Source organism: Nicotiana sylvestris, chromosome 5 (genome assembly GCF_000393655.2).
Source record: "Nicotiana sylvestris chromosome 5, ASM39365v2, whole genome shotgun sequence".
Taxonomy (NCBI): Eukaryota; Viridiplantae; Streptophyta; class Magnoliopsida; order Solanales; family Solanaceae; genus Nicotiana; species Nicotiana sylvestris.
In genome coordinates, this window is record NC_091061.1 from 106,723,635 (window position 1) to 106,795,723 (window position 72,089).

The following is a 72,089-nucleotide window of genomic DNA, read 5'->3' on the forward strand; positions in this document are numbered from 1 at the left end:
TATATTGAATATTCAATGCTAAATGTAAATTAGATTTAACCCTATTGGAAACATAATTTTATTTCATAAATATTGCAAACAACACCATTACAGATATTTAGTACAACAAAAATACTGCAACAAAACATTAAGTTTATGCTTGAAAATTGGGCACATTGGATGAACTGCCACCAGGAGCTGAATTACCACTGCTTCCTAAACCAATTGAAGGATATTTACGGAGATCGTATTTTGTTTGGGAACATATGCCACATTTACGCACATAAACGGTATCACTAACATCCATTTGGTTTTGTATCTGCGTTCTTTTTTGCACTTGTCGTTGGCGCACATAATCCTTTTTATACACCATTTATGGTTTCGGCGGCCAATAATGCTCAGAACCCACTGGTTAGAGGTGGTCACTACAGGTGTTTATGTGTGCAGCAACACTATATTCTTTATTAATGCACCTCGTCGCTGCAAAACCTATATGTTGAAAGCTTTTCATGGCATGTGGGCATAGCAAGTGATAGATCGACCATTTCCCACACGAACATAATCTTCTATATTCATTGATGGTGTGGGTATTATTATCGTGGTTTTGATGTAGACTAGTGCAAACTTCAAAAATATTTAGCTCGCCTCAACACTGCAAAAATGTATGCCACTATGCTCGCTTCCTATATTTCTCAAATTGTTTCCTCGGCTGTGGAATAAATTCAACACCCATTTCCATTAATGACGATGCACTTTTGGATTTTTCAATAAACCTCTCCACCATCTTCTTGAATGACATCTGCACCATGGTAGTAACAGGCAATCCATGGGCAGACTACAACCCGTTGAAAGAATCTGACACATTTGTAGTCAAAATTCCCCATCTTATACCATCATCCTTATGCAAAGTCCACTTCTCAAGCTCATGTTGCATCAACCAACGATAGGCTTCTGGGTCTTCCTGCCTAATCAAGTCCATTCTCCTCCTGAATTTACACTCTTGATAATCTGTTGCAGCCATCCACATTAAATCATGTATGCTCTTGTTCGGATGACCCCTCTGGAAATTGGCCTTCAAGTGCCTAACACATAAATGGTGGTAGGCATACGGTTCCCTCCATACACGCAGATTCTGTACCGAACTTGAAATACTACAATGCAAATCAGATATTAAACAAATACTTGAACAATGTCTGACAATGTTCTCCTTCAAGTGGTTTAAAAATCATGTCCAAATCCCTTGGATTTCATTGCACCAATAGCAAATGCAAAGGGAAATGTGTTTCCATTAGCATCTACTACAACGGTGATCAACAACTTAATATTATACTTTCCATAGACATGAGTACTATCTATGGATATTACTGGCCGACAATGCACAAAACTATCAATGGCTGGTTTAAATGCCCATAACACATATCTGAATATGAATTCTTGTATTCCCGGTCTCCGCTTAAGCTTCCATTCAACAACAGTCCCAGGGGTTAAAGTGTTGCAATGCAACTATGTACCTAGGTAGAGTGGTAAAGTACTTATCCCAGTTACCATAAATAATCTCAAACGCACGTTTACGCCCGAGAAATACCTTTCTTTTAGTAATGGTACATCCATATACCTAGTGGACAAATGTTATACACTCTTTAATCGTGTACCTTATCAACGATTCAATGTGTGGAATCAAGACAAGAGAAATCAAGTCAACATTCAAGTTAAAATAATTCCTATAGAATGTGTCTATATCACAAGTGTAGGAGCCAATGTATTTCCCCACAATCCACATATTTGTTTTCAACTTTCTCGCACGCAACATCTATGTACTACCTTGAAACTATCTACGACAAATAACCTTGTATACTTCTGGAGATGACTCATGAACCTTAATCTTACGACACTCTTTTATGTTGTACATTCACACCGCCTGCTTAGGCGCGTTGTATCAGCAAAAATCATACTTTTTGATAGCACCATTGGTCTAGATTCATCCCATATTATTGTCCGAATGTCATCAAACTCTCTTGTGAGGGCATCCATATCCGGCATACTGGGCAACTGATCTAGGTACGGAATCCCCCTTGAATGAAAGGGCACATGTGACTCGTACACTTTAGGTCTAATGGGAGGTGAAGTCTGCATATATGGAGCATGCTCATTGGTGGCATCATGCTCTCTCGGCAAATCAATTTGCTCATTCTCATTCTTATTCTCATCATCATCACCCTCATCAGGGAAGGGTGTGTCATCTCCAGACTCATCAACATTATTGTCTTAATCACTATCATCTTCCTGACTCTGTACATCTACCAGATCTTGATTAAATATATCGTCTTCGGGTAATTGAGTAAGGACAGGATCTTCAAGTTGCTCGTTTTCACGGCACAACCAATAAAATAATGAGTTTCTCAAATTCATCCCAACATTATATATAAACTTTATTTCTTAACTTACAAATCATAATCTGTTGATATCCCATGATGCACATTATCGAGTTACTGATGACTCCCAAATTGACTACCATGATCCAAAATACCAAAACTGGACATATTCCAACTGTCTGTTAGTTCATAAGTTGTAAAATTCATATCTAGCTAATACCCCCTTTAGAATATATGAGTGTTAATACAAATATGATACATAAAAAAATATAGTAATACAAAGGAAAATTAAAATTTACCACTCGGCATGTGAATTATGTAAATTTAGGGAGAAGTTATGTCATCGCTCCTCATTCGCCTGTGGATATAAGTTTAGATCTGGTAAAACTCTTTCAAACATAACTTGTTCAGATAAAACTACTCCAAAAACATCACTCGATGATTGAGTGTTATCCCTATTTTGCAGAACCTCAATATTACGAACGTCTTCATGCTTGATGTACATTTCCAATACTTTTATCACAAAAGCTTTTGGTGTTCATCCGGAGTCCTCAAAAAATCTATCAGAGTTTCATCGTCTTCGATGTTAAATTCGGCATAACAAGAAACCCTTTGTGGAGTAACAAAATATGGATATCTTCCGGTTACTTTAATATTAACCAAACGTTTTCTCACACTCATTTTGTTTCCATAACAACGAACCCAATCTATCGTACTCCATTGTAAGTGGCAACTTAACAATTCATTGTGGAGAACAACTATAACGTACTGAGTTATTCTCCACGACAACCTCAACCCCCCCCCCCCCCCCCAATATAATGCAACCCTAATTTTTCGCTCTTCGGACATTATGACAAAATGTAGAAAAAGTTACGTAAACAAATATCTCGGAATGAGTAAAAGAAAATATAAGGGATGCAGAAGACTGACCCATCCTGAGTGGAATTTTAATGAAACAATGAAACTCCTTAAATAAGCAAAAACCCAATGTGAGGGTACAATAATTGAGGGTATAGCGCATTCATTATACGCGCTATATATGTAGCGTGATAAATACATGCGCTATACCCACCAATTATTGGAGGATCAATTAAATTCAAATATAGCGCATGGGTTGCATGCGCTATACCTTAACGGACAAATATGTCGTTAATGTATAGAGAATTCAACCCATGTGTCATGACCCAAGACCCGGACTCAGTCGTGATGGTGCCTCTTGTGAAAACAAGGCCAGCCAACTAGTCCCAATTCAATTTTTAAATAGTTAAACATTAACAAATAGTCTAAGCAAGAGTAAATAAACCAAAGACTAAGCAAAAGATTTATAATGTGTGGAATACAGCCCAAACACAGCCCGATACTGAGGTGTCACAAGTCACGAGCATCTACTAGGGTCTAAATATAACTGAAAAGTCTGAAATGTACAAAATACAGACTAATGGAATAAAGAGGGAGAAAAGCAGTGCTGTGAACGCCGGCATCTATCTTGCTAAACTCTGATGACTCTGCCTCCGATCAGCCAATACCCGCTACCGGGTTCAGAAATACCTGAATCTGCACACAAGGTGCAGGGAGTAAAGTGAGTACTCCAACTCAGTGAGTAATAATCATAACTAAAGTCTGAATGGTAAGAAATCACGGAGAGCATCTCAAGATGTTGTATAGAAGCAGTTCAAAAATTAGTAAGAAAGCAATGAAGCTGTAAAATCTCTTAAAACATCTTAACTCAGTTTAAACTTCTTTGAAAATGACTTTTTCAACAGTTACGCAAATGAATACAAAATAATTAGTGCAGAGAAGCACATAAATCCACCCCTCGGGCATAAATACACAATTAAACAGGTAAATGGCAGGCAAATAAGAAAGATAAGCACATAAGGTTTGCCCCTCAGGCAGAATGTCAACAACTCCGCCCCTCGGGCAATATCTTAGAGCAATACCAGCCCCTCGGGCAATAACATAGAATGGTACCCGCCCCTCGGGCAATCACATAGGACAATACCAGCCCCTCGGGCAATCACATAGAACATTACCAGCCCCTCGGGCTATATCTCACATCACAATGGGTACCCGCGCTCACTGGGGGTGTGCATACTCCTGGAGGGGCCCCATACGACCCAAGCGCAATATCAAGCCACCTCGTGGCATTATAAACAGGCTCTCGTCCTCATAATCAGATTAGTGTATCATTGTTGCGGCGTGCAGCCCGACCCAAAAGATATCCTCACAACACAGGCCCTCGGCCTCATAATCAGTCAATAATCACATAAGCCCCTCGGGCAACAGTAAAACATGATTCTCAGCCCAAAATATTATTTAAAATACCATTTCAAGTGTTAAAACAAAGTAAATATGGCACTAGGCCCAAAGTGAAAACAGTGGAAAATAACATGACTGAGTTCAATTATAAAGTCAAAACAGTGAGAAATATCAACAAAAATCCCCGAAGGGTTCAAATAGCTGGCACTAGGCCCAAATATGGCATTCAGCCCAAATAATGATGATAGCAAATAGCTTTCAATCAAATACTCGGTAAAATGATCAATCGGGACGGATCAAGTCACAATCACCAATAGTGCATGACCTCACGCTCGTTATAAAGCGTGTGTCTCACCTCAATATAGCACCACGATGTGCAATCCGGGGTTTCAAACCCTCAAAACATCATTTACAACCATTACTCACCTCGATCCGGTCCAAACTCTAGCCCGTGATGCCTCGCCTGCATGAATCGACCTCCTCCAAATCTAGCCACAATCAGTACATAATCATTAAAATATGCTAAGGGAATGAAGCCCACTCGAAAATATCCAATTTAACATCAAAAAATCTCGAAATTGCTCAAACCCGGCCCCCCGGGCCCACATCTTGGAATCCGATAAAATTAACATCAGTGCAATCCGATAAAATTAACATCAGTGGAATCCTCATCCTCTCACGAGTCTATACATACCAAGAACATCAAAATCGGACCTCAAATGGGCCCTCAAATCCCAATTTTACATTCTCCAAATTCAAGCCCTAATTCCTTAATTTTAGGCTTAATTCCATGATTAATTAGGTGGAATTCACACAAGAATCGAGTTTTGAGTTCAAAAATCTTACCTCCGGGAAACCTTCTTGAATTCCATCTTTAATTAGCTCTCCCAAGCTTCAAAATCGCCCAACCATGGAGGTTCTTAGCCTCAAAATCGCGGAATAGCCCTTTTAAAACATTCTGCCCAGGCATAAAAATCCAGCTTCGCAAACGCGGTCAAAGCCTCGCGTTCGCGAAGCACAAAATAACTTAGACCAGAATTTCCTCTTCGCGATCGCGACATGCCCATCGCGAACGCGGTGCTTCCTCAGACTAAACCTTCGCGATCGCGTCACAACACTCGCGAACCCGATGAATAAAAATGCCTCAAGTCCAGCTAACCATAGTTACTCTACGCGAACACGGTACACTCTATGCGAAGACCAAACATCCAGCACTTCGCGAATGCGTAGCCTTCCTCGCGAACGGGAAGGATTAACTCCCAGCCTCCACCAACTAACCCTTCGCGAATGCGAGGACCTACTCGCGAACGCGAAGATCTAATTCTCTGCAACACTTCAGCTGAGTTTCTGCAATTCCCAACAACATGAAATGGTCTGATAGACCACTCGAAACTCACCCGAGGTCCTCGATACCTCAAACAAACATGCCAACATATCCCATATCCTCATTCAAACGTGTTCCAACCTTCGGAACGCTCAAATCAACATCAAAACACCAAAATCACATCGGATTCAAGCCTAAGAATTCCAAGAACTTCCAAATTACACTTTTGATCAAAAACCCAACCAAACCACGTCAGAAATGACCTGAAATTTTGCACACACATCCCAAATGACATAAAGGAACTGCTGCAACTTCCGGAATTCCATTCCGACCTCTATAACAAAATCTCGCCTATCGACCGAAAAACGCCGAAATCTCAATTTCGCCAATTCAAGCCTAAACCTTCCACGGACTTCCAAATGAATTCTGATCACGCTCCTAAGTCCCAAATTACCTAACGGAGCTAATCAAATCATAAAAATTTCAATCTGAGATCATATATAAACAAGCCAATTCTTGGTCAAACCTTTCAAATTTCAAGCTTCAAATGAGAACTGTTCTTCCAAATTTCATTCTGATTATCCTGAAAACCAAAACCAACGATTTACATAAGTCATAATACATCACACGGGGCAAGTCATGCCCGAGAACTGGCGAGCAAAGTGCAAAAGCTCAAAACAACCAGTCGGGTCGTTACATCCTCCCACACTTAAATATATGTTCGCCCTCGAACGTGACCAGAGTTGTTCCAAAAGCCAACCAATCACTGAATAACCTTACCATGCATATACCCGGGGGTGATCCCACGTCACCCTATCTCATATAGGTCTGATAACACATTGTAACTGAAATTTCATAACCCAATCTAGCCCATAAACCATAGAACCACATTTACACTTCTAAAATCATCAATACGATCAGAATCTCACATTGATACTGTGAATAAGTCCGAACAAGCTATAACAAACCATATCCGCTATCTCAGGTGCACTCACATGATATACCACATAACTCAAACACTTGTAGTGATAACTTCTAATCACAGCAGCTGCACACAACACCTAAATACTGATAGGAAAACTCTTATCAACTAAAGTCTCATCCCAACACTTTCATATACTGCCAATGATCACTAAAACACGCGGTAAGTCATAACCATTTCCCAGATCAACCGTTCATGAAGCCACTTCCTCTTTGGAAAATACCACAGCAATTTCTAAGCCGAAGCTCGATACTACCCTTCCAACATGCTGAAATCGTCTGTTTGCATTCATTAATTTTCCCAACGATCTCCTCTAATCCAACACACTCCTCTGGTGGCATGACATATCAATACAGGCCTAAGCCACAACTTGCACAATACGCGCACCAATAAGCAACAGTCCGAACATACTCAAACCATGAAAATGACTCAAATGAAAGAGATGTACCCCAATCTCACCAGTACCACCACAATACAAGGCTAAGAACCCGTCTCACATCATATAAATAGAACACACGAATCTAACCTGCAAGGTCATACCTCCATACAACTTCGCTGCAATGCGCGACCCTATCCAAACACTACTCCACATGAAACACCTCAAGTCACTCTGCTTGAAATTGACGACCACGGGCAATTGCTGTCTAGAACCAAAGTAAATCATCATAACCACGGTAAAGCAAATACATAACACCGCACAACCCGAAAGGACATAACCGATGCGCCATCTGCCAAGCAATATCCAATACTCCTCCCGCTCGAGTTCCATTGAGAGACCCCAATAACACCGCACCACATGTGCCTATAACCAAAAAATCCTAATGCCTTGCAACACGGAAGGGTAACTCATAGATCTCCCTAGATTACTAATAAGCTCAATAACAGTCGAATCAACATTTCCTTCAAAAATACAATCGGAGCCAACTAAGCCGACTCAAGTTAGAACGCGCGTCCACATTGGCCCTCCAATGAAACCCCTATATCAAGGAAACCCTGAAGCTGCTCCTCCAACTCATTTAACTCTGTCGGTGCCATACGATACGGTGTCCGACATCAAATCAATACCGAAATCAACAACCTTGCCCGACGACATGCCCAGCCACAAGAAACACATCCGAAAAGACCCTCACCACCGGAACTGAATCAATTGTATAAGCCTTTGCACTGACATCCATCACGAAAGCCTAACTAAGAAAGACAATCCTTCCCAGTTGTCCCGCTGGGTCTTCGAGATATAAAACCACTCCACTAGGACATAATCCGTCGAACCTCGCCACTCAATACGTGGCATTTCCAGCATAGCCAACAGCGCCGCCTTAGCGCAATAGTCCAGAATGACACAACACAAAGACAACCAGTATGAACCCAATATCATATCCAAAATCTAACATACCAAGCAACGAAAGATCAACTCGTGTCTCCAAACCCCGATAGTCACTAAATAGTGCCGATACCCGAGACCCACAACCACGACATAGCCTGAACATTAGAACTCCCAGTCTTCAACTCCATATAGCACATGAATCACCATGCCTGATCCCAATTCCACCGTCCAAATACATACCACACCGCTAATACCCAATCATTCCGTGAGAGATAATCTAGAATTCTTCTATGCCACCAAGCAAACTCGAATATCAGCAGTCGATCTAACAAGAAAATGTTGCAATACTACCGAAGTGACATCAACTTAATCACATTGCCTTTTATGTAACCTATACCCTCATCAAATCATCCCAAATTAGCAATGCCATTTCCTTAATCACCCGAAGACCCTTTCTCCAATTATCTGAAGCTCGTTTCCCTAATTGTCTGAAACTGCCCGTTGCCTAAGAGTTTTATGACCTTCCTTTCAGAACTGAACCTTAACCTTACACACGCAATTCTCAATCCTCCACAACATACCGCATATGCCATAACATCCTAGGATAACGTGAGAACTTCATATCTCTTCCGAGTCATAAGCCACTATGTACTCAACCAACCAAGAACTTTCCATTGAGCCCAATCTAGAAGAAAGTCACTATACATCCCAAGCTCCTCACGCCAGCAGAAAATACACATCTCAAACCGCAGTAGAATTAACATGAACTCTCCGACTCCCTTTTGCACAAAAACCAAGTTTGCCAAGATTGAATCCTCTTAACTCCACCGAGCTACACATGCCACTAAAACCAAAGAGCATGGCTGCGAAATACCTGTAGAAACTCATTACCCTGTACACACCCAGGGAACTAATCATATCCTTACCATACCGATCTGGCTTACTACCAAGTTGTCCTATTTGTCTGAGTTTCCTTCGGATTTACCTTCAACTTGATATTCCCTCTTATTGTAGCACCACAATTCCTCAACCCAGACTTACCACACGAGACCCAAGAATCAACCACATTGTCTAAGGCTCATAAGCTGCTGAGAACTCTCTTAAATGTTTCCAAAAGCACCACATTCAAAATACTTTACTCTGAAGAACTTCCTGCGAATCTAAATTTGTTACCTTTACTTTCCTGATACTGATACATAGAATCCCATAATTAATATAGAAAACACCACAAGTCTGGACATCTTCCAATGAAAACTCAGTCTTTAACCATATATACAACTTTAAAATACCCCATTGTTACATGTAGAATCTTGAACACATTAGAACATTCCCACGAGTTATTTACTCTACTCAAACTGCAATTAGTCTGATCATATGAACTGAACAACATGTGCCTCATTAGCATTCCGACACTGCAGAATGTAGTCTTACCTTAATGCAACCAAGCCACTTCCTTTTCTATGCACCGCACACCCTTTACCAATGACAACTCAAGATATTCTGTGATTCTCATACACCTATAAGGCATAATATAACCTTTGTAAAAAACCTCCCTTTACTCGAGCCATCCTCGGTCTCCTTCTTCGTAGGCTATAACTGATTCACCAGTATGCTTCAAACTGGAACCAACATAGAACATAACTGTGTGGTCGCCTAATCAATAGCAGACTCCCCCACTTGGCTCGAAGCCATAGATCAAAACACTCTCAATAACTCATAACGCACATACGCTATTGCTGCCATAATACCATAGTGAGATTAAACTTGACCCTTCATAAGCTCGTGAAACATAGACCATCTGGTACTTTAAATCTTCTGTAAATCTCGCATTCATCCTCACAACAGTCAAGCCCACTCTTTTAAGCGACCCAATTCAAATTACAACACATATCTTTCACTTGCAAATGAGATCTTCTAATAGATAACATAAAGATCGCACAAACTTCTGAACACTCCGCAGGAGATAACCCACCTGTTTCGGCTCGAACTAACCTTTCCGCATACCTTCCACCGTCATAAACTTTACGCAGTCACTTAGTCTTCCTAAGTCTGAACTCATACTGCAACATGAAATTTACTTCACTCCCAACTAGGAAACATGAGAAGATTCTTCACACGCCATAACTCGAGGCTATACCTCGAATCAAGATGGAATTCAAGCACCTAATAGTTCTTCTATCCTCCAGCAGACCCTTCTCGTCGCTTCCAAATCATATGGATACATCTCACAGTACTAACATACTCATCACATAGACATCCAGCCGTCACTTCCACTAATAGGAACGCTACTGAACATATAAGTTCAAAAATACTTGCGCACACAATCAGTACCTCGGTGCTCAAGCTATATGCAAAGATCCGGCGTCAAGTCCTCCAGACTGGCCCAACATCAACTCACAGAGATCACATCTCGCCCCTCGATCAGGGAATCACAAGACATCGATGTGCATCGGATACTGAGCGCTCATGCGTGCATAGGAATGCGTGGAAGGAATTCAAAGAGTTACATTTCAAGCTGAATCAAGGACGCGCGATAAGAATTCAATAATGTGAAGTTTTTCCTAAAGGTTCTGCAGCCTCTCGAGGATAAATATAGATGTCTCTGTACCGATCCGCGAGACTCTACTAAACCTGCTCATGACTTGTGAGACCTATGTAACCTAGGCTCTGATACCAACTTGTCACGACCAAAGACCCGAACCCGGTCGTGATGGCGTCTCTCGTGAAGACAAGGCCAGCCAACTAGTCCCAATTCAATTTTTAAATAGTTAAACATTAACAAACAGTCTAAGCAAGAGTAAATAAACCAAAGACTAAGCAAAAGATTTATAATGTGCAGAATACAACCCAAACACAGCCCGATACCGAGGTGTCACAAGTCACGAGCATCTACTAGGGTCTAAATACAACTGAAAAGTCTGAAATGTACAAAATACAGACTAATGGAATAAAGAGGGAGAAAAGCAGTGTTGCGAATATCGGCAGCTACCTTGCTAAACTCGGAAGACTCTGCCTCCGATCAGCCAATACCCGCTACCGGGTTCAAAAATACCTGAATCTGCACACAAGGTGTAGGGAGTAAAGTAAGTACTCCAACTCAGTGAGTAATAATCATAACTAAAGTCGGAATAGTAAGAAATCACGTAAAGCATATCAAGATGCTATATAGAAGCAGTTCAAAAACCAGTAAGAAAGCAATGAAGCTGTAAAATCTCTTAAAACATCTTAGCTCAGTTTAAACTTCTTTGAAAATAACTTTTTCAACAGTTACTCAAATGAATACAAAACAATTAGTGTAGAGAAGCACAGAAATCCGCCCCGCGGGCACAAATACACAATCAAACAGGTAAATGGCAGGCAAATAAGAAAGATAAGCACATAAGGTTCGCCCCTCGGGCACAATGTCAACAACTCCTCCCCTCGGGCAATATCTCAGAACAATACCAGCCCCTCGGGCAATCACATAGAATGGCACCAGCCCCTCGGGCAATCACATAGAACAATACCAGCCCATCGGGAAATCACATAGAACATTACCAGCCCCTCGGGCTATATCTCACATCACTATGGGTACCCGCACTCACATGGGGTGTGCAGACTTCTGGAGGGGCCCCTTACAGCCCAAGCGCAATATCAAGACACCTCGTGGCATCATAAACAGGCTCTCACCTCATATCAATATCAACAAGCCACCTCGTGGCATATATATCTTAGGCCATCGGCCTTATAATCAGATCAGTGTATCACTGCTGTGGTGTGCAGTCCGACCCAAAAGATATCCTCACAACACAGGCCCTCGGCCTCATAATCAGTCAAAAATCACATAAGCCCCTCGGGCAACAGTAAAACATGATGCTCAGCCCAAAATATTATTTGAAATATCATTTCAAGTGTTAAAGCAAAGTAAACTTGGCTGAGTTTTGAAAACAATGGAAAATAACATGACTAAGTTCAAGTATAAAGTCAAAACAGTGAGAAATATCAACAAAAGCCCCCGAAGAGTTCAAATAGTTGGCATTAGGTCCAAATATGGTATTCAGCCCAAATAATGATGATAGAAATAGTTTTTAATCAAATACTCGGTAAAATCATCAATCGGGACGGACCAAGTCACAATTCCCAATAGTGGACGACCCCATGCTCATCATCAAGCATGTGCCTCACCTCAATATAGCACCACGATGTGCAATCCGGGGTTTCAAATGCTCAGAACATTATTTACAATCATTACTCACCTCGATTCGGTCCAAACTCTAGCCCGCGATGTCTCGCCTGCATGAATCGACCTCCGGATGCTCCAAATCTAGCCACAATCAGTACTTAATCATTAAAATATCCTAAGGGAACGAAGCCCACTCGAAAATATCCAATTTAACATCAAAATCTCGAAATTTCTCAAACCTGGGCCCCCGAGGCCACATCTCGGAATTCGATAAAATTAACATCAATGGAATCCTCATCCTCTCACGAGCCTATACATACCAAGAACATCAAAATTGGACCTCAAATGGTCCCTCAAATCCCAATTTTACACTCTCCAAATTCAAGCCCTAATTTCTCAATTTTAGGCTTAATTCTATGATTAATTAGGTGGAATTCACACAAGAATCGAGTTTTGAGTTCAAAAATCTTACCTCCGGGAAACTTTCTTGAATTCCCTCTTCAATTAGCTCTCTCAAGCTTCAAAATCACCCAACAATGGAGGTTCTTAGCTTCAAAATCGCGGAATAGCCCTTTTAAAACATTCTGCCCAGGCATAAAAATCCTGCTTCGCAAACGCGGTCAAAGCCTCGCGTTCGCAAAGCACAAAATAACTTTGACCAGAATTTCCTCTTCGCGATCGCGACATGCCCATCGCGAATGTGATTCTTCCTCAAACTAAACCTTCGCGATCGCGTCACAACACTCACGAACGCGATGAATAAAAATGCCTCAAGTCCAGCTAACCATAATTACTCTACGCGACTACGCGAATGCGATGACCAAACATCTAGCACTTCGTGAACGCGTAGCCTTCCTCGCGAACGGGAAGGCTTAACTCCCAGCCTTCACCAACTATCCCTTCAAGAATGTGAGGACCTACTCGCGAACGCGAAGGTCTAATTCTCTGCAACACTTCAGCTGAATTTCTGTAATTCCCAACAACATGAAATGGTCCGATAGACCACCCGAAACTCATCCGAGGCCCTCGGGACCTCAACCAAATATGCCAACATATCCCATAACCTCATTCAAACTTGGTCCAACCTTCAGAACGCTCAAAGCAACATGAAAACACCAAAATCACATCGGATTCAAGCCTAAGAATTCCAAGAACTTCCAAATTACACGTTTGATCAAAAATCCAACCAAACCGCGTCTGAATAACCTGAAATTTTGAACACACATCCCAAATGACACAACAGAACTGCTGCAACCTCTGAAATTCTATTCCGACCTCTATAATAAAATCTCGCCTATCGACCGGAAAATGCCGAAATCTCAATTTCGCCAATTCTAGCCTAAACCTTCCACGGACTTCCAAAATGCATTTCGATCACGCTCCTAAGTCCCAAATTACCTAACGAAGCTAACCAAATCATAAAAATTTTGATCCGAGATCATATACAAACAAGACAAATCTTGGTCAAACCTTTCAAATTTCAAGCTTCAAATGAGAACTGTTCTTCCAAATTTCATTCTGATTATCCTGAAAACCAAAACCAACGATTTACATAAGTCAAAATACATCACACGGGGCAAGTCATGCCCGAGAACTGGCGAGCAAAGTGCAAAAGCTCAAAATGACATGTCGAGTCGTTACACCATGTGTTATATATAAATTGGTCATCACTTGATTTTTCACCTATTTTTATACTTTGACTCAAAAAATATCACACTTTGGTTCCGGAATCGTACAATGAAGGCTCTATAACGTATCTGGAGATCTGACCGGGATATAACGATAAATTTCTTGAAATATGGAGGGTGTATTAGAGAGTTGTAAGATTGGCTAGGTAGAAAAGCTAATACCTATTAATAGCGGGTTAATAGTATTTTAGATGCACTTTCCACATATATGATGTTCCTTTTTTCTATTCACGCTAAACTAGTAAAATGGGTTGATGCAATTCAGGGTCGGATCTACGAAGGAGTGTGTGGGTGTCACGCCACCCACAAGCTTCGGCGAAAATTTTGTGTATATATGTATATATTTGTAAGAAATCTTACAAATATTTGTGCTGCCACCCACAATAAGAAAAGTGGTCAGGGTGCCAGTGGTAAGGGTTTGGATTTTGCATCAAGCTGGCACGAATTCGAATCTGGCTAGCTATATTACTTAATTTTTTTAGCTTTCTGAAACTAAAAAGACAAGAAACTGAAACACAATTATGTTTATATATAGACATGATCATACGGAAACATTATATACTCGTTCACAAGCTTTTTATTTATTTATTGATTGTTGACTTTTTTTGTTAAAAAAAGTTTTAAAATAGAATTAAATATTTTTTCTTTTTTTCTAGATTCAGAACCCAATAAGTACGTGAAATGGACTAAAAATGGTTACTTATGGAGCTACAGTTGAATCCATGGGAATTGATTTGTTTATGTGTGTCTTTGTGTACGTAATTGTATACGGTAAAATCGGAGGGCTCGATTTTATGATCATAAGGGTGCCTCGTAGAGACCACCGCCGGAAGGCAAAGTTTAGCTCGGAGTTCGCCCTCGAAGGTTCTCAACAGTCGACCCCGAGGCAGTACAAAGCAAAGGCTATGATGGACGGGTGGGAAGTTCCCAAAGCACATGATTAAAGCTGACCTAGGTCTATTAGGCTAGCATGAGCCCGTACCGTGGCATTAAATGGTTGTACCAGCCATATATCTTTGTAATAAATGTATTTGTACTATATTGGGATTCCCCCCACATATATAAAGGGGATCCTTGCCATTTTGTGGGCACATCTGATACACAATATTGAACACACAAGATATCATTTTTACAACACTGAATATACAAGAACATTCTCTTTGCTCTCTAACACATTCTCTCTTGACCCCATTATTTACATTTATATTGCATTCATTGTGTTCTATTTATTATTCATCAGTTATTGCTCATTATTGGCCATAAAGAACCGCCATCAAATTTATCATAACTGTTAATCCTCCATTGACTGCCCTTAGTCGGGCCTCCAACTCGACCTCGAGGCCCAGAATACTCAAGCCCGAGGCCCCGATTTCTAGCCTTTTGGTTTGATTATTGCATTGTCTACGAGCTCTTGTATTATCTTTCAATCTTTCACTTAGCATCTATTGTCTAAACAACTAACATAAAAATAGATCACGTATTTTTAGAACCACAAGATCAAATCTAATTATTATTACCATTTTCGCGGTAAACAGTTTGGTGCCCACCGTGGGGCTAAAAATAATAGTGATTGTTTTCTTGCTGGTTTACTACATAACACAAGTTATCTTTCACGCCTTTTCTTGTCCAAGAATCTGTGATTTCAGGTCAAAATGTCTAACTCAGTAAAAGCATATGAAAACAATGGTCCTAAGGACCATGGAGAGAATAGTGTAGTTGTTCCATGTGTTGGCGCACCACCACTGAACCCTGAAGGCGTGCCGGAGCCAATCCCCGCGGATATGGTCTCACGCTATGCCCAACACGTCGATATAAGCTCCCACACTAACAGGAGCATATGCCAAAGAGACCAACAAAAAGCTCAGAAATCCCCAGCTAGGGAAGAACGAGAGATTAGCCTTCACGTTATTTTTGAAATGTTACAGGCACAATAGCTGGAAATTTCTTAGCTACAAAGCCACCAGAAAACTCCCAGTACGGTAGCACCAGAAATGGCTCCCCAAGCCGAGTAAGTTCCAGAACGATCAACCAATAACGGGTCGACAGCTGACCCCGCCATCATAAAGATGCTCGAGGACCTCACAAAGAGGATCGAGTCGGGCGAGAGATAATAGAAGCCAATGACAAGAAAGTAGAGACCTACAATTCCAGGGTCGACCAAATTCCGAGCGCACCCCCGATCCTGAAGGGTGTCGATTTGAAGAAATTCGTACATAAGCCATTCCTGCAGGAAGAGGCTCCAAAACCCATTCCAAAGAATTTCAGAATGCCAGACCTTCTAAAGTACAACGGAACCTCGGACCCTATGAGCACATCACTGCTTACACTTGTACGGTAAAGGGCAAGGACCTAAAGAATGACGAGATCGAATCTGTCCTACTGAAAAAGTTCGGAGAGACGCTTTCAAAAGGGGCGATGATATGGTATCACAACCTAGCCCCAAATTTGATAGATTCGTTCGCCATGCTGGCAGATTCCTTCATAAAGGCACATGCTGGTGCTATCAAAGTAGAAACAAGGAAATCTGACGTCTTCAAAATCAAGCAAAGGGAGAACGAGATGTTGCGGGAGTTTGTATATCACTTTCAAATGGAACGAATGGAACTACCACCAGTCTTCGATGACTGGGCAGTACAGGTCTTCACTCAAGCTTTGAACGAACGAAGCTCGGTGACTTCGAAACAGCTAAAGCAGAACTTGGTTGAGTACCCCGCAGTGACTTGGTCGGATGTTCACAACCGATATCAATCAAAGATTAGGGTCGAGGACGACCAACTAGGAGCCCCCTCGGGCTGAGTATACCCAATCAGATCTGGCAAAAGAGCCAAAGCCAAACAAAGAAAGGTACCAGCCATACACCGAAGATAGGAGAAATGCCTTGAGGCGTAAAATACACCGAAATGATCGAAGAACAAACTGAGGTCAGAACCCTCGGGGACTCATGAATAGAGTTGAATTCAATAGGCACACAGGACTGACAGACAGAGGCACCACGCCTATCGGAATACAACTTCAACGTTGACGTGTCGGGCATCGTATCTGCCATTGGCAAAATCAGAGATGCTAGGTGGCCAAGGCCCGTACAATCGGATACGTCACAAAGGAACCACAATTTAGTATGCAAATTCCACGGCACACATGGTCACAAGACCGAAGACTGTAGATAGCTCCGGGAAGAAGTAGCCCGACTACTCAGTAAAGGACACCTCCGAGAGTTCCTCGGCGATCGAGACAAAAATCAATTCTGGGAAAGAGAGGCGAACAGAAAGAATGAAATAGATGAGCCATAACATGCCATCCACATGATCATGGTAGGAATCGACATCCCACAGGAACCCACTATCAGAAGAACAAAAATATCCATTACCAGAAAAAAGCGGACTTGAGGTTACATACCCGAGGACGCTCTCACATTCAGTGACGAGGACATCGAGACCATGTCTCAGCCTCATAACGACGTATTGGTAATTTCTTTTCTTGTGAATACATTTCAAATTAAACATGTACTTGTGGATCCAGGTAGCTTGGCCAACATTATTAGGTCAAGGGTCGTGGAGTAGCTCGGAGGGCTCGACCAGATCATGCCCGTCTCTTGAGTCAATATGGCGAGCGAGACAACCAAAGGGGAAATCACCCTCCTGGTCAACGTGGTTGGAACAATGCAAAATGCCAAATTTCATGTCATCGAAGGAGACATGAGGTACAACGCCTTGCTCGGGAGGCCATGGATACACTGCATGAGAGCAGTATCATCAACCCTGCATCAAATGATGAAATTTTTCTACGAAAGATGGAATAAAAATCGTATATGGAGAACAACATGCAGCCAAGGAGATGTTCGTGGTGCACGATGAGGCACCAACATCAATGCCTTCAACATTGAAGGAGTCAAAGGATAAGCAAATAGTAAATAGCGCCCACGAGGCACATCCTCGGCTACACCCAAATAAAACAAACAAAGGACCATACCGCATCCCCTAAGCGAACGTTGGGAGCATATCGAGGCTCAAAGTACCGTCGCCACTAAGGTATGGCCATTCTTCTTTTTTGTTTACATCTTACACTAACCTTCGTGCAGGTGTCCGGCCAAGACAGTCGAAGCGCTATCCAGCTCGAAGACCTTAAGGTTTCAAAGCATACGTTGCACTCTTTTCCTTCGACCGGGATTTTATCCCGAAAAGGGTTTTACCGGCAAGGTTTGTAATGAGGAAACATCCATATTCTACCTAAGGAAGACTCAACAAGTATTTAAGGCCTCGATAGGAAAATCCAAGATGTGCTAAATAGGGCCTCAATAGGAAAAAGATGTACCGGGCCAAACGGTCGAACGAACCGTGTCCGTATAGAATAATTGATCCCTTGACAGCATAAATGTGTATACTTGTACCAAGTAAATCAAAGAATATTTTCCCCTCCATCAAAGCATTTCGAAGGAGTTCAGTATTTTTTACAAAAATGGCTCCAGAGCCAAAAATGTCCCGAACACTCGGGGACTGGAGTCAAAAACTAGAAACTGTATGACCCCCAGGTCGGAAGCTTCAAACTCATAAGCCCTCAATGAGGCAACGTCAAATCTACAAAAATGACTCCAAGGCCAACAAAACTTTCAATGTCCCGGGGACTACCGAGGCCATAAGACCCCATATAGGCAACCTCGACCCCGTAAGACCTTTATAAGGAAACACCAAAACTGTAAGACCTCAAGCAAGGCATGAACCATACTTGTACCAAGTAACCAAAACTGTAATATCTCAAAGGCATGTAAAAATTATAAGACCTTACAAAAAGGCATTATCCTGACCTTAAAGTTAAGGCTATATATTCGAACTTGTAAGACTCCTAAAAAGGCATACCCTTGATATAGATGCCGAAACTACTTCACTCGGGGACTGAAAGACTCTGGCCAAACATAATGACTACGGTCACAAGGCTGTACCATCCAAACTAACGCGACTCGGGGATGCTCGACCATCGCTATAAAATCACAAGCCTTCAAATACTTCGAAAGTACTTCGAAAAGAACCGGTTAAAAATGCTACCCTCGATATAGGCAAAAGATCTTAGACCGTGTCAGCTCCAAAATATAAGCTTCGAAACATTCAGCCATCGAGCAAACCTCTCGAGGTACTCGTTCATCGTTACATAACGACTCACAATCAAGGCTCTTAGCAAGCCGTCGAAGAGTCGGGCGAACACAAAAATTTTAAAATCTTTTACGAGGGAAAATAAAGCCTGAAGAGGTCATACTGACCCTACGCGTAAGAGCCACTATCGCCAGCCCATATTAAGAGGTCGTACCGACCTACACGTAAGAGCCATTGTCCCCAGACCATGTTAAGAGGTCGTACCGACCCTACATATAAGAGCCTATGAGCTAACCTAAAAACTTGAGGGACAATGAGCTCAAGTCAAAATCCGACCCGGAGACTAAGCCTGAAATAGTTAACTAAATACGCCTGAAGGCAAATGCGTAAGAGCCTGCGAGCCAACCTAACGAGCCCCAGGGCCGAACTATAAACCTAAAGGTTTTTTCTCAAAAGCCAATTCGCCTGGCTAATCATCGACAAAACGTCAAAACTCAAAAACAAAGAAGGGCATACACAAGCAAATAGAAATCCATGGAAGGAGAAAACCAAAAGGTTTTTTATATACGCACGTATGAAACTATGCAAAGGTTACATTTGCAAAAGTTCTCCAAGAACACTGTACAAAGAATCAAGAAGAAAAGGTCTAGTCTACGTCCCCCTTGGGGACTGTGGCCCGTCGACCTTTTCCTCGTTATCCTTGGCATCAGACAAAGGAACTTGGCATTGTATTCATCCGTCTTGTCCTGCACTATCTCCTCCGAGAGATCGAAGCCCCTAGCATGAATCTCTTCGAGGGTTTCCCTCCGAGATTTACACCGGGCATACTCATTGCTTCTACTCTCCCGATCGGGAGCACCGCTCAATTTAGCTCAAGCATCAGCAACGTCTTTTAAGTAAACAACCACTTTCTTGTCGGACTTAGCCCGAATCTCTTTAGCTTCAGCCCGGGCGTCCACGATATCAGCCTTCATCTTCAAAAAATCAGACTCGAGACTTGCAATCTTGCTTGTCTGAACTAAGCTATTTTCACGGGCATTCTGAAGCTGTATCTTGAGAGCAGAAACCTTAGCCAAAGCATTCTTCTTGGCTGTGATATGGGTATCCATCTGAGCCTCTAGCTCATCGCACTCACGCTTGGCTTGACCGACTTCACCCCAAAGGCGTTCCAGGTCTTCCGTCTTTTTTTGCAACTGAAGTAAATGAAACATTAGCCTCAAAAGATAGAAGAAGAAGCATGCTCCCCCTTGGAACAAAAATTACCTGCTCCTCGAGGTAGCTTTCGTAGTTCAAACTTCGACTCGCCTCATACCGCAAATGTGCCAACTCGTCTTCCCTTTCATCACAAAGAAGCCAGAGGGATTTCTCCCCATCCACGGCTTTTTGCAGCATGGCCTCACGGCGAATTAGCTCAGACTTGAGCTTCTTAAAAGTTTATGGAAGAGAAACTCGATAAGAGAGTGAAAATTGCAAAAACTATAAAACCAATACGATAGGCTAAAACTCACCACAGAGTAGAGCCGCTGAGCTTCCTCAAAAGTCGAGCGCACATCTACTAGCCGGACTCCATCAACCCCAACAGAACCATTCTCGGTTGGTATACGGTCACCCGATATATGTGGCCCCTAGCTTCGAATGTCCCTCAAAGTACCTTCGACAGGAGAAGAAGTCGGCGGTAGAAAACCCTCGCTCCTCGAGGTACATTCGATGAGAAAAGAAGATGGCAGCGAAGGAGGGACTGTTTTTCTAAAACCAGAGATCTCGGGTGCTGCAGGCTCGGCTGATACATCCTCTCTGAGCCCCCGGCCTGGATTCGTCTTGCTACAAGCACCGTCGCCCTGCGAAGGTCCCTTTTGCTTGTTATTGTCATTCCTCCATCCCGAAGCTGATGAGCCTTTTACGAGAGGGCATGATCTCGCCTCGAAGAACTCCCCAATGCCTACGATGATGGAGTTAGTACGCGTAAAAAGAAAGTGCCTTTCAAAAAGGGTGAAAATCACATAGCACGTACCGTGGTGGTTTGCCTTCCATCTACCCTTAGACAAGTCTCACCACTTACGCCCATCATAAGTTGAGTGGGTCACCAACTTCCAAGTCCAATCTATTAGGTCGGGAACCTCATATGGAATCCATGGAATTGTTCCAGAAAGGGAAAGAAAGGCGCATTTACGGGGCCCGCCTCCGCCATAAACAAAACAACAAAGGAAAAAGTTTACCACTTACGTGTAAAATTCCATTCCTCAGGAAACGGCAGAAACTCCGGGGGGATAATGTCAACAGTCTGTACTCAGATGAATTGGCTCATCCATCCCCGATCCCCATCTTCTTCATCGTCGACAGTGAAGGGCCTGGTGAATCGGCATCGTAGGCTTAGCAGGCCTCGGCTGTGAAAAGGCCGGTACAGCTTGATAACATGGCTAAGGGTGAACTCGAGCTCTGCTTCCTCCGCAAAGAATTGCATCATCAATACTATCCTCCAAAATGATGGATGAACCTATGCCAAGGTAGCCCGATACCTTCGACAAAAGTCGAGCACAACCCTATCAAGGGGACCCAGCATAAAGGGGTATGTGTATATGTTCAAAAAACCCTCGGCATGATCCATAATTCTCTCCTCCGGGGAAGATACCTATAATACTACCTTTTCCCCTCATCCACAATCCTTCCTCACTGACTCAAGGTTCCCTTCTACTATTAAAGAAATAAACTTCGAGACATACTCACAATGACCCTGAACGTTGGGAGGTTTTTCTGACGAAAAATCCCCCCTCGAAACAAAATGTCCCGAGGTTGGCTCGGCTGGCATCAGTGCCACACCACCAACTAGGCGGGAACAAGAGGTGGAACTTCCTCCTCCTTGCTGAACGGATCCCGGCATACCAGCCATAACTATGGTAAAATCAGAGAATTAGAGCGGGAGTTTGAGTGAGGGCTTCAAAGTTAAAATGGTGAAAGACCTAATGCAGGAAAGAAGAAGTCCGTGAAGGGGGATAGGTACTCAGGATAGCGGAATCCTCAAAGGAAGGAAGACAAACCTATATATAGAGAGAAAGCGATAACTATCCGCCTGCCTCAAAGGTCAATTAAAAAATATTGACTAAGCCTTTATCGCTTTGGGAAGATGTACCGGCGGGATCGTCTCGGTCTTTTCTTAACCATGTCATACAATTGACGCTGCCATACGATGTTTTGGGATCAAAGACCCCCGCATCAACCTAGCCTTGAGATGGTACCCGATCTCGAGGACCTCCAACAAAAAAGAAGAAAAACTCTAAGGAGCCATTAATATCATTACAAGCCTTGAGATGGCACAAGATCTCGAGGACCTCCGTCAAAAAAGAAGAAAGTCTCTAAGGAGCCATTAATATTATTACAAGCCTCGAGTATCATTACAAGCCTAGAGATGGTGCCCGATCTCGAGGATCCCTATAAAAACGAAAGATAAGCTCTAAAGAGCTACTCATATATAAGCCCAACCTCGAGGTGGTATCCTGCCTTGAGGATTTCTATTATTACGTATGTGGGTCATTCACCTGGTTCCTTGGCCCTCGAGCTACCTGAGCTCGAGCTAGTTCACACTCAAGAATTACTAATGAAGCCTTAGGGCTACCTTCACTCTAAGTTCAAATCATGTTTTTTAGGCCACCCAACTTGGGCTAAATCTCACTCGGGGATTGTCTGTGAAGGTCTTGGGGCTACCTTTATTCTCAGGCGTTTGAGCAAATTCTCCCTCGAAGACTACCAAAGGGGTCTAAAAGGAGCTAAGTTTGTTCTAAAAATCGAGTCCCCATTTTCACTCGATTCTAAGTCGCCAATTTCGGCGGTCTACGTCTGTACCAAGTCGACCCGGACTTGGTCCGAGAAATGGTAAAGGGTTTCAGGGAAAATCATAATGACCGACCAAGAACCAAGGGAATACCTACGCCCGGGTCTTGTATTCGTAATAATCGGTAGAGTCGCATGCTCAGATTCTTCACAAACGCAAATAAAAGGAAATCCAGCATAAATCAGAGACAATCGAAGAAACATCTTTGTATTAATAAACCATGATTACAAAAGCCCATGAAGGGCCATTACACTTGATTACAAAATCCCACGAGGGGTCCTTACACAAAAACAAAGAAGCAAAAAAAAGAATAATAATAAAAACTAAGAGTCTAATCTATTCTCGGGGGTGTGTCCTCGGCGGCAGTATCTTCGAGAACCATCTCCTCGGGGGCCTTATCTCGATCTTCCAAATGGCATCTTCTAGGATGACGAAGAAGCAGAAAATGATGAAGAAGAAGCAGAAAAATATGAGGAAGAAGCAGAAAATGATGAAGAAGCGGAGAGGGATGAAGAAGTGGTTGGGTGAAAAATTTGGCAAATATGGATCTCGCCAGCACTACTATTATGAAGCCACTTCTTGAGACGTTGCACCGGTGCAGGATGCAACAGTTAGTAGATGGCACCACCTCACTCCATGGAAAGCAAAAGGAGTGAGGTGCCGCACCGGGTAGTTAAGAGAGATGAGTAGAAGTTCGCAGTCCGCATACCCTTTAATGCGAAGATAATTTGAGATTTCTCTCTCATTACCTCGGGCCAACAACAGCAACAACAACAACAAATCAATACAATCCCGCTCAGTAGGGGAAAGCTCTGGGAAAGGGCCATGGCATAACTGAAGAGGACAATACCATGTGACCTTAAGGCCACGGGATTCAAACATGAGAAATAGCACTGGATGAGGACGAAAAGAAGAAGAGAGTAAAAAGGTTGTTGAAGAACGATTGAATGAAGCTTTGGTTCCAGAAAGCTTCCATTTATAGAAAAGGTGGCAGCGCAACCGATGCTGCAATCAATGTCTTTGGGAAACGTATCGACAGGCACAATCAATGCCTGTTGGGTGACGGATCGACGGCGATATTATCGCCTTGAGAAAGTAAACCGACACTACAATAAATGTTCCTAGAAAAGACGTATCGATGGGATGTCTCAGTTATCGCAAAAGTTGATGTCATAAGCATGACATCACCACAAGAGGCTCGAGGAGATCGGTGTCACAATCGTTTCTTATCATTTTAATCTAATAAACGCGGGGACTATCTGTATACGGTAATTATGATCATAAGGGCGCCTCGTAGAGACCACCCCCAGAAGGCTCGAAGTTTAGCTCGGAGTTCGCCCCCGAGGGTACTCAACGGTCGACCCTGAGGCAGTACAAAGAAAAGGCAACGATGGACGGACGGGAAGTTCCCAAAGCACGTGATTAAAGCTGAACTAGGTCTATTAGGCTAGCATGAGCTCGTACCGTGGCATTAAATGGTTGTACCAGTCATATATCTTTGTAATAGATGCATTTATACTAAGTTGGGATCCCCCCCCCCACATATATAAAGGGGATCCTTGTCATTTTGTGGGCACATATGATACACAATATTGAACACACAAAATATCATTGTTACAATATTGAATATACAAGAACATTCTTTTTGCTCTCTAACACATTCTCTCTTGGCCCCATTATTTACATTTATTGATTGCATTCATCGTGTTCTATTTATTATTCTTCAGTTATTGCTCATTATTGGCCATAAAGAACCGCCATCAAATTTATCATAACTATTAATCCTCCATTGACTGCCCTTAGTCAGGCATCCGACTCGACCTCGAGGCCCAGAATATGCAAGCACGAGGCCCCGATTTCCAGCCTTTTGGTTTGATTATTGCACTGTCTACGAGCTCTTGCCTTATCTTTCGATCTTTCACTTAGCATCTATTGTCTAAACAACTAGCATAAAATAGATCACGTATTTTTAGAACCACAAGATCAAATCTATTTGTTATTACCATTTTCGCGGTAAATAGTAATGCTATTGATTGGCCTATGCTAACACCATTCAAATTTCAGAAGCGTGAAAACTGTTGGCGGAAATTGTATTCGCCTGTAAATTATCAAAGACATATACATCTTCATCGTCGAGCTTTAAACTCAAATAAGATGTTTTAAGATATTTTTTTCCTTTATATTACTTTAAACTTTCACAAAAAGGCTTTATTAGTTATAGGTAACTGTTCGAGTATATAGACCACCATTTTCCAATATATATAATTTTCATTGTAGTGACTTTTGATGTATAAAAGCTTAGTGCATTATGGTTTGCACTGTGCTAAAACTTGTTCTTATTGATTCATCCAGCCAAAATGTTGCTAGTAATATAGGTTTATCAATTCGTTCTCTTGCATTTTTTATAATTTTCCCCTTCAATATATTTGTTTATATAAACATAAAGAATGAATAATTCGAACCCAAGTCCAAAATTGATCAAATCGGCTATTGTGGCTCCCCTACCCTCTAAATTCTAGATCTGGCTGCCTCTGATGCAATTATAAGGAACTTTATTTGTTAAGGCAATAAAGAGAAAATAAGGTTTTCATCGAAATGGAGATATCTAAATGCGATGGTGTTGGTATTGTTGAAAAGGTACCTTCAAGCCAACATAGAGATGTGACAAGAATATTTTTGTAATAAATCTTTTCTTTACATGTATGATTATAATAAAGGCAATATTTATTATCGTACAGTGTCTAGTTTATATAATTTGAAAAGGCTGATGAAACCCTTGGATTAGGGTATAGAATTGAGGGTTATTCTAGGGATCATACCAATGAAACATCGATACCTCAGAAGCCTTCTTAGAACATCCCTAGTCGTTTTTGTTTATCGAGAAAGGATATCGGTACGTTAGTTAGACTTGCACATTTTCTGCATGCTCAATGGAGAGGATGATTGATCTCATAACCACTTGTGTATGTGAGACAAATACAAGAATATGGGTGCTCATTAGAGAATAAGTTCACTTGATTGACTCGTATGAGAAAACTTTAATAGATGTCCTACTAGCTTGTCATAGGAATTACTCATATGGAGGTTGTGCAAGTGATTCTTAGACTTGAGATCACCATAGTATCTTATATGCACCAACATATGCATTGATTCACCTTAGGTACATTATCTATGGATGTTCACAGGGCGTTTTGCAAGTACGAAAGTGTATATTGAAGGTAATGAGTGAATCAAGATGGAATCAGTCGCTCTTAATATGAGGAATATACGTCATATGTGATCTTGTGGGATTATGGTTTGGGAGTCTAGCCAAAGTTGGACAAGATCTAGAAAAGAGTTTCTAGGGTCTCGCCATTAGGTCGTATATTCATAGATCGAATATATAGAGATGAGAATTTGTGATTGACAACCTCCATTCCCTTAGCTTAACTGAGATATACAATATGAGGGTAAATACTTATTCGCATCGGGTGTTTATTTACTGTATACAAAGTGTCTTAAGTCTAAGAACAGTTGCCTGTTTTCATAGAACGATTGTCTTTGTAGAAAACACATGTTCTTTGATACTTGACATTTGTCTCTTTGCATGTGATGCATTGAGCATTATATAAGAAAGCCTTAGTGGAGAAATATTACAGAAGTCTTTGCTTGAGTTACTCATCTCTTGTACAAAATACAAAACACTTTATCTACTTAGCCATAGTCTTTTTTTAAAAGTGGTACAAGAGATATTCAAAGGATCTTGGTGGACTAGCTTTGGAGGAAGGATATTTGGACTCCTTGGAGTTGTGTGGTACACTTCTTATGAGAAAGATCATTGGTTGGAAAGTTGATTCATTATAAAAGATTTAAAACTTGCATGATTCCGTTGCTTTGTTCGATCCAATGTTTCCTTTAGGTATAAGGAATCTAATGCTACATACAAAAGCCTATTTACGAAATGGATTTGGAGATTTAGTTGGGAGGAACAAACCCTATGGCAGGTGGCATCAGGGAAAAATATGGTTTGGAGGGGAAATGGACCTCAAGAGCAGTGACAACCCCATATAGAGGTCCATTAGAGCATACTGGCATTTTGTGTTGCAAACACTAATATCAGAGTGGGAAATGAAGGAAGACTGTCATTCTAGAATGATACTGAATAGGCCATGGACCTTAGCAAGACATGTTCAATGATATGCAGTAGGCTGTGACTCCAAATACTGAAGCCACAGTGGAAGATAGCTGGGACCAGCATGATGGATAGTGGCGTATCTACCACTATAGTTACGGTTCAATTTAACCCGTAACTTTCGAAACTAAACATAAATTTATGTGTGAAAATTTACTAAAATTGTAAAAAAATAGTGAATATGAACCCATAACTTTGAAAATATGACGAGTTCAATACTAAAAACTGTAAATATTGAACCCATAAAATTAAATCTTGGAGGATGGAAATGGAACTTTAGAAGACAACCCAATGACTGGGAATTGGCCAAATTTATTGAACTACTAAAAGTTATGGATCGGTTAAAAGGGACCACAACAGAGGACAGATAAATTGGAGATGGCATAGCAAAGGTGTGGTTATCAGTAAAGTGAGCGCACTCACATTTCAACCAGGGTGGTCAACAGTCTTATATACGGAGCTGGAAAGCAGTTTGGCAAGTGAAAACACCACCAAGGTAGCTGTTTTATGTGGTTAGTGGTCAGAGATGCTTGCCTCCCACAAGACAACTTAAATAAGACAAAAATGCAATTGGGTTCAAGGTTGTGTCTATGTGGAATGGAGTCTAAAAGTGGCAGCCATCTTTTTGTACATTGTAAACTGACTGGAGTGCTCTGGCAACTATTTCTAAGCATGAAATGAATATCATGGATCATGCCCAAGATTACAGGGGAGCTACTTGACTGCTGGAACTTACCTGGTGCACTGGTCAGACAAAATGGTGGAGATCATACGAGGCTGCATATGGTGGAAATCATACCAGATTATATTATATGGAAGCAAAGACACTAAATGTTTTGAAGGGGACCAGCAACTCCATACAGCAAATCAAGATGAACTACCTGTTTTTTTCACTTTTTGGTGTAAGGAAGATTTTGTACAGGATGTTGATTCGATGATAGACACTATAGAATACCTATAGAAGGATCCAGGAGAAAGCTGTCTTTTGGATTTTTTTTCCAAACTGTAGATGTGACCACTTTAGTAAAGTCTTTTGTGCTACACATTTATAATATTCTCCAGAACAAAAAGAAAAAAATGAGGGAGAAACATTTTCAAACTTAACTCGTGCTGCGACTTTGTGGAGTTGTCGTTCTCTTTCTATTAGGAAAACATCTCTGAATAAGAAACTTTCTACTTTCCCTTAAAAGGTCCCTCAATATGCAAGAATATACAATAAACCTTCTTCTTTTTCTTAGTCTGTACAAATTGTTCAGACCAACAAGGATTAGAATGAGGAAGGATATACATGCCAAAAAGAGATGCAACTTGTCCATACAATTTTCTATAACGCCAACCATAGAATTCCTATGCATATGGCAAGCCAAAGGGTAGTCCTCTGACAACTTGCAAAGTGAGAGTCACGATATCTGCTGAGTATTTCGAGGATGGGTAGAGGGTCGCGAGTTGCTGCATGTGCTCGGCCCTATTTTAGCTCAAGCAAGTAGAAGAAGATCCATTCTGGGAATGAGGCTACTCGATTCTGGTATTCATCATCTTTCAAAAGATGCGATTTGTTGCAATCTCCTTAATATAACTTGTAAAAGAGGGTATTGAATAACTCAACTGCTTGTGGCCGAACCAAAACTTTATGCACCAACTACGACTTTCCTTGGAACAAGTGATACACGATCCAGGTAAGCGTTAGAGAGACAAACCAAAAACCGATGACAAGCCAAAGCTGATGCTTTGACAAAAATCAGAAATGAAGAGCAGAAGAACCTCATCATCAGTATTGGACTTTTTCTTGCAGAACCTAAGACCTTGAAGAGAATCAGTTTAAGCCGTCGATCCCTGAGGGTTAACTTGTAATCATAGTCTGGTGAGAACACTGCCGAAGACGATCCCATCTTTACAGTGGTTGCACCCGTTAGCTGCACTCGGGAGCTAATTACATTACTTCCAAGTGTTTCAAATATCCACTGGGACAGTATATCAGCAGCAATTCTGCAAAGATGTTGACGAAAGAATTCTGCCTCCCTGGAAATAAATGCTCTAACTAATGAAGCTCCATCCTACAACAAGAAATGGATATCAAGTTGCAAACCAAAATGTAGATATCGATCAGTTTTTCCATGTCTAAATTAGAGAATAAGGCCACCATAATTTTTCACCTCCAAATGTTCGCGAAAAACATTTTTGTAAAGACACCAAACACATATAATGAGAAGGAATTTTCCGTTGAACTTCAATTTTACATTTCTGAATTTACATACTTAATAAACCATATGACTCAATGCAAGACTCTACTTCCAACCACCACCCACCCTGCCTCAGGATCCCATTTAAGGCCAACAGTTTGCCAAGCTTTGATTCTTTTAAAAGCAAAGGGTTGTCATATTTAAGGTAACAGTAAAAGAATATCAGGGCAAGGCAATATATCAGGCAAAGGCACTCACTGCTGTCATCAGCAATCTTCTCAGTACAATACCATCTTTAGATGGTAGTATTCTCAACACCAAGTCTGCAACATCAAATACACCAGCAGCTCTATCAGAAGAATAAGCAAGAGATGCTTGAGGATTTGGTGCCACGATAGAGTTCAGATAAGCAAGAGATGCTTGAGGATTTGGTGCCATGGTAGCGTTTATCCCTTTCCTGGAAAGAGTTAGCAGTCAACATCCACAAGGTACTAGGAGGAAAAGCTTCTAATAACCGTCACATCTGAAAGAGAAGCTAAAAGATGCACCAAATGCAGTAGCCAACTGGCCCATCAAGTCTAATTCTTTCAGATTTCTTCGTTGCATAGAGAATGTATAATATTTGAAACAGAATGCTGTCAGGAAATATGCATTACTCCTAATATTGCTTTAGGAGATGTAAAAGTTCACAGAAACTAATTTGCAAATAGTCCACTGTGTCACATTCCTCAGGCTTCTTAAAAATATTGCCAATACCATAGCTGGCATTCCTCATCAGAGGAATAAAGGAGAAAACCGAGATGATTCATTTCCTGCCCTTCCCTCCTTTTCCTGACTAAAAATTTTCACCACTCAAACACACAATAGATCTCTCAAGTCTCAAGCACGCAAAGTGCCTTTCACCACTGGATACATGAAAGAACAGTTTTTAGATCCTTTCAAGAAGCAGTCAAAGAAGAAACAGAAACCAAGCACTGTAATCTCATGTAAAGCAAGATATGAAAAACTCAGAAAGCAAATTAGAAAGATATGATCAAAGATAAGTGAGAAGTTCAGGCAGCAAGAAAAGCAGTTTGGGACTCCTGTATCCATTGAAAATTACGTCTTTCTTCCTTTTTGCAGAAGTATAGAGGCTAAGCAACAGATACAATAGATAAATATAGCAGAAGAGGATGTCAAGAAAGAAGCATAAAGAATACACTAAGGGGTCGTTTGGTAGAGTGTATAAGAATAATGCGGAATAAGGTGTATTAGTAATGCATGGGTTAGTAATGCAAGCATTAGTTATGCATATATTATTTCTTATCTATTGTTTGGTGTGGTGTATTAAAATTATAATGCATTGCATAATTTTTAAGAAAAATAATTGTTTACAAAAATGCCCTCCATATTCTCTAACTTTAAGGGACTTTAAGGATAATTTTGTCTTTAACTATACTAATGCATGTATTAATGGCCTTGGTATTACTAATGCCAGGTTTTCTATGCATTACTTATACATAGGATAATACCAAGTATGATGTTTAGTTATACACAAGTTAAAAAAATGTACCAAATAAGGTATTAGTAATGCATAGAGCTAATGCTTGCATTATTTTTTCTAATACATCCTACCAAACGACCCCTAAGAAACAACACAAGCATTCATTTAAAATTTACTGATCGAAAAACCAAAAAGAAAAAGGGTATAATGGAAAAAGGACTATGTCATGGTACCTAGTCGCTGCCACTCTCAGGAAAAGAGCTAGCTTCTGCCATTGAAATTCTTTCTTTCTGTTTAATACCACCTGAATAGGGAACAGAAACATAACATTGAAGAAAAAGGTGATACAGAAGTCTAAAAGTCATCTTTTTGTTAACAGTATCAGTAAATAAGCAAATTTTGTATAGCAGAACAAGGAGAAGCTTTTTTAAAGGTAAAGTAAGCATGAGGAGGGTTCCAAAAGAAAAATCAAGAAAAAGTGTATAAGGTGAGGGTTGTGAGAATGCACGGGAGAAAATATTATTGATTAATTAATGACAATGATACAATGAGCCCTATATATATACTCCATCCGTTTCAATTTATGTGAACCTATTTCCTTTTTGGTCCGTACCAAAAAGAATGACCTCTTTCCTTATTTGGAAACAATTTACCTTTATGCAATGATTTATATCCACACAAAATATATGTGCCTCATTTTACACCACAAGTTCAAAAGTCTTCTCTCTTTTCTTAAACTCCGTGCCCAGTCAAATGGGTTCACATAAATTGAAACGGAGGGAATATAATACATGTCCTACTCCTAATACATATGGGATTAGGGTTATTTACTACTATTTAACTATCAAACTAACATTCCCCCTCAAACTGGTGTATATAAATCATATGTACCGAGCTTGTTACATATATAACTAATACGATGACCAGTGAGGGACTTGGTGAAAATATCAGCAAGCTGATCATTCGACTTCACAAATTTTGTAGCAATATCTCCCGAGAGTATCTTTTCTCTAACAAAGTGACAATCAATCTCGGTGTGTTTAGTTCTCTCATGGAACACTGGACTTGACGCAATATGAAGAGCAACTTGATTATCACACACAAGTCTCATCTGACTAATCTCACCATGTTTCAACTCCTTGAGCAACTATTTGATCCAAATTAGCTCACATGTGGCCATAGCCATTGCTCGATATTCTGCCTCTGCACTAGACCGAGCAACCACATTCTGTTTCTTGCTCTTCCAAGACACCAAATTTCCCCCTACTAAGACACAATATCCAGACGTATAACGTCTATCAGAAGGTGATCCTGCCCAATCAGCATCTGAGTATCCAACGATCTGTTCATGGCCTCGATCCTCAAATAATAAGCCTTTGCCTGGAGCTGATTTTATATACCGAAGAATGCGGACAACTGCATCTCAATGACTATCACAGGGAGAATCCATAAACTGACTCACAACACTCACAGGAAAGGAAATGTCAGGTCTAGTCACTGTGAGGTAATTTAATTTACCAACCAACAGCCTATATCTTGTTGGATCACTAAGAGGATCCCCCTGTCCCGGCAGAAGTTCAGAATTCGGATCCATCGGAGTGTCAACAGGTCTACAACCTGTCATTCCTGTCTCCTCAAGAATATGTAAGGCATACTTCCGTTGTGAGATCACAATACCTGAGCTAGACTGAGCGACCTCAATATCTAGAAAATACTTTAATCTGCCCAGATCCTTAGTTTGAAAGTGCTGAAAGAGATGTTGCTTCAACTTACTAATACTATCCTGATCATTGCCAGTAATAACAATATCGTCAACATAAACGACCAGATAAATACAGAGATTTGAAGCAGAATGTCGATAAAATACAGAGTGATCAACTTCACTACGAGTCATGCCAAACTCCTGAATAACTGTGTTGAACTTACCAAACCAGGCTCGAAGAGACTGCTTTAGACCATAGAGGGACCGGCGCAACCGACATACAAGGCCACTAGACTCCCCCTGAGCAACAAAACCAGGTGGCTGCTCCATATAAACCTCATCCTCAAGGTCACCGTGAAGAAAAGCATTCTTAATGTCCAACTGATAGAGAGGCCAATGGCGAACAGCAGCCATGGATAGAAAAAGGCGGACTGATGCAATTTTAGCCACGGGAGAGAAAGTATCACTGTAATCGAGTCCAAATATCTGAGTATACCCTTTGGCAACAAAACGAGCCTTAAGTCTATCAGCCTGGCCATCTGGACCAACTTTGACTGCATACACCCAATGACAACCAACGGTCAATTTGCCCGAAGGAAGAGGAAGAGGCTCCCAAGTACCACTCGTATGTAAAGCAGACAGCTCGTCAATCATAGCCTATTGCCATCCGGGATGAGACAGCGCTTCACCTGTAGACATAGGGATGGAAACAGAGGACAAATATGACACAAATGCACAATGGGATGATGACAGACGATGGTAACTTAAGCTGACATAATGAGGATTAGGATTAAGTGTGGACCGTATACCTTTTCGTAGTGCAATCGGTTGATTAAGAGGAGACAAGTCCGCAGTATTAGCAGGGTCAGGTGCAGGACGTGAATTAGCTGGGCCTGATGCTGGGTGCGGACGACAATGATAAGTCAGGAGTGGTGGAGCTGTAGAAAGTTAAACTGGACTAGGTGGTGGCACTGTAGCTATAGTTGGTGGAACTGGACTAGGTGGTGGCACTGGACTCGATGATGGCACTGAACTAGGTGGTGGCACTGGACTCGGTGGTGGCACTGGAGCTATAGCTGGTGGAGCTGTAACTGGAACTATAGGTGGTGGAGCTATGGAGGAAGATGAATGGGAGATAGGGACTGAATCTCCAAAAGAAGGAACTGGTAGCACCTCAGAAATATCTAAGTGATTAACTGCACCTGTGAAGTATGATTGGGTTTCAAAGAAGGTAACATCAGCAGACATAAGAAATCGCGGAAGGTCAGGAGAATAACATCGATATCCCTTTTGCGTTCTCGAGTAACCCAGAAATATGCACTTAAGAGCACGAGGAGCTAACTTATCTTTTCCTGGAGCAAGGTCATGAACAAAGCACGTACTCCCAACGACACGGGGTGGAAGAGAAAACAAAGGTAAGTGGGGAAACAGGACAGAGAATGGAACTTGATTTTGGATAGCTGAAGATGGCATACGATTAATAAGATAACAAGATGTAAGAACTGCATCCCCCCAAAAACGCAACGGAACATGAGATTGTATGAATAGGGTACGAGCAGTTTCAATAAGATGTCTATTCTTTCTTTCAGCTACCCCATTTTGTTGGGATGTGTACGGACAAGATGTTTGATGAACAATCCCATGGGAGTTCATAAACTGCTGAAATAGGGAAGACAAATACTCTAGGGCATTATCACTACGAAATGTGCGGATAGAAAACCCAAATTGATTTTGAATTTCAGCGTGGAAGGTCTGGAAAATTAAAAAACAACTCAAATCGATTTTTCATCAAAAATATCCAAGTTTACCTGAAATAATCATCAATGAAACTGACAAAGTAGCGGAATCACAAGGTAGAACTAACCCGACTAGGACCCTAAACATCAGAATGGACTAAAGTAAAAGGTGACTCTGCTCGATTATCAAGACGCCGCGGGAAATGGGAGCGGGTATGCTTACCGAGCTGACATGACTCACACTCTAAAGTGGACAAGTGAGATAAGCCAGGTACCATTTTCTGAAGTTTTGACAAACTGGGATGTCCTAACCGTTTATCTAATAAATTTGGTGGATCAGTAACGGGACAAGTTATTGGAGGAAGACAAGATGTGAGTCATGTGATTTTGCAAGGATAAGGTAATAAAGTCCATCTGATTCACGTCTGGTACCAATGATCCGCCCTGTACTGTGTTCCTGTATAAAAACAAGGTCATCAAGAAATAAAACAGCAGATTTAAGTGATTTGGCTAAGTGACTAACAACTATGAGATTAAAAGGACTACTAGGAACATAAAGAACTGAGTCTAAAGGTAAGGAAGGAAGTGGACTTGCTTGACCTATTGCAGTTGCCATGGCTTGAGACCCATTAGCTATTATGACTGTTGGAAGAGATTGGGAATATGAAATACTAGTGAAAAGAGATTTGTTACCAGAAATATGATCAGATGCACCTGAATCAATGACCCAAGACTCAGAAGTTGAAGATTGGGAGACACAAGTCATGCTACTATTTGTTGGAACGGAGGCTAATTCTGAAGATGTCTGTTTACGTGTTTTGTACTGAAGGAACTCAATATAATCCGGTAAAGAAACCATCTAGATTGGATCCAATGCATTGGATCCAACGGATTGTGAGTTAAAGGCTTCTGATACGAATGCCATTATATATTGTGCCGGAAAAAAAGCAGAATTTTTCAAGGAATTATTGTTCTCGCCGGAAAACTTACTGTTCACGCCGGAAAAATCTCAAAGTGCTCGGAATAAAAAAAAAAAGTATGGGTAGGCTCGGAATTGTTGTGCGACCAGGCTGTCCTGAAGAAGCTCGGCCAAAAAATGGCCGGATGAAGCCTCACGCGCCGGCGCGTGACGACGGAGACTCGCCGGAAAATATTTTCCGGCGGAGCGTGAGGGCGCGTGGGAGGTGGTCTGCCGGAGAAGTTTTTACGGGTTGGTCGCCGGAAGCTGATCTACTTCGTGGTGGTGTTGGTTTTTGCACAACACCGATGAAAATTGGTTTTTTCAAGAAAACAGCCCTAAAAGGTCGTCGTAATTGAAGCACGACGACTGTTTTGGTTGGGTTTTCTTTCTCGGATGTTTTCTCACTGCCGCTCCGATACCATGTGAGAATGCACGGGAGAAAATATTATTGATTAATTAATGACAATGATACAATGAGCCCTATATATATATATAATACATGTCCTACTCCTAATACATATGGGATTAGGGTTATTTATTACTATTTAACTATCAAACTAACAAGGGTAACCTTCGATCCACTTCACTGTAAAAGATATTGACTATCATGCCTGAGTTTTTCTAAAGTTTATTTTTCCCCAATGAGATGTGAGATTATTAAGTCAAAACATTATTTCCTTCACAAGCCAACTACCAGATAAAACGGTAAACAGAATAAGCTCAGTGAACACCATTTTAAATATGATGTTTAATATGTCAAGGGACAACCAGTAAGGTCAATTACAGTATGACTAGAGACCGAATGTATAAGGCGGTAAAATACCGAATGCAGAATTTTTCTCGTAGCAGCAGAATTATCAGAGAGAAGCTTCCAAACAACATATGGAAATGCAGCGTCGAAAGTTTTGAAACATGGATCTCCAGCCACCGCCAATCCTGAGAAGATGAGTGGATGTTACAGATATACAGTTATATTGGAACACAATAAGTATAATGTTAAAAATTCAATCCCACAAGGAACCCGCTCTAAGAGCAATTTTTGAGACAAAACGAAGAACTGGTTGTACCTTCAAAACACACGCACATTCAGATTGGAAGAGGGAGAAAAATCATTAATGGTGAATTTTTGCATTTTTATTTTTGATAGGCAAAGGTTCACTTCATTAACGTTCACACACCAAGGATAGCAACCACGTTATACATCATCTACAGCATTTCTTCTCTATACAATGCTACAATTGTTGAATTTTTTGATACCCATGAATGGTATTTTTTCCTAAAAGAAACTCTTCTTAAGTGGACTGGAAATAAGAACTCTCTCTTTTGATCTTCTCAGCTCTATTGGGTTGGGACCAGCACAAGGATAATTCTAGTAAATGGAAAGGTCACTCAGATGGGATTTTCTCTGTTAGGTCTTGCTATAGATTATTGACTTCTTGCAACACTAACTCTTGGCTTTGGAGGATGACTTGGTAAAACAAAGCACCTTTGAAGTTTTCTTCCATTTCTTGGCTGGTGACAGAGGATGTAAGATAACTTCATGTGAAAAATACCCTGAAGAGCTATGTCATCACTTTTTTTTCCCTTTTGCACTGTAAGATCAATTATCAGATCTGGAGCATATTCACTGCAATCTTTGTCATGAAATGGACAATACCACAGTATATTCTGGATTGTTTACACAGTTGAAACAGAGTTGGACTCAACAAGATTTGGAATACCATACCTTCGGTCATTTGGTGGACAATTTGGACAGAAAGAAACAACAGTTTTTTTAAGGCAAACAGAGGAATATACAGAACATGAAGCACAGATGTATCTTTTTGCTAGTTTTTTGGTGCAACCTAGTCTATGTAAATAACATAGATTTCCTTAGATATAATCTGGAAATTGCACAATATGTAGCTTTTATGCACTGTCTTACTTTTGCTCGTACTATCATAAAATTTACCTTTACTTCTCCAAGGAAAAAAAAAAAGGCAACCACGTTATACATCAGAATTACAACAGAAGCTAAATTATAGGTTCCATGGAAAGATAGGAAATTAGGGGCTGCTGCAAGTTGTAGGTTTAGGTTGGGTTTAGGTTAGTTTTAACCTTTTGTAGGTTGTTTTATTGGGATTCGGGTAGTATTTACATTAGCAAATTTTTCAACTTAAAATGGCACCATTTCAAAATGCTATGCAGGGATTACCTACTTATAGGGCATTTTTTGTCTTTAGATATGTTTATCTAGGTATTGTTAATTACACACATGCTTACTCCATATTCAACCCCTCAAAAAAAAAACATTAACTTCCGTAAGTTATAATGGTACACTAGTGCAGAGTTCAATACCGGAAACCAAATAATGCATATGCAATATTTTATGATTGAAATCAAACATTGCATTAGCTATATAAAGATTATATTAGTAATACAGGGCTTTATGTTGCTATCTAGTTATGCTAAATTTTATGCCGAGATTTTTATCTCCTTATACAGCCAAGCAAATGACCCATTTAATTAACACCCCCTTGGTTTCATATGGTTATCAGTTTTAGTCAAGATCAAATGAAGCATAGATCTTTTTGCTGTTTTGATTCTAACTAAATTCTTACCTTACTTATCAAAAAGAAAAAGGGGAGTTGTAAGAAATATGAGCTTGGCATGCTTATCTACCTTCTAATGACGCAAGAGAACGAAGCAGGAGGGTGAAGTATGGTGGCATGCGGAAATGATACTTGAATGCTACAGACACTATTTTACTCAAAACCTGCAAACACACATCATAATAATCAGCCATATAACAATATGAAGGTAAGAAGCAGAGGTGTACATAGTGCTTCTTCACTCTTATAACACTATTTGACTTTGATTATATTAAGCCTGTGCTGAAATCAAATGAAATGTTCAGCGAATTCAGGAAGGAACAAATGACATTAATGTATACCTATGATCTTACAGAGCATACAAACAGCTGCATTTAAGTTGTGACTAAAAATATTTGTAAAGAAAAGAATTCCACTGACTGTTACGGGGAAGGATGAGTTTTCTAATTCACCAGCTATGAAAGCATTTAAGTACATAAGTATGTGCGACCAATAATCTCCACCATTGATATCTTAAAATGTCGCACAGCACATTCGGTACAAGGATTTGGTTCTAGATAAGGTCAGAAAAGAGTTACCCAGTACTTGTTATGATTTTTTTAAGCACTCTTGTTAAGGCCAAAATCAGGGTAAGTGCTTCTAAACCAAGGAAGAGGAAGCCAGTAGTATCAAGGGATTGTCATATTAGATATTAGGTGGCATATTCTCTCGCATATAACCTTCTCTCATGTTTTTCCTGATCCCTTCTTCTTCCTTTCTTAGCACAAAAACGATCACTCTACTTCACTTTTCCCTGTCCTAGCCATCCTTACAGAAATGAGGTTTTAGTTCCATAATGATCTATGGCACTAGCATATTTCGTGGTAACAAAAATGTTACTCTGATATCTTCTCTCCCCAACATGCCGCCCCAAATAAATTCTTTGTCATGCTGATGCCACCTTACCTTCAGTGTGTCTATTTTTCTAGCCTTGTCCTACCTCCAATTGAACCAGTTTCCCTCTCCACAACCGCCATGGCAATTTTTTAACTTTTTTCTGCTATCTTCATTTTCAGATATTTTCCGTTCCCCCATTCTTTGTAATTTCTTTTCTTTACATTCTATTTTTAGATATTTTTATCTCCGTTTCGTTTTGAATCACTAAGTTATTTTTTATTTTTCATTTTGCTGAATTCGCATGCCTAATATAACTATTGGCTTTATAATTAAGAAAAACCGATGTTTATAACTAATTTTTAATAGGTACTCCCTCCGTTCCAATTTATGTGAACCTGTTTGACTGGACATAGAGTTTAAGAAAAAATGAAGACTTTTGAAATTTATGGTCCTAAACAACTCAAAAAGGGGTCCACAATATTTGTGTGGTTATAAAAGCTTCTCACTAAGGGTAGAATTGAGAATTCAAGTTAAATTGTTTCCAAATTTAGAAAGGGGTCATTCTTTTTGGAACAGACCAAAAAGGAAATAGGTTCACATAAACTGGAACGGAGGGAGTACATATTATTGATGTCAAAAAGAACAGCACTAAGAAAGTGCTGTCATTACATCCAAAAAAGGAATGGAAAAAAAAAAATAAAGGAACCCCTCCACTGTCAATACAAAAGCTTCTATAAGCTGTAACAAAAGTTCATCACTAACCAATTCCATTTTACAGCAAAAGGTTAGCACCATAATGCAATCAGATTTAACTTTAACAATAGAGCTCTCTTGTCCTCAAAACATCTTCTATTTCTCTTTCCATATACACCATACTGTATACAGGCAGCTATGGTATCCCAAGTCTTCTTCAGGTTCTTGGATAGCCCTTTTCTGTTCCAGGCTTCCAGCATGAAAGATGTTCAGCAGCTCTTTTTCCATAGCCCACTTTGATCCCAAAATTTAAGGCACATCTGCCAAATCTGTGTAGATATAGAGCAATGTAGGAAAAGATGGTTAACTGATTCTGCCTCTATTCCGCACATGTAGCATCTATTGACTAGTTGTATCCCTCTCCTTTGTAGATTGTCTTTAGTCAACCATGCTTCTTCCTTGACCAACCACATAAAACACACGACTTTAATCGATGCCTTAATTTTCAAAATCCTCATCCATGGGCCAAAAGTAAGCTGATTAGCATCTTGTAGCATGAACTGACTGTGAGTGAACCATTGTCCTGCCCTCTCCAGATTAACTGATCAGCATTGTTGTCAAAACCAGAAAATGAAGATAAAAGATTGAAACTTTTGTAATATTTCTAACTTCCCAGTCATTAGGATTTCTTCTAGAGAGAATGTTCCAACTATTACCCTCCCTGATTAGTGCTAAAGTAAGTTTGGTATCTCAAGCTAGAGATATTTTTCTTCCATGGCCACCTCTTATTGCAGTAGTCCTGAGAAAATGATAGCCAAAGAGCTCCAATGTTTCTCCAAACACTCAATGAGGTGGGGACCCATCTTTGAAATCCATTCAATCATTTGACATACTTCACAGTGACGACCTTTCTCCATGAAGTATTGTTTTCATCATTAAATCTCCAACACCATTTCATCAAAAGACTCCTATTTTGCATTTTTAGATTCTTGTACCCAAACCTCCTCCTTTTTGTGTGGTGACAGAGCTCTATTTGACTAAGTTAAAGGTTTTACAATCTCTATTCCGTTGCCAGAGGAAGTCTCTTCTCAAACTTGTCCATTCTCTTTTCTACTTTAATAGGCATTGGAAAACAAAGACGTAACATATGCCGGCATTGCGTCCAATACACTATTAACTAGAATCAAGCGTCCCCCAAGAGAAAAATATTGTTTCTTCCAATTGGATAGTCTCTTTTCATATTTTTCAATCACATCTTGCCATATAGAATCAGCTTTGTGTTTTGCCCTAAAGGCAATCCTAGATATACTGTTGGGAGACTTTCTGTGTGAAGGCAAAGAATAGCTGCCAGGTTGTGCAATTGTACTACTGAATTGACTGCATTTAGCCTGCTTTTTGCCCAACTGACATGATGCCCTGCAAATAGCCTCAAGACATTAAAGATCAATCTCAGATACCTTAGTTGTCTCACTTCTTGTTCGTCAAAATTGAGTGTATCCTCAGCATATAGAAGATGTGTTGGAGAGATCACTTTGCTGTTCTCTACTCATCATAAAGCCCTTGATCCAGCCTTAATTTACTGCAAAAATCATCATTCCACCGAGTCCTTCCATCACCAACAGGAATTGGATTGGAGATTAGGTCTCCTTGCCTCAACCCTCTTTGCGAAGAAAAGAATCCTTGTGTGGTGCCATTAATAGGAATAGAGAGTCGAACTGTAGTGATGCAATGCTAAATCCAATTTTTGCTACTTCTGTCAAAGCCCAAATCTACAAGAACATTGAGAAGGAAGCCCCAATTAACATGATCATATGCCTTTGCAATATCAAGTTTGCACATTATGCCTGGTTTCCTATCCCTCATTCTAGAGCGAAGACGGTCATTTGCAATTAAAGCTGCATCCATAATTTGCCTCCCTTTCAAGAAAGTCATCTGTATGTTGGAAATCAGCTTTGGCATAACTCTCACTCTAATTTTTTTGTGAGCAACTTAGTAAAAATCTTGCAGAAACTTCCAATAACCCAATAGGCCTAAGGTCCTTCACTTCCCTGGCTGCTTTTTTCTTAAGAATCAAAGCTATGTAGCATCAGAACTCTTCTCAAATCTCTCCCGTTGTTCGGAGTAGTCAATAGCTTTCATAAAGTCTTCTTTTACACTTCTGGAAGAAGCCCATTGTTCACTTACAACCAATCCAATTTAAAGGGGTAGCAACTTGGCCTTAGTATGTCCCCTTACCGAAGACCCATTACAATTTATACTGAGAGAATTAAAAAGATTCTTGAAAAAGTTGACTAATTATTACTCTCCCCGTCATATTTTATGTGAAGATGTTTGGCTAGGCACGGAATTTAAGAATTAAAGAAGACTTTTGACATGTAAACCAGATATATACAAAGTACCAAAATAATCCTTTTAAATGAATGGTAGTGAGAGTTTCATGTCTTTTCATTTTTCCTCTCCTAGAAGAATAAACTTTCATATCAATTGGGTCCCAACAAATCATGTCATTAAGTGTAAAACAGGGATGCTAAACAGTTTCCAAAAAGAGAAAGGTGGCATTCTTTTTGTGAGACTAACAAGGAAAGTGTCGCATAAAGTGGGACATAGGGAGTATAAGCTAAAGAACATGGTTAGTGGAAATGCAATGGAAATGCTATAAATGGACCAGCTTGGTTTGGATTATTTCACCTCATTGACTTAGGTTTTCGTTTTGTTTCTGGTCTAATCAGCTCATTAATCACAATAAGTGTTCAGATATCACAAGGAAAAGACAAATTTTGGAGCTATTACTTCCAAAAGAAAACTGATTATAAACAATACACATAATTACTACTCTATATACTCAGAAACAATTTTCAAAAAACAAGCCAACTAGGCTCTGTGCACTGCTACCATCCACTTAACATGAGAAAGCAACACAAGTACTACAGCTGATAAATTTATAATCCTTACCCGACTAAACTTGATGTCAGGAATTTCACCCTTAAATTCAACTTCCCCTAAAGCAACTTCCAAATCCTGGTTAATTTTTTCGAAAAAGAAGGTGATGTTAGTAGCCTATAGAGCTGATATCCATTTGAGCTTAAAGCAGTTGGCTTTAAAGATATGCATCGGATACTTTTATGCACCAGAACACCAAAAGATTGAAAAGTAAAAAATGATGTGCTAAGATATGTAGATAATACCATGGTGACGAGGCGTAAATTAGTCCCCGGCGTAACAACATCCATTTCAGTTAGATCAAGCACAAGAGATCCCCAATCACCATTTACAATGTGCACAATAGATGCAAGCATAGCATACTGATGCTTCCTTTTCATCCGACAAAGCAAGCCAAAATCAAGAAACCTACAACAAGGGAGAGTTCGATGGGAGCAATAAGTACAACATTCCAACTTCTTTGCGTCTAATAGAAAATTGATTATTCAGCAGAAACTATAAAGATACCCTATTTGTGCTGATGATGTGTATCTTAAATTTCCAGGATGTGGATCAGCATGTATTAACCCAGTGTCAAGGAGTTGAATTAGTGATGCCTGCACTCCTTTGTTAACCTAGAGCAGTAGTTGATAGAGAAGAATCTATCAGCATGAAAGGATCAACGATATTAGAATGATGCATCTCACATCATGCCATGCAAAAGAAGATAGTTCCTTAACCTTTCAAGATAACTACTCAAGTCTACTTTCCATTTTCTTTTCCAGATTGGTAGAGGAAAATCAGCTGAAAGTGGGTACCTAACATAACCACCTTTGATCGCATTGTTCTTGCCATAATTCATCAATCACAAAGATGTACCATTTTGCTGACTCCTTTCTCTCTATTAATTTCGAATTCCCACAGCTTTATCTAAAGATCGTTAAAGTTCTTGATCTATATAACATGTTGACCTTGAATTAAGCACCTTAGTAAATGCTTAAATAGCTTCACAATAAGGATAATAATGTCTTGTTCTCAGTAAAGTAAAGAATGATTAAACAAAACTAAATGCACCAGATCAAGCAGACGGTGTTTAGCTTCACTTTGGCGCCCCTCTCCATGTGTTGATTGATGAACAACAGAATCCTCGGTGGATATCATCATCAAATCAGTTGGACTCTCACCAACCAACCATTCCATAGTCAAAACTCTCTTTCCACTTAGACCTTGATAAACATTTGGAACACGGATGAAAGAATATCTAGAATGAACTTCCTGCAGTAGATGTTTGACAAGAGATAGTGAAAGACAATAACTAGAGCATATTCTCAGTTATTCATTGAAAAGGAACGAAAAAACAAATGTAGGAAAGAGTCTCATAGCTAGAGCATATTCTCAGTTACTCATTGAAAAGGAAAAGAACATACGTAGAAAAAAGTCTCAGCTATGATTCAGAAGAAAAGGATTGAACTCTCATAAGAAAAAATTGTATGTGAAACCAAGCAATTTAGGTTGGAGCACCATAATTTCATGGCAAAACTGTATGCGCTTGTTGGATAATCACTTCAAATAAACTCCAACTTCAACATGCGCCCAAAATCAACTAAATAAGTAACAAGGAAGCAAGGTCCATGTTAGTATCTTACTTCAGTGCATCAGAATGGCACATTGCTTTTTTTATATGAGGGGCAGATCAATGTCAGACATGCTTGTCTTTGTCACAACAGCAATCACCACACTTGAATAAAGGAAAGTTGAGATATCATCTTAAATTTGAAGGCATTACATCAACCAACAGTGAAAAAAATATGTGAAGCTTATAAATAGCTTATAAATCTTGCAGACAAGACCAAGGACCACAATCGTGGTTTAACATCTAAATCCATCAAAAGCATATGCAATTAGCTAGTAGGACCTTCATTTATGCTTTTACTGCTTTTGATTTTTATCTAACTGACTTCTCCCTGTTTTCTTCTTATTTTTCTTGCTTTTTCCTTCGTTTTTTCACTTCATTTTTTTTTTTTTTGCTTATGGAAGGGAGGAGGAGGTTGTACAAACACCGATCAAATACCTTAAACTCCAAAGCATTTTCAGCTTCCGAGGTGTAATCTAACTCCCCAACCAACCCTTTTCCGAGCTCGTCTGCATATAGACGAAGATCATTTTTCCTTTTGGCTATCTTCCGCACGAGTCCAAGCTGAAGCAATTAATTGCTAGGTTAGTCTTGAATTCAATGATTATACGGGGAAAAAATCTGGCACGGGTAATTTAGACACGAACCGCAACACGAAGAATATATACATCCCGAACTACTACATGGTGCAAGTCTGGTCGCTGAACTTTCACTGCCACACTTGAACCATTGAGTGTACTCCCTTTATACACCTATACCGTATAAAGACAATACTATTAATAAACAATTTTGTGATATGCTTCATATCTTCGATACGTAAAAGAGTGCACAGTGAAATATCCTACAATTCCAAATATCAAAACCATCTACAAAACAGAGATTAAAAAGCCACCTGACCAAATGAAGCTGCAGCAACAGGTTCTTCAGAGATGTAGCTAAAATATGTCGTAACAGGAGAACCCAAATCTTCCTCAATGATCTTCATGGCCACATCCCTGGGGAAAGGTGGAATTTGATCATGGAGCTCAGACAGTGCCTGTAATCACCATTCAAAGCAAAGATGAAAATAGAACACGATCTACCATCTTTATATGTTTCATGTTTACAAAGAACATGGATACAGAACTCTAAGTGGCAGGTGTGGCACTGTATAATCTTGTCGCACAACAATTCTGCTTTTCATGGAAAAACTAATGAGGAAAAAAAAAAGCAAACTGTAACAAAGAACCCAACTGACCTAAATATGTAACTTGAAAGCAGGAAGCACTCTGCTCCTGGGGTGGTGGAATTGTGACCCCACAAGCTTTTCATTATTTCGTCAGATTCTAGTTCAAATAGAAATAACATGTAAGCATAGCAGGATTTCTTTTTTATTTTTTTATAACATGGCATAGCTCTGGTTGTGGCACAATAAACAGCAAGAAGAAATAGACCTGCTTGCTCATGTTAAAACAATCTACTTGAATGCACCATTAGGATCAAGGATATATGTTTATTTCTAATCCAGATATTTATGTTGAGAACCAGCTAGCGCTACTGTGGGTCCTCTGTTCAGGTTTCTACTTGGGGAAAAGGTCGGAATTGTCCTTGTACTTCGCAAAAAGGTCTATATTTATCCTCCGTCAGAAGTTGAGGTCAAACCATCAAACATACCCTCACTGTTATACTTTTGGGCCAAAATGCCGTTACTTACTAACGGACAACTATTAAAGTCTAATTAGTTTTTAAATGATTGTCATGTGTCAGCTTAATTTTAACCCGACCATATTAGCCACATTTACCACCACCCCTCCCCTTCATTTTGTTGCCTGTGTACCCACCCCCAAGAGAAGGCAAGCTTTACCCACAGATCAATCAACAGCTCTGCACTTTATGAACCTAGGCGCACTCATTCTTCAAACCCAAATCTCCCTTCTTATCAATTCTCTTAACTTCTTCTTTACTTGCCCAAAATCTCCTCGTTTTTCTCCGAATATCTATATGTACTCTCTCCAGTCTTCACCTACTCTGCAATCTAGAAGTTCTTAGGAGAAAATTGCTCTTAAAATAGTAGAAACAACAATTGACGAGAAGCAAAACCACTAAAATGTTAACATATAGGAACACAGAGAAAGAGATAAAGACCCAGCTTTATGGTTTAAGCATTTAGAATAGATGACCACAGGTAATTTTAAACAATGAAGAATTATGTAGCCATGGCGGAACGAAGAAGACAACAATATAACTAAAGCTACCGCATCTATTTCGCAAGAAATCCAACTTGGCTTAGCATTTTCACACTGATTCGACATGGCTCCTTGAACCCCATTGTTGTTACTGTTCATTTGGGCGTTCATCTCCACTGATTTCGCTCTGTATTCTGTTCCTTTATTCTGATGGAAGTTAGTCACGGTGATGAAGAGGGATTTTTTTTGGGAGAGAGACTGAAAGTGGTGTTGATGAAGGTGGTCTGACTGTAAAAATAGTGGTGAAAGTTCTGGTAGAAGGTAGTAGACCAGCGGTGAAGTAGTGGTTTGTTTTGGTGTGAAGGTGGAGGGGAGTGGAGGAAGCTGGAAATAAGGGAATAACTAAAATAGAGCAACGTGTCAGCCTCTAGTATTAATCAGCACAATCAGAGATAATTAAGACTCAAACAAAGGCCTGTCAATAAGGGCATTTTTAGCCCAAACGTATACCGGCGAGGGTATGTTTGACCCCAACTTCTAACGGAGGACAAATGTAGACCTTTATGCAAAGTACAAGAGTATTTGACCTTTTCCCTTCTACTTTAGTCCTTGATAAAGAATTGGACCTTGGGCTTAACTCAACCTCAAAAGCTAGCTCATGGGGTGAGGATTGACCAAGCCATATAAAGGAGACCACTTCATTAGAAAACACTTCATCTTGATTTTCTACGCAACTTTCTTTACACCAGAAATGAAACAAAAGTAAACACTTCATCTTGATTTTCTGTAAAGAATTGCTTCTGTCTTCCAAAGTTCTTAAATTTCTCTCCTTCCAGACTGTCCACCATATGCACGCAGGAACCAATCGCCACCATTTCTTCTGTCTCACTATACCACCATTGTAATTCCAACACTTCAACAGTTCACAAGTGTTAGCTGGCATGCTCCATTTAAGGCCCACAATATTAAGAAAGAGTTGCCACAGTTGGTCAGTAAAAGGACAATGACGAAACAAATGGCTATTAGTTTCTATAGTTGTACCACATAATAGGCATCTACAGCATAACTGAAAACCTCTTCTTCTCAAGTTCTCTTGGGTTAGACAAGCCTTTCTTGCAACTAACCATGAAAAGCATACCACCTTGAAAGGTGCCTTTACTTACCAAATATACCTCCAGGGCCATTGTTCTAACTGTTGATTTGAAGCAGCAATTAGAGTATATGCGGATTTGACCGTAAAATTCCTACTCCTGCAAAAGTTCCAACATAATTTATCTTCAGTTTCTCCAAGACCTTGGAATTGTTCCAAGATATTAAAGAAATCCACAACACTCTCTAATTCCCAATCATTCAAGGCCCTTCTAAAAGTAACATTCCATACTTGCTGATCCCAAGCAGTGTCTAAAGTGGATGTAGGCGATGTTGCAATGCTGAAAAAATCAGGAAAAAGTTCTTTGAGAGGACCATGTCCTAACCAGTTATCACTCCAGAAAAGTGTTTTCCTTCCATTACCCACCTTTATGGTTGTATTATCAGCCAGAGTATTCCAGTGAAGTCTGATTGACTTCCATAACCCAACCCCATGTGGACTATTAACAATGTTAGCACCATAGTCTATTTTGTCCATACTTGTCACAGATGACCTTTCTCCACAAAGCATTAATCTCCAGATTTTACCTCCAAAGCCACTTCAAGAGTAAACTCTGATTGTGGGCTTTAAGGTTCCTAATGCCCAAGCCCCCTTTGTCTTTGCTTGTGATAAGGGAATTCCAGTTAACCAAATGAATAGCTTCCTTCTCTCTGTTTCCTTGCCATATAAAGTTCCTTCTTAGTGCATCAATTCTTTTCCTTACCTTGCTTGGTAAGGGAAACAAAGACATTACATATGTAGGAAGTGCATCCAAGACACTATTAACCAATACCACCCTCCCACCCAAGGATAAATACTGGCTCTTCCAGATTGACAGCCTCTTTTCACATCTTTCAAGAACCCCATTCCATATTTCTTGTGCTTTGTTCTTGGAGCCTAGAGATAAACCCAAATATATAGTTGCTAGAGAACCCACCTCACATCCCAGTATTGCTGCTAGGGCCTGGATATCATCCACTTCTTTAACTGGGAACAACATGCTCTTCCTCCAATTTACATGGAGCCCTGAGACTGCTTCAAATATAACAAGAATGACTCTTAGATATTTTAGTTGATCCGCTTTTGCCTCACAAAAAACTAAAGAGTCATCAGCATATAGAGGATGGGTGATCTCCACACTATCTCCCTCCCTGTTTGAAGCTTTAAAACCTTTCAACCAACCATTGTTGTTTGCATTTCTTAACATTTGGTTCAATACTTCCATAGCAAAGAGGAAAGAAAAGGTGATAAGGGATCCCCTTGTCTCAAATCTCTCTCAGAAGGAAAAAAGCTCTCACCATTCACCAAAATGGAAAATCTGACTGTTTTGATGCAGAAAGATATTCAGTTGATCCACTTCCTACCAAAACCCATATCCTGAAGAACTTTGAGTAAAAAGTTCCAATTAACATGATCATAGGCCTTCTCAACATCAAGCTTACAAAGAATTCCAGGAACCTGCCCTTTAAGTCTGGAGTCCACATATTCATTTGCAAGAGGATTTTTTCAAAAGCTCAATCTTCTTCCTCTTGCAACTTTTTCCTGATTTTTCAAGCTCCCCCCTTCCACTCCTTTAACTTAACTTTCAACATTTTGAGTTTATAAGCCAGAATATAATCTGGCCTTCCAGTGATCTCATATGAATTCCACCATCCTGCCACCCTCTCCTTAAACCCTTCCACTTCCATCCACCAATTCTCAAATTTGAAATAAGATTTTGAGAAATCCCATTCCTCACATTTCAGAGAAATAGGGCAATGATCAGAGACAATTCTAGGAAGAAGAGACTGTAAATTCCTCGTCCCACTCAGCTGAAAACAAGAATCTATCGATTCTTGAAGAATAATCATGATTGTTTCCCCTATCCCAAGTGTACCTACCTCCCAATAAAGGAGGGTCAACAAGCTCTAGATTTTTTATAATTTCTGAAAAATCCCTCATATCTCTAGTAATACCCCTGCTATTCTTCCTTTCAGTAGCGTATCTAGTAATGTTAAAATTGCCACAAACCACCCAAGCACCTTCACAAACTCCTCTAATCGCACCCAGCTCCCACCAAAGCTCCTCTCTCTCCCTTCAACAGTTTGGGGCGTAAACCCCAGTAAGGAACAAAGAGAAATTCCTATTCAGAGAAGAAATTTTACGGGAGATGGAATGTAACCCAGTATTAACTAATTCCCCAGCTCACACCCTTTTGTCCCACATAATTAGAATACATCCACTCCTCCCATTAGACTCTAAACCTACATAGTCTGCCCATCTGTTGCTACACAAAGACCTAACCACCGCGCCATACTCCCCTTCCATCTTTGTTTCTTGAAAACAATAGATATCTGCTCTCCATTCTTGCATTAAAGATTTTATCACCATTCTCTTTTCAAAGTCATTCAAACACCTCACGTTCCATGAAATAATTTGTACCTTCATCAAGAACTGCTAGAGTTGTTTGTTCCCCTGCTCCTTGATCCACTTTCTTTGAATTTGATTTGATGCTAAATTGTAGATTCTTGACTTCATTCATCCCCTTTTGTTTTGGGGTAGATGGGTTAGAACCACTAGTTTCCTTTCGCTTCTCGTGCCTCTTCTTGTCCAATTTGATGAACAGAGACCAGGCCTCCCATTCACATCCCTGAAAGTCCATCCCAAACTGCTTGCTTAGTTTAATGACATTTCGGTGAACCTATAATGAAGCTTCTAACTCAGCCATCTGAATTTGAACATCTAGCGGTTGGACATCTTCAATTGGCAGTGTTGAGATTGTTCCACTCGAATTAATTGTAGCCCAGAATTTTCTTGGTTTTCTATGCCCGTTCCCTCGATATCCGGCCCTGCATCATAGAAAGTTTCTTCGTTTCCTTCAGAAATTCGAAGAAGATTTTGACTCTGATAACTAACATGAGCATCTTCTTTTGCAACATCGGCTGAATCCACCATTGATAAAGAGTCGCATGACTTCGAAGCTTGGTTAGCTTTGATCTCAACAAGGAAAGAATCCACTATATTCAGTGGTCTGGGCTCTAGAGGGGTGAAAGAGCACAAAATTTGGTCTGGCCTAATTTCCTACCTTTGGGCCCGGCCCAAATCCGATTCTTTAGCCCCAAGAGACGGTCCATTTAAAACTAAATCCTCCACGTGCTCAGCATGCCCTAGCAACAATCCCAATTTGGAATTAGATGACTCCCCTTGTCCCCCCCCCAAATAACCAGCCATTACAAGACTGGGCTTTTGTGGGTTAATCAAAAATAATTCTGGCCAATTCCTTTCTGCAATATAAATGGCCTTTGAACCAGGCCCAAACATGAGTCTTTGGCCCCAGAGTTTGTTCTGGCAGCAACAGGAGCCTCCACGTGCTCTGCATGCCCCTTTAGCTGTCCAATTTTAAAATGTGACACTTCCCCATGCTCTCCCACGTGACCAGCCACCCTAGCCCCTATATCTTCTGCCACCAGATGTGACTGTACACAGACCATAGCCCTAGAATCCCTTTCCTCAGTAATCCTCCGATCAACAGTCACCGTCGGAGTAGATTCACACCAAATTGGCATGGAGAAAACCAGACTGTCGTTTTCCACTTCAATGCATTTGGGAATTTTGTCAATTGGCCCTCTTACTCTGATTCTTGCCCATTTCAGATGGTTTTTGAGAAGCGTTTCTTCTTCTGTTTCTACCCATCCGCCGCATTTTATCCCTATCTCCTCCATGACCTCCTTTGACCATAAATGTAAAGGTAAGCCGATAACCCTAATCCAAAGAGACTCACGAACGAGACCTGCCAAAGAGCAGCGGGCCTCCGGCGACCACCAAATCAGTTTGATGGGTTCTTGTCTCCATCTCCACACCCCAATCATATCTTGTTCTACCATCTTCTTGCTGGAAAATTCAAAAAGAAATTGTTGCTCGTTTAGGTCATAAATCTGGACACTGCAAGGTAACTTCCATCTATCTGCGACCCATCTTCTTAGCTCCGACCTAGTAGGAACTTCTGTCTTCCCAGCAAAGGATCCAACCAAACATCTGCTGAGAGTGTCATTATCTGTTAAAGCAACAGATCCAAGGATGCCGATACGCTGACTTTGATGTACGAAAGTGAGATTCCCCTGCTTAGGTTGCCATTTGCTCTGGTTAGTTGCTTATGCATATGTGATCTCCTGGGATTTGGGATTGAGGATTCTGCACAGCTACGTTGACTGGGTTTTCGAGGATAAACTTCTCAATTTTTGCAGCTATGCCTCCCCATCCTTTGTTAGGAGACAGTTCAGGAATTATAATGACTAATTTCCTCTCCCCTTGAACTGCCACAATACTTATGAATCTACCATATATGTTGTACTTTTGAGAACAGAAGTAGTTATGTAGATGATCAGTTAATTTCCAAGCAGACGCCATGTGCATTAAATCGCAAATCCACAGCATTGCCTTCGTACTAACTGTCATTCTACGCATTGAATTCCTTCTCCTTTCAACCCAATCGTACCACCTTTCGGAACCCGAGAAGTCCTCAGAAATATCAAAAAAATTGTCCCCAGACGTGAAAAAAATCTTTTTAACACTGTTACCATAATCACGAACCATGTTTTAATCAAATTAGAACAGATTCAAGAAAAAACTCAGTTCCTCCAGTGATCTCCGATGATCAGAAAGCTTCCTAACAGCTTATTCGTACATTCTCATTTTTGATACTTGCCTTTTTTTGGAAGAATCGGAACCAACTTTCAACTTTTTTTTTCTGGAAGTGACTTTCAACATTACATCAAGGGGTCGTTTGGTTCCAATATGGGATATCCAGGGATTAATAGTCCCAGGATTATAATTATCTGACATCCAATGTGAATAGCAAATACCAAGTTTTTAATATAAACTTCTACAGGTATTAGCTAATATCTTTAACCAAATATGGGATAAATGTAATTCCAAATATTATCCCGGGATTAGTATCCCTATCCTGATAACCAAATGATCCCTAAAAAACTAGCCTAACCATCCTCCCAAATGTATAATTTCTTTATATATATATACACGGTAACTGGTAAACCCCACCCTATTACCCAGAATTTGAACAGTGGTTATTCCATACTTTTGCTCCCTTGGCAACTGAAACCCCCAACCTTATGGTTTGAGGTGAAGGGTCCATATCACTAGGCTATTCTCATGTTCACATGTATGAATTCTCTTGATCCCCAATTTTTCTTCCAGATTATTGTACCTTCTATAGATTTTAATACTTAAAAATATCAGATCATCGGTGATGTTAATCCAATTGGATTATACAGATGGAGATTACATATAACACTACTCAAAGGGGAAGAAAAAGCACAACCAACAAATCCTATACATTACTTGTAGAAAATAATGCATATCAACTATGAAGTTTGACAAAATAACATTGGTGAAAGAGTAGCATAAAGGACATATGTGTACAAACTAACCTTTGAAATATCAGCACCAATTATGTCGGGCCTTGTTGAGAGGGACTGACCAACTGCGCAACAAGAAAAATAGCATTAAACTGGTATCTGTTGATTAGAAACGAAATACACTTAATATGCAATTCATCAAATAACTTCAAACCAGAAAAAGAGAATACAGCAATAGTTCATTGAGAGCACTGGACAATAACAACCGAAAATTAAGGTAGTCCTCAATACTTACTCTTGATAAAAGTAGGCCCAAGGTTTAGCATTGTTTCCTTTAAAACCTTCCCAAAAATGTAGTTTGAATTTTCCTTCTCAACATCTTTATTTGAAGTGGGGAGAAGTCCTGATAATCTAATTTGGATTGCAGCCGAAGTGAAGGCAACAAATACCTTACAAAACATAAAGCCCCGTAAGATTGCAATTTTACAGATTTACCTTGTTAACAGCTCTATTATGCAGAGGAATCAGATAAGGTAATAACAAATGTTTCACAGAGTCATGGGTTGCCTAAAACTAGACATAAGCCATGAGGTCAAAATCATTGCCTCTCTTTCAGGTTTACCATGATATTAGTAGCAAATATACAGTCATAGAGAAGTCATAAAACCTACGCTTGACAAGTGTTCCCCGTTTGACCTGCTTCAGCATATAGCATTCTTATTGTCAGCTACAATGAGACACATAGTACATGTGTTACATATCTTCTAGTATAAACTCTAACTGATTATGCCAAATGCAAATTGCTAGTCACTTTGTGGAGATTCAACTAGAAAAATATAAATTGATAGAGTTAGAGTTAAAGTTAAAAATGGCTATTTAAATATTAAGACAATATTGGTTGAGCTAATATCAAGGAAGAGGAGTGTAATGAAGAGACACATTAAGCCCTATCACTACTCAAACTAATAGTAAGAAAGTGGAGACAATTCTGGATTTGAATGGTAATGGATGATTAGTTATGAGAGACCATTGAAGTTTACCATAATGGGTTAGAGTTTTATTACTGGTAAAGATAACCACATCTCAGATGTGCATGCAGTAAAAGAAATAAGAAAGGAACTCACGGCTACAAGTTAATCATATGATATGAGGTATATACGTATTTGAGGTCTAGACTTAAGAACAAGTCTAGGATAACTCCAGAAAACCCTGGCTCAAAGACTAAACCAAAAGCAGTAACTTCCAATTGTTGCCAAATTGCTCCCACAAGGTTGCTGACAAATATCCTTCAAAATGAGAGAGGACTCGAGATGCGTGAAAATGTGTACTCAGGTAGACGTATAATGCGAAAAATGCAAACAGGTTGTTGACCATTAACCCAATTTGACCGATTGAACAGGAGAGATGAACCAAAGCCAAAATAATACTCTTAATTACCTCGAGCAGACGAAGAGCCACCACATGGGGTCTCAAATTGAAATATTCCGACACTTGTTCTGGATCATATGTTTCAGGAAGTGGCTTGGTCCATCGCTTTGATATGCAGTAGAAATAATTAAGATATGCCTCCAACGCTTCAATATCAGCCACAAACAATTCCATGCCAGATAGTTCTGCTAAAAGATGCCAAGCTTCAATGTCAAACATCGTTGAACAAGGAATGCATTAAGTTTATTTTACTGTCTAACAACCTGAAAATGGATACAAGTAATAAGCATTACCCCGGCACACCACACACAAAGACAATTAGCAATATATTCCTAGATCTATCACAGAGAAACAAACTGGTTGCTGCGAGCCTGGTTTAACATACTTTATAAGGAGAAAGGTAAAATTTGACCTGGTCTTCCCATCGACCTTAAATAGGGAAAGGATCCCCTCCTGTGGATTTTGCTCCATTACTCTTCAATGGAGTTATGGGTGTGTCAAGTGCTTAAAATGGCTATGAAAGATTCCAATCTTGCATTATAAACTCAATTTATTTTTTCACTATTCGTTTAGAACTTGTTTCTTCTTTTCTTGTGCAGTAGCAATAAAATACAACTAGTTCTTTGTTTCTTTTCTTTCGTTTATTATTTTTGTGCTTGATTATTATTTTATTTTTTAATTACTTAGTGTATTAAGAAAATAAATTATTATTTAATTTGTCTAAGATGTTAAGATACGTTTATTTTAAGTTAATGTACAGAATGTAAGATCCAAACCTTTAAAAGTGATTTTTAAAACGTGCCACACATTCATTGAAGAGTGACTGAGAAAACTCACTCTAGTGGATCCTTTCCCTATGCTAACTTAAATTGGCCAATGGACCACATCAACTCGTGCTCAAATATTTTAGTTTTCGAGGCCAGTTTTCCGGTAAAAAGATTTAGTGGAATCAAGCAATTGTTGAAAAAATAGTCATCTTACTCTCTGACCTTACTTAATTTTATTGAGAAGGGGAAGAACTTAAATCTTTTCTCTGACCTTAACTTAATGATGGAAGAACTTAAACCTTTTCTTAAAATAGAAACCCCTATGATGAGCTAACTTGGCGTAACGAATACAACCACCATATGGGCTCATATATGATTTTACTCTTATCAATAAGTTTAAGCATGAGCTGTTCACAGTCGGTCAGTGCCCCCACCCCACCAAGGCCTTAGAGAAAAAAATTCTTTTGTTTTGAACTTCATAAAACTCTCAACAATGTCCCACAGGCCATCAATTTTCTTTTTGGCCAGCCTTCTCCCCCCCCCCCACCCCCCACAAACCCATAGGTCATCAGTTGCTTGGCTACTGATGTACATACTTTTGTTACACTTTCTTAGTGCCATTTTAATACAATTATTACCAGTTTAAAGAAAAAGCCTCAACAATCTCAATTTTTATGGGTAAACTGTATTGGGTGGGTGCCATGTCGATATGTGGGTTATAAAAATAAAAGAACAATTAATTGCCATGCACCACTTACTACATACAAAAACTTCCGTAGGAACACGACTTAGGTGATAGACAGAGTACAGTTGATGAACGTCTTTATCAGAATATTTTGCTTCTCGCTTCGGTCAATTAGCAATAATTTTTCTGCGGACTTCCGCAATCTGTTTCATGTGGCTTGGCAAGGAAATATTGAGTCGTGAGTCAAGTCTAAGGTCCTCCCACTTCTTTCAAGCGATATGCACCAAACAAACATAATGGAGACAGATTTGGTAGTTCCTTCTTCAATTTTTCTCTGCTATACTGGCCTACTGGGACCCTAAAGAACAAAGGTCTTTAAAATTTACCATATAGCCATTTTACTCCATCATCCACAAAAATCTGACATGAGCACTCTGCAATCCACTCACCGAATAGTAAGATAATTGGAGTGTCTTCTTATTCCAATTTACCCCTGAAGGTAGTACTACTGTCCCACCCTTCCCTGCCCAAAAAATAAAAATAAAGCATAAAAGTTGAAATAAAAGAGACCTCAGGCTCTAATGGAACGCTAAGGGCACTCTCATGCACATTCTAATTGATAAAACTACCTTGAAACCTAGAACGGACTAAAAGGAGCAGAATATTATAAAAGCCATGATTCTTGTTGAAGTAGCTAGGAGAAGACTGGAGACTTTACAAGACAATGGATGGGATGTGTTTATCCATTTGCTATCTGTATTTCTTATCAAGTATGATATTTTGGTACCTAATTTAATGAGTCATATGTTAACTCTGGAAGATAATGGCATAAACCTACTGTTATACTATCTTACATTTTTATTGTGGTGAAATATTTTATAAAATTATTGATTGACAATTTTAAGAACTCAATGATGGTTTTGACAAGGTGAAAATTGCTTCATGTAACTCTTGTTTGCATGGATTCATTTTCTAGTTTTGGCATCAAGAATACAATGAGAATGACTGAATTATATCCTAGTATTGAGTTTAGTTTGACTGCTCTTGATCAACTTGCGACTTACATTATTGATGTTCATGATATCCATGAAAGATTTTCCAATCTATATGGACTTTGTGATCTTTCAAGAAAGTTAGTGCTGACAAAGAAGCATTTAAAATTTCCTTTTGCATTCCACTTAGTGAACTTGTTTTGCTTCTACTGCCACTATATCCGTTGAAAGAGCTTTTTCGACAATGAAGTTTATCAAGAATCGAATTGATGATGAACTTTTGAGCAGTTGTGTGGTGTCTTATGTAGAAAGAGATGTATTTAATAGTATTTCTAACGATGTTATTGTTAAAAACATTTTAAAAAATGAAAACTCATCAAGTACGATTGTGATAATGTATTTAAATTTTCACTAGTAAAATTGTGTTCCTTAGGCTTTTTCACGTGTTTACTACTTTATATTTTGAATCCCGTTGGTAAAAATTCTGCCTTCTCCACCGGTTGACAAAGGCCCAGTAAGAAACTCTTCTTTTTTCCAAATGGTGCTATCTTGTGAGTCTTTTAAGCAAATACTACTAGACAAATGATTTTCTACCTCATTTTCAACTCTATATTACTCTTTTTTTTTTAAGTCCAATCACATCATGCTCCTATAGAGACTAATTCAGACACACTGTGCTACCTATTTCTTCAGTTTTTAGGTCATGGAATTCCCACCCTGACGGAGTTTTTTTTAAAATAACTAGAAAGGGGGAAAAAAGGGAAAAAATAAAGTACCTTGTTTAAACTTTTACCTTATCAAAAAAAATAAGTACCTTGTTACTGCGTAAGAGCACAGGCATTACATCAATCACATACTCGGCATTACATAACACAGATTTACACATAACAAAGCATAACATGTTATAGTCCCAGTAAAATTAAATTCCAAGTAAACCAACAAAAAAAAGAATGGAAAAAAGAGGCACCTGGGTAGCGAGGCTGGGGCCAGGAAGGAGCGTCAGAAACTGTTACAGCGCTCCGCGGGTCCTCAACATGACGAAGCCAAATGAAATTATCAAGGGACTTCGTAAGTTTCGGAATGCCAAAGGCTTTGTTAGCCCATTGCATCCCCTTGCCAATTCCCCTCTTTATAAACTCCGCGTCCTTTTTAACCACCTCTGTTACGTTCCCAATAGCATTCTGTTCTAACTTTTGCTTTTGGGTCTTGCTATTTTTCCTTATTGTGCCGGAAGAAGCCCACACTTTATGTGAAGGAATTAGAGGTGTCAATGGTGCTGCTAATGCTGCAGCAAATACCATTTTGGACCTCAATACTACGAAACAGAGAATTCTACTTTTGGGGATAATTCATGGGGAAAGTAGAGGCAGTGGAAAATGGAAGAGGAAGCAAGTGTATAGTGAACGGAAGTGACGGTCTGTGCCTTGTTTGGTTCTGGGTTCTGAAATTTTGTGGCTCTGGTCGACTGTTGGTTTGGTGTACGTGGAGTGTAGATTAATTCGTTTTCAACCCCTGAAGTTTAGGAAAATGTGGAAGACCATTCAAGTTTGAGAAACTACACCTGACTATCCCTTTAAACATTAAAGTGGGAGCAAAGTACAAGTTTTTAAATGGAACTTTTTCGATCAAATTTTATGCCGATTGATGCTTCGATTGTCATATTTTCTTTTGATTCCTCTATATATTTTGGAAAGAATAGTGAATAATCATTGGTCAATTAATTTATTTAACTGCAGCACACATAGGCCCATAATAACATTTTTGACCACAATAGCTGCCCGTAAATCAAACCAACACCGAAAATATTTATATTTAAAGCATGTCGTTATGCACTCATCAACGATTTTATTCTCATTCAAGAGGAGTTTGATTTTAGGATCTTGTCCCTCTAAATAAAGTTATAAATAGCAGGGTTACCAACCATTGTAGGGACATAAAAATATTATGCACAAAATCTATATTTTACTATCTTGTTACTCTCAATTAAACAGTTTAACAATTGCTTTTACTTTTGCCCCCGGAAAGGCTAAGTTCTGAGTCAGCCTTGTCATCTCTTTTAATTTCAATCATTAATCTTATTTATGTTCCTATTTATTTTATCGTTTTTAGATCAAATCGATTCGCTTATCTATAAATCACGCTATAAATTCAACTATACCGTTTTACGGATAAACAGTTTGGCGCCCACCGTGGGGCATAGATGGCTGCGCAATTGCTTTGGTCCATTCGTTTGTTACTAACAAAGTTTTGACTCTTTTCTTAGTTAAAATCAGATATGGCAGCTAATGATGTCAACAACGCTTACAACGTTGGAGCAACGATGAACGAGAAGAGGCATCCCAACATGATGACATAATCAGCGAGACCCCCAACAAAAGGGATGAAACAACCCCGGTTCGTGAAGGTCAGTACCCTCGACATGTGCGGGGCCTAACTCCTGATGATGCGAAGGATGAACACGTTGTTAAAACAGTCAAACTCCTGAGAGAACAGCAAAAAGCAATCATGGGGCACCTCTCAAGGCAAGATCGGGTGATGACGAAATTAAAACAAGCTTTGTGGTTGCTTCCAATAACTCCAATGGAAGAGCTCAGGTTTCTCTCAGTGTTCCCGTAAATCAGAAAACTGAAAGAACCAATAACAACACTCCAAAGGATGAAGTTGGTTTTGATGAAGCCGGAGGGACCGGAAGCGGATATGGGAATAACAACTTGAATGGTCCTTTCAAAACCGAGCTCATAAGATTCATGAGAGAGAAGAATGAAAGAATGGACCAGAATACAAAAGTTTTTCATGCACTGATGGATCAGATTCAGGGCGCACCACCGGTGTTAAAGGGTCTAGATTCAAAAAAGTATACGTCGTTTCCGTTTAAACCAAGTGCGACACCAGAGTTGATCCCCAAGAGGTTCGAAATGCTAGATATACCAAAGTATGATGAGACGTCAGATCCACAGGAGCACATTACGACCTACACCACGACAGTGAAAGTAAATAACTTGGCTTAGCACGAAGTCAAGTCGATTTTGTTGAAGAAGTTTGGCGAAACCCACTCGAAGGGGGCCCTGACATAGTATTCCCTCTTACTTGAGCATCCAATCGATTCTTTCGAAATGCTTGCAAATTCGTTCATTAAAGCCCATGCTAAAGCAAGAAAGGTCCAGGCCATGAAGGTAGATATATTTAGAATTTCGCAAGGAAAATCCGAGCTATTGCGGAAATTTGTAATCTGGTTCTAGAAGGAAAGGATGTTGCTACTAGCGGTTATGGATGAGTGAGCAGTAGAGGCATTCAGAAGGGTCTAAATCCACTGAGTTCCAATGCCTCCCAAAAAATGAAGGAGAGCTTGCTCGAGTTTCAGGAAACCACATGGGCAGATGTCCATAATAGCTACGAGTCGAAGATAAGGATATAAGATGATCAACTTGGTTCTCTAGCGTCATCCAAGGAGCGGGGTTATGATAAAAATCAAGATAAGTTTAAAAATGACTTTGATACAGATCGAAGGCCCTCTGGGGGTCATTTTTTATCGTACGAGAGGACCGATAGGCGTAGCAATAAAGGGTTCCAGTCATCGAATAGGTTCGCTTCTAAAAAGAGGATGGATCGTGATCGAAATAATAGATCCTTGCAGGATAAAGAGGTGCAGGGGTTCCGAGATCCTGCATATCCTAGGTTTTCATCTTCAACATCTACCTAGTAGAATTGGTGTCGGCAATGAGAAATCAAACATGTGGGATTTTTAAAACCAATTAAATCGGATCCTAGCCTGAGGGATCCTAATATGTGGTTTGAATTCCATGGGACTCACGACCATAGGACTAGGGACGTCCGACACCTTCGAGAAAAGGTGGCAACATTGTTGAAGAACGGTCACCTCATAGAGTTCTTAAGCGACCGCACTAAGAACAACTATGGAAGAAACCGGGATAATGTAGAGACATCAAAACCGATAGTAATGTCACCCCGGATAACAATCAACATGATCTTTGGAGGGAATGAAATCAATAGGGTGACATTTTCAACAGCGAAGAAGATAAAGGCATCGGTAACTCATAGCAAGAGGATCCGAGAAGCCTCAGAAGATGACATCGCCTTCACAGAGTAAGATGATAACGGATTCCTTCTACCGCACAATGATGCCTTAGTAATTTCTCTTAATATTTTAGATTTCAAAATTGAACGTGTTTTGGTTGATCCAAGAAGTTCAGCCAACATCATACAATGGAGAGTCTTGGAGCAAACAAAGTTAACTGGAAATAATTCTGGCGACAAAACTCCTAGCTAACTTCAATCTAACAAGTGTGACGATCCGAGGAGAAATTCTATTACCCACTCATGCTGAAGGAGTAACAAAGACCACCTTGTTCAAAGTGTTATATAGCGATATGGGTTCCAATGTGATCCTCGGAAGGCCGTGAATACACAAGATGAAAGTTTTGCCCTCGACCTACCATCATTTACTAAGGTTTCCAACACTAGAGGGGATCAAACAGATAAGAGGAGACCAATCGGCGACAAGGGAGGTAAACATAGTAACCATTTTCACTAGTAAGGGCAAAGAAACCAGCAAATAGCAATTACAAGAACCAATGCCTTCTCCTTTTCCAATTGAAAATGATGAATTCGAGGAGTCATCAGAATTATATTAGGTGTCGAGGTCTTTTCAGGTACCAGAGGAGGTGGATACAACCAAGTCAACCGTAGAAGATCTCGAACAAGTGGCTTTGTTCGAAGAATTTTTGAAAAGGAAATTCTATTTAGGGACGCGGTTAAGTCCCGAACACAGGTTAGAACTTATAAATTTTCTTAAAGATAACGTTGACTACTTTGCGTGGTCGCACTCGAATATGACAAGTATTCTGTTGGAGGTAGCGGTCCACAAACTAAGTCCGGATCCAACTTCCCACCCGTGAGGCAAAGGAAACGCCTGATAGTAGAGGTCAAGAATAGGTTTGTTAAAGAAGAGGTAACTCAATTACTCAATATCGGTTCGATTCGAGAGGTAAAGTACCCGGATTGTCTAGCTAACATAGTAGTAGTGCCTAAAATAATAAAAATAAATTTAGGATGTGTGTAAACTATAAGGATTTGAATAAGGCATGCCCACTGTTGCCGAACATTGATTAAAGGATTGACGCTATGGCTAGGCACAAGTTAATGAGTTTTCTTGATGCTTATTCCGGTATAATCAAATTAGAATGAACCCGAAAGATCAATAAAAACTTCTTTTATCACAAACTTCGACATATATTGCTATAATGTGATGCCTTCTGAGCTTAAAAATGTCGGGGCCACTTATCATAGGCTCGTTAATAAGATGTTTGAAAAGCAGATAGGTAAAATAATGGAAGTATATATTGTTGACATGTTAGATAAGTCCTTAAATGCATGAGATTATGTTCGACATCCTGAGGAAATACAACATGAAGCTTAACCCGAAGAAGTGTGGATTCGGGGTTGGCTCCTGTAAATTCTTGGGGGTTTTGGTCTCGCAAAGAGGGATCGCTGTAAATCCTGACAAAATCAAATCCATTGAGAACATCCCCGACCAGTTAACAAGTGTGAAGGAAGTGTAGAGGTTAACCGTTAGGTTGGTAGCTCTCAGCAGATTCATCTAAAGTTCCTCGGAAAAATGCTACCACTTCTTTTCACTTTTGAAAAATGAGAACAACTTCGTGTTGCCAACAGGAACTGTAGGACCTAAAAAGGTATCTATCCATCCCTCAGTTGTTGTCAAAATTGGGGGAAGGTGAACAACTTCTAATTTATTTAGCGATCTTAGAAGTAGTGGTAAGTACCGTTTTGGTCCGAGAAGAAAAAGGTACGCAATTTACTCTTTGTTACTTTAGTAAAATATTATCAAGAGCGGAGACATATTATCCTTACCTTGAAAAGTTGGTCTTAACTCTCGTAGTTGCCTCTCAAAATCTTACACCTTACTTTCAGTGTCACCCAATAGTCGTCGTGACAACCTTTCCATTAAGTAATGTCCTTCATAATCCTGAGTTTTTAGGCCATCTATCTAAATGGGAAGTCAAAGCCAGTGCATTCGAGATAGAGTACGAACCCAGGACTACAATCAAGTCATAAGCTTTGGCCGACTTTGTGGATGATTTCAATACAATATAATGCCTTTGGCTGCCAAGGAGGCAGTGTTGGTATAGGAAACGATATCAAGAGTTTGGATCTTGTTTACCGATGGAGCCTCTAATGTAAAAAAGGTCCAGCCTTGGGGTTGTTTTAATCACTCGCTCGGGAGAAACCCTGATATAGGCCATCAAAAATGTACCATTAACTAACAATGAAGATGAGTATGAGGCTCTGGTTGCAGTACTTGAACCAGCTCGGGGATTAGGATGTGAGATCATCTAGATCAAATGTGATTCCCTACTGGTGGTAAACCAAGTGTATGGGATTTTTGACACCAAGGAAGAACGCATGTTACATGATTCAGAGAGTGGCAAATCGTCCATATTCTGAGGTAGGAAAATGTGGAGGTGGACGCATTGGCTAATTTGGGTTCATCCACAGAGATGAAAGGATCTGATTCCTGCGCGGTCGTCCAATTATTGCATTCGGTGTTGGATGTAGACGGTTATTGCGAAGTAAATTTGACCAACTTGATTTAGGACTGGAGGAATGAGTTAATTGAATATCTCAGACATGGTAAATTACCCTAGGACCCAAAACCATCACGGGTACTATAGACCAAAGTAGCATGTTAGTGTCTTGTTGATGGACAGTTGTACAAGAGGTCGTTCCAAGGACCATTGGCCCGTTGTCTAGCATCCCTGGAAGCAGACTACGTGACGAGGGAAGTCCATGAAGGAATCTGCTGAAACCAATCAGGTGCAGACTCATTATTTCTCAAATTAGTTGGGGACGGCTACTATTAGCCTCGGATGGAACAAGACGCAAATATATTCGTATAAAATGCAACAATGCCAATGCCATACACAACTAGAGCATCAACAAGAGGAATTGCTACATTTGGTGGTGTTGCCATGACCATTCATGAAATGGGGAATGGACATAGTCGGCCCCTTATCACAAGGGCCCGGAAAGGTAAGATTTCTTTTGGTTTTAACGGATTATTTCACAGGATAGAGAGGTATTACAACCGCATGGCGAATATCCATTATTTCAAAGTTGGAGATTTGGTTCTGAGGAAGGTTACTCAAATACTTAGAAAGTTAATGCTGGAAAGATGGGGTCAACGTGGGAAGGACCTTACCGGGTCTCAGCTATAACCGGTAAAGGCTCATATGAGTTGGAAAATTAGTATGGAGTCAAATTGCCGAGCAACTGAAACGTGACTCACCTCAAAAGGTATTATTGCTAAAGATCTTTGATGGTACTGAAAGTATGTGCTACACTCTTTTGCCCTTTGTCCAGTTTTTGTCCCAATCGAATTTTTCTGTTAAGGTTTTTAACTAGGCAGTAACATAAAGCATACTACGAAGGAAGGATCATCGACAAAGTCAGGACCTTCGATATCAAGGAACTAAAAGTTCTTCTACCGATGAGATCGACGACCACGAGCTCGTATGGAAAACAACTTGTGGATGGTCAAATGATCTTTGGTTTAATGGCAAACCTCGCCTCCCAAAACTCAAACAGATTATTTAACCATTCAGAAGTTGTCTCCGCCGATGAAGCTGCAATATAAAGTATAAAACCAAGGGAAAGACCTCCGATGAATACAAGACATCTAGTATTCGAATTCTCATACTTAGCATTCAAACAATAGGGGGAGAATAATACTTGATACGACACCAAGAGTGCCACCAAAACCAGGGACTGTTAGAACGTGGATCAATGTCTTATCGATACCGACTACTACATGATCAACTCCGTAGAAATAAGTTGTACTAGTTAGCCACATGTATTGACCGTTTTATTTACTTAAGTCGATAATGTTTATGTAAGTGTACTTTTGAAGCTTGAATGAAGAAGTCAAAGTCCTTTTGTTTTTATCTTAGTTCTTGTTGAATGATAAGTCAATTTATTTTATTATTGAGAATTAACAAAAACTTCAAATGCTTGTTCCATAATGAACAAGAGGCGTCCTCTTCAATAGCACCGTAAACATAAGGGCCCTCTCATATGAAACCCTCATAAAGGGTAGATTCCGAAAGTTTTTATGCCCGAAATCAAAAGCTATCGATGCAAAAATATTCCCGAAGCTTTAACAATTAAACGTAAAAAGTATATTCTTTGCATAACACTTAAGCAAAAGATTCTTTTATTTATTAAAGCGCCAAACTTAGTAAAAAGATTTTGCACAATTACAAAAGATAAAAAAAATTATACATCATTCTTTAATACTAGAACCGAAGGGAGAGAAGGATCTTCATTTCCCCCGGTGGAAGAAGGTTGTTTCACTGCCGGTTCGGGGCTCTTATCCTCTTCGCTCTCTCCTTTGGTTCCCGAATACTTAGAACTAGTACTCAAGGAGTCAGCTGCATCGTGCCAAGTAGGAAGATTCTCACGAACAGTTAACTCCAGTCTTCGGGCCTGGGTAATGCAATCATCGATATTGGCAATGCCTTCTTTGGCCTCTTCCGAAATCTTCCTCATCATGTGATACATGGCGTAGGTTTTTTCAAAGACAACGAGTATTCTTGGTTCTGGAGTTTTGCTCGGAGTTTGTCAATTTGGCCTGGAGTTCCTCATTTTCAGCCTTCATTTTGCTGAGTCTGGAATCAAGCTCAACATTGGTGATTGAGTGAAGCCGGTTTTGCTCTATGATTGTCTTAAGCCTCTCTTCCATTTATGCCCTCATCTCCTCGGCAGCAGTGGCCTCCTCGGTTTTGGCACGTAAGCCAGGATCCAAGTTGTTAACTTGTTCTGTTAAGGCAGACTCACGCTCGGAAATAGTAGTCACAACATCGTGAAACTTGGACCATTTAGCCTTCGGTTCTTTGAGGTTCTCGTGTAGCTGAGTGGCTTCTTGACTATGAGTCATCCTGTCTTGCTAGGACTGCTACAGTCGGGCCTCGAGTTTATCCATTTGAGCAACTTTGGCCTCCAGCACCGGGAGGTGCTCAGCGAGCTGATTCCTTTCAGCCAAAAATTGCTCTCGTTCTGAAGCAAGCTCTTGCTTGTCCAGATTCAACCTTTGCAAGCCCTCGGAGGCAAGAAAGTTGGCATGAAGAAGGGATAAAACCAAGGTTATAATTTCGAAACACAAATTGAAAAAAGGTAAAAAAAAAGTGAGATTGTTACCTGCGCCGAGCAATGCATGCTGTTATAGAACTTCTCGAAACCGAAAGAGTGGTTCACTTTCCACGAGGATCTTGGAAAGGTGTCGAGTAATTATTTCCCAAGTTCCCATGGTTAGGAGATCATGAAGGAGTGGCATTCCTGTTTGTTCGGCTGATGCCGGTGGAGGAGAAGCAGTCTATGCTGGTGGGGAAGGGACAACTAGTGTCGATAGATAAGAAGTTATTGGTGTAGATGGCAAAGAGGCAGATGGTGCAGAGGGGGAGACAGTTGTGGACGGCTCAACAGTCAGTGACAGAGGAAGGTTAGGGGCTGAACTCCTCAGACAGGGAACATCGGCAAAGATTGAAAAATGAGAATCAACATTTTCAACCAAACTCATTTCCCTCCAGAGCACCTGAACTTCCTTTGACGATGGATTTTGAAAATCTACTGGCTGAGCATCTGGTTGTGCTGATAAAGACCTTTTTCTTCTTTGAAGAGCCACGCCTTCATCATTATACCCTTCTTCATCATCAACAACCACTGTGACCAGTTTAATTGATGATCTTCTCACTCTCTTCTCCTGAGCCCAGTCGAGGAGGTTCGCTTCCTCTTTGGTTTCTTGCTTTTAGACCGGGGACTCCGAAAGGAGGCATCCTCACCGGAGGCTCGAGCAAATCCACGAAGCCTACTTCGGTTAAGAGCATTCTGTAATACTCGCTCGGCTTCCTCGGGGTTATCGAGAGCATCAACGTCTTGGCACATGATAGAACCCCTCGAAAGCCCTATACAAGCAAAAAGACAATTAGTAAATTATTCTTAAGATTTTTACACAGATAAGATTGAAAGAAAGAAGAATTTTGCTTACCATGGTTCTTAGCTCTCCACTTGTATTTAGGAGCCATCTCTTTCCATTATCGGGTTCCTAAAGTAGTGATATCCAATATCTTTTAGACCCATTAGGCCAGTCCTTCAACCTGGTGGTTCCTAATGGGTAGCTAGAATGAAAAAAATAAAATGTCAGTTAAGGAGAAAGTTTTGCATGAAGAAAAGAAAACAAATATATGAAGACTTACGGAAAAGGTTCCATGATTCAGGAACAACTGGCGTTGCGGCCGGGATGATGTCCCCGGTAGCAATAACAACTAACCATTCTATCCAACCATAGTCGTTGTCATCATCAAAACTAGGGAGAAGGGCGTGGTGGACACGCTTGCTGAGTTTTAGCACACCTTGCGAAAAATCTTTGGGAAGTAAAGATTCATCATGTGCGCAAGAGTCAGGGTTTCCCCAGTCTCAAAGCACAACTGATGAAGGTAAGCCACCGTATGCCATATAGATGGGTGAGCTTGTGCCAAGCAAACCTGGTACCGGTGGCAGAACTCTAAGATTATTGGGTCAAGTCCTTCACCCGACCCCAAGGTGAAGGGACCCAAAGTAAAGGGGTATGTATAGACATGTATGAACCCGTTCTGGAGTAAGTAACTTGTTCTACCCCATCTGGGGCGATAATATCAATATTGTTGCGGTTACAATCCTCCATCACAACAGGGACACTAGAAGGATGAATGGAGGTGGGGTACATACGAACATGCCAAAACCTCCCACTTGTGGGATATGCAGGTGCTTTTTGCTCCTGGAGATCAGACGTTGTGCTAAGGTGAAGTGGAATGATGGTATTGACGATGGGAGGTTCAGACTCTACGTCGACCTCTTTGGTTTTACTTTTATTTGGGCATCTATATTAGAGAAGGCCAATATTTTCTAAGATAGCAATGCAAGAAGACACGACGGTCAAATATCAACGAAGAAGTTATTACTAAGAAAGTTGAGTGTTGCAGAAAGGTTCAAAGGAAATTCATAGAAGGAGAAAGAGTTGTGAAAAAAGTGAAGGTAAAAGAGTAAAAATGATGAGTAGTGTAGAAGTTACCGACGGTAAAAACCGTTGTCATGATTACCTCGAAAACTGACGAAAATACTTGCTGGATCGTTGAGCAACACGTGTTTGGGTTATTAAATGCTAGAAGACTGCGTCCTTTCGAATGTGAGAGACCGTTCAGGAACTTTCCCGCCAAGAAAGGAATTCTTATCTACATCTTGGTAACATTAGGTTGCGTTATTGAAAAGTAGGGGGACTATTTGTATGGGGTAAAACTGGTTTATAACAACTGGGCGAATAGAGGTATGACACTTGGCATTGGAGACAAGTAGGATATGAATCAACAAACAATTGTCACCGGTTGCAAACAGATAGCGATCATCGCCGAACAAGCCCCAAAGACATAACAACTGATCGCAAAGATTTACCGCATTGCCATCGGGTAACGTTTATTGAGCAGTTGTTACAGAGAATATTTGCATTTAAAGCTAGTCGTTATGCACCCATCAATGGCGATTTTATTCTCATTCAAGAGGAGTTTGATTTTAGGATCATGTCCTTCAAAATAGAGCTATAAATAACAGGGTTAACAAACATTGTAGGGACATGAAAATATTCTGCACATAAAAGGTATAATATACTATCTTGTTACGCTCAATTAAATAGTTTAACAATTGCTTTTGCTTTTGCTCTCGAGAAGGCTAAGTTTTGAGTCAAGCTTGTCATCTCCTTTAATTTCAGTCACTAATCTTATTCATGTTTCTATTTATTTATTGTTTTTGGATAAAATTGATTTGTTTGTCTATAAACCATGCTATAAATTCAACTGCACCGTTTTACGGTCCACATATTGTAAATTAAGGTGGAATTATGGTGCAATTTATAGAATACTCCTTATATTAAGCCACTGATTTTTTGAAGCTAATTTTTCAATCTTTGGAAAAAGGATACAACTATTTACCCTTTTGAGAGGGCATACACGTTAATAGCCCCTTTATTTTCCTAAAATCGTCTTCTTTATTTATCAAATCTTCTATTGAGGAGCTTAACAACTATCACTCTCTCACTTTCATTAAAATCAAAATTTTATTGCATAAAATTCGTTTTCTCTGCCTCTCGAAAGATGAGTTGGATTTTTTCCCCAAGAATTAAATGGTTTAAGGATTATTTTAAAGCCCTAAGTTTTGGTTAGAGAGGGATTTTTTCTTTTTCATGTGGTAAGCTTCTTACTAGTATATTTTAGTAAAGTAATTAATTTTTTGTATAAGAGTCATATGATTGTGATTCTAGGATAACTTTTATTTTGATTGTACTTTTACTATTTATTAGTTAGTTGCATTTTTTAAATTACTTGGGAACTATTATTTACTTGTATACTTACTTAATATGCTTTGTCACAGCCATTGTGCATATGCATCGTGTACATTGAAACAACAACCTAGTGTAATCTCACAAGTGGGGTATGAGGAGAGCAGGATGTATGTAGCTTTACCCCTACCCTGGAAGGACAGAAAGACTGTTTCTGATAGACCCTCGACTAAAGAAGGTGAAAGAAGTTCTGATAGCAAGTAATAGCAAGACAATATAATTAGAAAACTAAATTGAAGATAGCAACAGAGAATATGAAAGATTTACCGATAGCAAGTAATAGCAAGATAATATATTTAGAAAACTAAATCCAAGGTAGCAAACGAGAATATGAACGAAGTACTGCTAGCAAACTATAGAAGTACCGATGGCAAGTAATAACAGAACAAGAAATGCGATAATAGTAAACTAAGGATAAAAGAGTATTGTACTAACACTAATACTGTCGAACTAGGGAAGATAGAGGGAAACGCACGACTACATACTAACCTTCTATCCTAATCTTTAACCTCCACACCCTTCTATCCAAGGTCATGTTAGCTCAAGCTGCGCCATGTCCCGCTTTATCACTTCTCCCTAAGATTTCTTTCGCCTACCTCTACCCCTACTCTTACCCCCAAGACCGACCTCTCACACCTCCTGACTGGGGCATCTGTGCTTTTCCTCTTAACATACCCGATCCATCTCCGCCTCGCCTCACACATCTTTTCCTCCATAGGGGTCACTCCCACCTTATCTCGAATAACTTCATTCTTAATTCTATCCAACCTAATACGCCCACACATCCATCTCAAAATACTCATTTCAGCTACTTTCATCTGCATCCTGTACATTGAAAGAGTTTGAGAATTGACGAATAGTTTTTTTATATTGATTGTATAGGAGTGTCGTGATCTCCTATATATACAAGTAATTACAGAATATACGAGATAGGCCTAGAGTAGATTTAAAAGAAAACTAATCTCTCTAGAGCTCTTAGATTTAAAAGAAAACTAATCTATCTAGAACTTTTATCCTTTCTCACCAACTTTTTATAATTAAAATTTCATATCTGCTCCAAGAGTTATACCCGAATAATACATATACTTAATAGTCCCCCGCAAATGTAGCTATGGTACAACTACGGCAAGCTTATATCTAAGAAATGTGAACCTTCGCATAGACAAACTTTTAATTATAATATAAGCCACCTAATCAAATGATCTGATATAACGCACACCCGGGTCTTTGGATGATATATTTAACCGTCGAAGTAAAATTCAAGCTCTACATTCTTGGTGCAGTCATGAAAGATGGGGTCAGCAGTCAAGCATGTAGGTGAAAGATTATCACACCATAACTTTGGAGTATGGGGCAAGGCAATATGGAGTTCCTTAAGCAGGTTTTGGATCCATGTAATTTTTGCAATAGTAGGAGGCAGGAGCGAGTGAGCCCGCGATATTCAGATTATGTGCTCGAGCGAGCTACATGCTATTTTTTGGAGCACCATGAGATGAGATTTGGTCCCAAAAAGATGCACTATTCATGTGTTGATCTCCTTTTATCTGGGCAGACTGCCCAATCAGTGTCAAAATAGTCATTGATGTATGATGAAGTTGCTGATTGTAGTAGCAAACCATTGTGCATCGTCCCCTTTAAGAAATCGCTTCATAGCATTGAAGTGAGCCTCATTAGGCTCATGCATAAATTGACAAAATTTACTGACTGAAAATACAACATCAGATTGTGTAATAGTGAAATATTGTAGAACTACGGCAATTTTGCGATAGAGAACTGGATTATGGAAAGAAAATGAAACATGTTGTGACAATTGTAACCACTTAAGGGGTCGTTTGGTATGAGGTATAAGAAGGTATATGGGTGGTATAAAATTTTAATACCACCTTATTACTCTGTTTGGTTAGCAAATCAGGTATAAGTTATCCCGGTATTAATTTTAACACCGGGATAACTTATACCTTATAGAGGGTGGGGTAATTAGCAGCGGTATAACTTATACCTTCTTCTTATAAATTATACAATTGTCATTCTTAATACAACATACCAAACAGTGAATAAACAACAATCCCAGCATAACTAATCTCAGCATATATAACTTATACCAGCATAACTTATACCAACATAACTTATACCGGCATAAGCCCTATTCCAACCAAACGACCCCTTAGTATTCAGGTGGAAATTGGTTTCACACCATTTATTGGAGGCCCTAGTGAGAAGGTATCAGATACATTTTATTTGGCAAAGAACTAATATCTTTGAAGTGAATGGAGCCTCAACACTTAAGAAGTAATAAAAAGGACATAAGTCTTTGAGAGAAATCATTAATGAAAGGTGAGATATAACACCATAAATAAGATCCTTAGAGCTTCTTGTAACCAAAAGATCATTAACATAGACTAAGACAATGGAAAGATGCGAATTATGTTGCTGTATGAATAAAGATGTTTCTTACTTGGAGGAACAAAACCTAGGTCATATAATGAGGAACTTAGTCGTCCAAACCAAGCTCTAAGAGCTTGGTTGAGTCCATAAAGAGTTTTGTGAAGTTTACAAACATGATTAGAAAACTTGAGATTAACAAAATGTCAAGGTTGTGTTACGTATACCTTCTCATTCAACTCGCGATGAAGGAATATATTATTTACATCAAGTTGATGAACTAACTACCCTTTAGATAAAGCTAATATTAAAACAACCCAGATAATAGTATATTTTACAACTGGACTAGAAGTATCATTATAGTCCACTCCGACTTTTTGATTGAACCCTTTAATTATAAAGCGTGCTTTGTCGCATTCAATAGATCTATCTGGATTAAATTTTAACTTGAACACTTACTTGCATCCCACAATTTCTTGGCAAACGTAAATGGTACTAAGGACCGTGTGCCATTTTGTACTAAAGCATTGTACTCGTCAAGCATAGGGTCACAATCCAAACCGGAGGGCCGGCGACGGGTATCCAAGCCTTACTTGTCGAGCACCAAACGTAACGTTGAAAGTACAAGGGGGGTGAATTATTTATTTTTAACCTTAATTGCTGTTAATTGACTAATTTTTCAATTAGTCGACTAGATGTAATAAGTTAACAACAGTTCTAACAGAATTTAAGATGTAGAAATTAAATGCAGGAATTAAAGACACCAGAATTTTTATACTGGTTCG

The 72,089-nt window shown here is 39.8% G+C and overlaps 1 protein-coding gene across 3 annotated transcripts; it reads right to left on the bottom strand.

Moving 5' to 3' along the window:
• Nucleotides 1–28,329: 28,329 nt before the first annotated feature.
• LOC104239441 (uncharacterized) lies at nt 28,330–57,912 on the bottom strand. Of its 3 annotated transcripts, none has more exons than XM_009794068.2 (16): nt 57,433–57,912; nt 54,031–54,206; nt 52,889–53,042; nt 52,666–52,718; nt 44,838–44,981; nt 44,593–44,697; nt 44,384–44,509; nt 43,387–43,587; nt 42,841–42,947; nt 42,579–42,741; nt 42,346–42,411; nt 37,895–37,988; nt 36,057–36,169; nt 31,068–31,138; nt 29,610–29,808; nt 28,330–29,225 (listed from the first exon to the last, which is right to left on the bottom strand). In XM_009794068.2, exons 1-16 carry the CDS (start codon nt 57,764–57,766, stop codon nt 28,800–28,802), a joined length of 2,532 nt encoding a protein of 843 aa, XP_009792370.1. In that variant the 5' UTR covers nt 57,767–57,912; the 3' UTR covers nt 28,330–28,799. The 3 variants fall into 3 exon arrangements, with proteins under 3 accessions (XP_009792370.1, XP_009792369.1, XP_070030672.1); XM_009794067.2 differs by having other exon boundaries at nt 54,031–54,209; XM_070174571.1 differs by having other exon boundaries at nt 54,031–54,284; nt 57,433–57,497.
• Between the last annotated feature and the right edge of the window lie 14,177 nt (nt 57,913–72,089).

Excerpts from the sequence above, each read along its gene's own strand:
- LOC104239441 (XM_009794067.2), bottom strand. The coding sequence starts at position 57,766 with ATGGTATTTGCTGCAGCATTAGCAGCACCATTGACACCTCTAATTCCT. Across the intron at positions 44,698-44,837 it reads CTGCAGCTTCATTTGGTCAG|GTGTATAAAGGGAGTACACT; the intron begins GTGGCTTTTTAA and ends TATACGGTATAG. Across the intron at positions 42,742-42,840 it reads ACATCATCAGCACAAATAGG|GTTTCTTGATTTTGGCTTGC; the intron begins GTATCTTTATAG and ends CCCTTGTTGTAG.